The sequence below is a fragment of the Pteronotus mesoamericanus genome, unplaced genomic scaffold (assembly GCF_021234165.1).
Source record: "Pteronotus mesoamericanus isolate MK-2021 breed Mesoamerican mustached bat unplaced genomic scaffold, CSHL_Meso_final scaffold_651, whole genome shotgun sequence".
In the NCBI taxonomy this organism is placed as follows: domain Eukaryota; kingdom Metazoa; phylum Chordata; class Mammalia; order Chiroptera; family Mormoopidae; genus Pteronotus; species Pteronotus mesoamericanus.
In genome coordinates, this window is record NW_026555325.1 from 32,319,819 (window position 1) to 32,380,079 (window position 60,261).

At 36.6% G+C, this 60,261-nt stretch overlaps 1 protein-coding gene and 1 non-coding gene across 3 annotated transcripts; both read left to right on the forward strand.

Moving 5' to 3' along the window:
* The first annotated feature begins 1,367 nt into the window (after positions 1-1,367).
* On the forward strand, positions 1,368-30,922 carry DCAF17 (DDB1 and CUL4 associated factor 17). Of its 2 annotated transcripts, XM_054562311.1 has the most exons (14): positions 1,368-1,686; positions 2,093-2,196; positions 6,366-6,456; positions 8,913-9,049; positions 9,750-9,810; positions 11,465-11,554; positions 13,970-14,074; positions 14,371-14,476; positions 19,184-19,326; positions 22,642-22,751; positions 25,696-25,783; positions 26,496-26,579; positions 28,396-28,551; positions 29,330-30,922. In XM_054562311.1, exons 1-14 carry the CDS (start codon positions 1,561-1,563, stop codon positions 29,465-29,467), a joined length of 1,539 nt encoding a protein of 512 aa, XP_054418286.1. In that variant the 5' UTR covers positions 1,368-1,560; the 3' UTR covers positions 29,468-30,922. The 2 variants fall into 2 exon arrangements, with proteins under 2 accessions (XP_054418286.1, XP_054418287.1); XM_054562312.1 differs by lacking the exon at positions 13,970-14,074.
* Positions 6,717-6,841, forward strand: LOC129062012 (small nucleolar RNA SNORA40). The gene has a single exon (XR_008528251.1). It is a non-coding gene; the product is annotated as a small nucleolar RNA SNORA40 (small nucleolar RNA).
* Positions 30,923-60,261: the final 29,339 nt, after the last annotated feature.

The following is a 60,261-nucleotide window of genomic DNA, read 5'->3' on the forward strand; positions in this document are numbered from 1 at the left end:
TTGGGTGATTTGGTGGTGTTAAATACCACAAGAAGACAAAAAAGTGACCGTGAAGGGGAAGGAGAGAGAAAAGAGAGATGATGGATTCAATTCAGCAATGATTTGAATTTCATTTCAGCCAAAGAAAATCCAGTTATCTTTTCTGAGTCTCAGTTTTCTCAGTGACAGCTGCATTCATGAATTACCAAATTAACTATTATAGCGCTGTCTAAAAATATACAAAGCGCTCCACAGTATGCTGTAAATTAGTTATGAAAAATCAGCAAAAGCCCAGCCCCTGAAGGAAATTCAACAGGGTTAAAAAGACATAAGGCAAATTTTCCCTAAACACTTCAACCGAGACCCAATGCCCCGACTCAGCGTTGTACTTCGTGCTGTCCGAAGCCACCTCTCCCCTGCGGACGTGTTGAACGGGAGCCAAGCCCGCGGGAGAGATGGGATGACAGCGCTCTCAAAGGACTTAGAAGCACAGCAATGGGACGCAACTGGTGCACGATTACCGAAAATGTGGTGTAGTGGGAACTTTGACCCTACAGGCAGGGCTAGATATTTTAGTTTTATTTAGAGGGTTCACCGTGGAATATTTTAGGCAGTCCAGTAAGAATGTAAACATTTCACATTTTATTTCCACTAACGAAGTGGGGGAAAAAGGAGGCGAGAGAAAGGAAAATGCTGCAATTATCGCAAAACCAGCCTGTGTCCTCGCAAGCCGCAGAAGGGCGGACCGATGGGAAAGAGTAATTCAACCCTAGTTTGGTGGACGTGCCTAGCATCCTCCACCACTAACTCAACACAAAAGCACAGGGTTTATAGTCCCAACATGTTTAAGCGTTAACCTCATCCACGTCGTCCAACGCGTAACTGAGGGGAAAGCCACGCGGCGTACCTTTAGTACTGGACGCTGCTTTGGGGGTCGCACTCGACACAGCGCCTCCCACAGCGGAAGTCAGGGGCAGACAGGCGTGGGGCGCGCGGGCAGCCTGGGGCAGGTCCTCGGGCGCGCGCACAGCGCTCGCAGGCTTCTCTCGCGCGCCGCGTGCCGACCGGAAAGGCGCACCAGCCCCACGGCGCAGCCGCCGCGCGGCCAGAGGGGGCGGGGCGGGGCGCCGCGGGCCGCGGAGGGCTGGGCCGACCGCCCGAGCCGGTGCTCGGTTCCTGCCGCCTGATGGGAGCTGTAGTTCTGAGAACAAGCCCGGCTCCCTTTGAGGACACCGGGAACTACATTTCCCGAGGAGGGAACGGCTCCGGCAGGCCACGCGTTACGGGCGCGACGCAGCCCGCAGCCGGGACCAGAACTAGAGGGTGTTCAGGGGACGGGCTGTAAAGCGGGGGGGGGGGGGGCTTTTCCTTCCCTCCTCTTGGTGCCCAGGCGGTGCCAGCTCTGTCTTCCCTTGCCCCGCTGCCCTGCGTCCCCTGCCTGGCTTCCCGTGTGAGTTTTTTCGTAGTCCCCGAAGCGGGTTGGGGCCTCGAGGTTCCAAGGTAGCGGCCGCCGTCCCACGCAGGCAGTGGGGGCGCGCCCCCCTTCTGAGGCCCTGCCAGCCCCGGCGTGGCCGTGCCTCTATGGGCCCAACCCGGAAAGCCAACGTGTGCCACCGGCTGAGTCGCCGGGCGCTGGGTTTCTTTTCGCGCGACGCAGGCGTGGTGCAGAGGACGAACCTGGGCATCCTGCGGGCGCTAGTGTGCCAGGTGACCGCCGGCCGCGGGGGGCGGGGCGGAGGGCTGCCGGGCGCCTGGTGGGTGGTCAGGCCTTGTGGGGCGCAGGTCGTACGCGGTAGAGCCCCCCTTTTAAGAAGGTTATATGTGATGGACAGGAGCATCATGCCCTCAACCTGAGGAATTAGTCACTAAGGTATTATAATACTAGCCAGATACTTTGTCTTTTAAGCTGCTTCTGTCTGTAAGCAAACAATCTTTTTAAAAGTTAATCACCTACTTAAACCAAAACCTGAGTGTGAGGAAGGATTGAACATATGTTTCTAAATAACGTACGTGAAATTTCTTTGAAAACCCTAAATTTAACTATCTGTCATAAAATTGGTGCACAGTAGAGGCTTGAGTTATTTCCTAAACTGAAATTATTTGTGTCTTTCAGGAAAGTACTAAATTTAAAAATGTTTGGACTACTCATTCCAAGTCACCTATTGCCTATGAGAGAGGAAGAATATATTTTGATAATTATCGGTGCTGTGTCAGCAGGTATCTTTTTGGAGGAATTTTTTTGCTATAATCCACCTCATTGTTGATCTTTATTTTTTTTAAAATAGAAACACATTCCTACATTAGAGCTTAGTGATATTGGAGAATGAAAAAATGTGTCCAAAATAGGTGGTAAAATTGCGTGTAACTTGAAAATTTTGTTAAATTTAAAGTTGCAGGTTTCCTCTTTGTAAATACTATTTAAAGTGAAATTACTTTGTAGTGCAGGCAAAATGATAAATTGCTCTCTAAATTTCTTTCGTGTAATACTGTACCTCATCATAGATAGTGCAGCTACCTTGTAATAGAATATTCTAATTCCTCCCTACTGCCTTTTATAATATCGCTGTCATTGATTTTACTTATATCTATAAGTTACAATCACTGAATACCTTGTTGCTATTACTATTGACAGTTTTATCTGTTATAAAAAATAAGAAAGATCTTCATAGTTAAGAGGCTCATGATTGGAGTGTTGTTCCATAGACTGAAAGGTTGAAGGTTCTGTCCCTGGTCAGGGCACATACTTAGGTTGCGGGCTCGATTCGTGGTGGGGCGTGTTAGGGAGGCAACCAATTGATGTTTCTCTCTCCCCACCCCCTCTCTCTCTAAAATCAATAAACATATGCTTGGGTGAGGATTTAAAAAAAAAAGTATAACAAGAATAAAGTGTTTTGTTTTACTTTCATTTATTTCTTCACTAACACTCTTTGGGTAGATCAGAGTTTCTGACCCATATTATTTTTTTCCTCTCTGAAGAACTTCTTTGAAAACTTGTAAGGCAGGTCTACTGGCAATACATTTCCTCAATTTTTGTTTGTCTGGGAAGGTATTATTTTTGTCTTGACTTTTGAAGGATAATTCCATGGGATACAGAATTTTAGGTTGGTGGGGCTTTTTCTTTTACCCCTTTCAGTATTCACTCCATTCTCTGCTTGCTTGCATGGTTTCTAAAAAGAAGTCCAATGTAATTTTTAACCTGTTCCACCATAGGTAAGGTGCTTTTCCCCCTGGCTTCTTTAAAGATGTTCTCTTGGTTTTTATTTTCTACAGTTAGAATATGATATACCTAGGTACAGATTTCTTAAAAATGTATTATACTTGGTGTTCTGTAAGCTTCTTAAATTTGTGGTTTGGAATCTGACATTAACTTGGAATATTCTCAGCCATTATTATTTCAAGAATTTCTTCTGTTTTGTTTTCTCTTTCTTCTCCTTTTATTCCTATTATGTGTATATTACATTTTTTCTAGTTATCCCATAGTTTTTAATATTCCAATTTTGATATTCTGATATTCTGATTTTGATTTTGGAAGGTGTGATGACTTCCAAGCTCTTTACGTGTTGGACCAGAAACTAGAAGTTAGGATAGTTTTTTGGGTAGTGTTTTAAATTTCTTCTGACTCAGTATGGCTTCTCCCAGCGATCTGCTTTTATTTATTCTTTTTTTTCTCATTTGGGAAGTTATTTTTTTCTCATCCTTTTTACTTTCTAGTTTGGGAAGTTTCTCTTGACATATCTTCAAGCCCATCCAAGACATTCTTCATTTGTGTTAGGATGCTTTTGATTTCTAGCATTTCCTGTTGATTTTCTCTTTGGCTTTAAAAAAAAATCTGTTTAGTTATCCATCTGTTCTTGCATGTTGTCCACTTTTTCCATTAGAGCCTTTAGCATATTAATCATAGTTATTTTAAGTTCCCAATCTGATTCCAAATTCTAAATTACCAATAAATTCCCAATCTAAACTCCAGTATCTTCACCATATCTGAGTCTAGTTCTGATACTTACTTTATCTCTTCAAACTTTGTATTTTGCATTTTAGCATGCTTTATAATTTTTTGTTGAAAGTTGTATGGGATGTATTAGGTATAATGAATTGTGGCAAACAGGTGTTTAGAGTGAGGTTTTATGTTTATCTGGCTAGGAGTTAGGCTGTGTTTGTTCTTGGCTGTAACTGCAGGTGTCAGAGGCCAAATTTCCTTTAGGGTCCTATTTTTGTCTCCCCACTACCGACTAGTGGCTTGCTCCTACATTTTGCCTCTGGTAAGACATGATTCTTGGTATCCACCTTTCTCTCCAGTGTTGGGAGCTGCAGTTTGCCCTATAACCTCAATGGATCAGCTGTTTGATGGATGTAATAAGAGTTGTTGGTTTTTAGTTTGTTCTTTTTTTTTTTTCTTGTAGTGAAGACAGGTATGATGACTTCCAAGCTCTTTATGTGTTGGACCAGAAACTAGAAGTTAGGATAGTTTTTTAGGAAGTGTTTTAAATTTCTTCTGACTCAGGATGGCTCCTTCCAGCGATCTTTTTCTGGTTCTCTCTGGGAAATTAGTCTGCATACAGTTTAGCCTGTATGGCCAGTGAATCACCACCAATCTCTTCCCATTTGTTCATCACAACCTTCAGTGGTTTTGAGAGTGCTCTTAGGCTAGAGCTCCTTCTCACTCTGCTGCAAATGAAGTCAGTTCTTCTGGGCAGGGACAAGGGGTTATCTGCTTTATGACCTGCTTCTCCACCTAGGCAAAATCTTTGAATCAGCGCTCTGGAGCTGTGGCTGTGATGGGAGCATGAGGTGGGGTGTGTCAATGGCACACTTCTCTCTAAGGGACTGCTCTGAAAACTGAGCATTTGGGGATGCAGCAGGCGTTAGCCTCAGGCCTTTTTGCCTCTCAGTGTGGAATCACTACTCTATGAGGTGGGGTAAAACAAATCTAGGCTCCAGTGTTGTTAGGCATGCCATGCTCAAGGCAGAACCTCTATCCTGTGAATAGGGGCTAGGCAGAAGAAAAGAGCCCCACCTCTCGGCTTTACTTATCCAGGACTCAGTCCTAGCAACAAGCAGCTGGGGGCTGGATAGCAAGTGCAGCCCCTCAGGGAGATAGCCCTCTGGGAGCTGGGGTAGAGGGAGCCCTGTGCTCTTTGCTGTGTCAGTCTGGAATGGAGGTTTTGCCTTCCTGAGCTAAGAATAGTGGGGAGGTAGCACATCCTACTTTAATTACCACGGACCCACAATTCTTACTGAGTCCTAGTTGATTTTCTTAGATGAATGTTTCATCATTTGCTTTATGCCCCCAGGATCATTTTCAGAGACTTTAAAATAGTTGTCCTTTTATAATTTCCACCAGGGTTCCTGGGGAGCATGCCCACAGAACCCCCATGCTGTCACGCGGGAAGTAGCAATCTGCACATTTTCTTGTATGATCATAATGTCATCATACTTCGCAAAATGAGTAGTAATTCTTTGGTATTTAGTGCCCAATTCATAGCTTTCTCAATTTAGAGGTATCTGTTTTAATTTAAAAACGTAAAGTAGTAGAAGTGGCATTGGTTGGTAAATAGTATTAGAGTTCTTTAGTATGCCATTCAGAATGTTGTCCCCATAGGTTAAAATCATATATGAGGTTGCTTTCATTCCTGTGAAATTCTGTTTGATTTAAACCTTTGAATCAGTAAGAGAACATCAAAGGTGAATAAAATTGTTACCCTCAAATTCGTGTCTGACAGTAGTTCAATTTGAAAGTTCATCAGTTAAAAAAATGAAAACTTATGTGCACATTTCAGTAGTAATCAGAGAAGAATAAATTAAGGGTAAGAGGCTATTTTTCACATCAAAAATGTAGTGTTCAATATTGGCAGAAGTATAAACTTGTTCAACCTTTCTGAAAGGCATTGGGGAGTAAAAAAACCTTAAAGGGTGTTTCTTTTTTTAATCTACTAATTTGCATTTTAAAATAATGGGGCTCCTGATTAATTTTCATTTAAAAATATTGGAGTAATAAATATGAACACCATGGATTTCAGCTGAGATATTCACAGTAAATGTTCATGATCCTGTTTTGGAAAATAATCTGCAAGTAGATATATGTATATAAAGAAAGACTAGAGGGAAATGAATCAAAATGTTAATAGAGGTTATTTTTGGTGTTTTTATAGCATAAGTCTACTTAGATTTTATTGTATTTTAAAGACTTTTTCTATTAATATTCATTATAAATTTTATGATCAGAAAAAAATGTTAACATAATTAAGAAGAAGAAAGCAAACAGTTAATAAGAAGAAGTATTTTGGTAGCCTAAATCTCTGAATAGAAAAAAGAATCACACAAACTTGAGCAAACACGGTTTCAATTATCAAGATGAATAATCATTAATCATTTATTTTTTTCCTCAGTGTTGCATCTGAGCCAAGAAAACTTTATGAAATGCCAAAATGTTCCAAATCAGAAAAAATAGAGGATGCTTTATTATGGGAATGTCCAGTGGTAAGATTTGTTTTTAGGTCTTTGTTTCTAAAGCATTTTTAGCCTAGTACTGATTATTGTTAATATATTATATAAGGGAATAAAATTTAAATATCATAGTGATTCCTGAATCTTGAAAAGAATCAAGAGAGTTTATTTTTTGATTATTACGTTTCCTCATGAAATAATAATGTTATAAATATATTTTAAAAATGTGATATACCATTTGTTAATCTTGAAAATTAGAAACAGTTATGAGCTGATTAAAAGTTCTGTAAGATAGCACTTGTGTTTGTTTTTGTTTAATTTGTGAGCAAAGACTACATACAGGTGCAAAAAAGAAAATCCTCTTTTGTAACCCAGAACTTGTTCAGTCTGAGTTTTGATACATATAAGCAGGAACATGATAACCTTAAAAAAGAAAAAAAGACTCCGTAAGAAATGAAAACTAGCTTATAGTTGTGTAAGAAATCATTCTACTTATACTGAAACAAAGATTTTTGTTAGATGTTATATTACATGTTATGGGCAACAGTTATTTTACACGACTGTTTGAAAGGGGATTCTTATAAGTTTCCTCCAGGGATCTTGTTTGGAAATCATAAGATTAAAAAAAAAAAAGGTAAGCTCATTCTACTAGACCAGCATTGCCCTAGTGTGTATTTTTTAGGACACTGTTTTCATTAGATGTTATCTAATAGTTACTAAAGGAGTTCAGAGGAAGTGGGCTGTAGACAAATAAGTTTGAGATATTCTGAGTGTAAAAGGTTAAACAAACTTACAGAATTACTTTTCAGAGCCTTTAATTGTAATAATACTTATAATAAGACTAAACTGCATGGTGATTGTCAAACTGTTTTTCCAAACTCTTGGTCATAGAACTTCCCTTTTCTAAATATTAGTCTTCCATGGGGTCAGTATTAAGAAATGCCCTAGGAAATACTACAAGAAATTAATCAGGCCTTTGAATCTGGTTGATTGTCCTCCAGGAAAAATAGAACTCACAATATGTAATCAAAAAATAATGTTTAAAGCATAAGAAAACTATATTTTGAATTTACTATTAAAGTTACTTTTTAAACTGTTGTTTTTACATAAAATTGTAGTTTTCAGTAGCAACTGCTTTCTTTTTCCCCAGACACTTATTCTCTGTTCATAGAAGGCTCCATTTTAAAAATCAGAAAGCTTTAAATCTTTTCTTCCCTAACTTCTTATCAAATGCTAAAAATACCTGTTGTGCCCCAATATCAAAAGGCTTGGCATGCATTTTCATTGGTGCAGGGAGAAGGATGACAAAATACTAAGTTGAGAAAAGTGTTTGAAGACACTAATACAAAGCACCAAAAATTTAGAGCAGTCCTATAAAAATAGAATTTCAGGTAACCTAATTCCTAGTCTCATTTCTCATCAAACATTTTGTTCTCATTTGAGGTGAAGCAAGATTTTCCATTAAAAAAAACTAAGAAGCATATTGCATTGTCTTTAACATACTGAGGTGAAACTATATTTAAAGTAATACCCTTCTTTTCTGACATTGTGTAGAATATAACTTTTGGTTTAGGAAAATAGCTCAAACCTATTATGTATGCTCCTTTATATTCTTTTTTTTTAATAGGCAAAGTATAAACAGTATATTTTTTAAAACTTAAATCTCCATGAGATGATACTTATATAGCACACTATAGAATAAAAAACTGATTAAAAAAATGTTCACTACAGCCTTAGCAAATACTAGATTAATTTTAACTTTCCTGTTTTTAACTTTTCTCTTAGAACTTCCTTTTTATTCCACAAATCAAAGAAAGAACCTTTTCTGTCTGTTTCTTCCTGCCTTAGACTTCCACCTTGTGGTAGCTCTTCAGTGGCAGACCCGCCCAAGCAGCTGTCCTCTTCCTTTTTGGGGAATAATTCTTTGGTGACACAGGTTACCTTTCAAACCAACTGTATCTTCTGTTCTTGTCTGGCTGCTTTGATTTTGGATTATAGCTTTTCATTTGGAGTTAGAGTAGAGCCACAGTGAATAATGGGATAATTTTCCCTTTTGTCATTTTGACTTCTATCAAAAGGAAAATAAGTCTTAGAATAAAGAAATGTCTATTCTAGCGATGACTCTTAATTGCTGTGCTATTTTAGATGGTTTTAAGAACCTGTTATTGCTGTTATCATCATCACAACAACATCATTAGTAGTATTCATATTCATTAAGAACACTTAATGATCAATAATAATTATAAGTAATAACTTATTTCAGGTACTGTTTAAGTGCTTTATCTGAATAGATTAAGTTAATGATGAAAATACCCACATCTTATCTTTCCTTGTCTTAATTCTCTCTTTATGCATTTGAACATCTGCTATTTCTTTTTTTGTTTACTTATTTGACTATTTCTTTAAGTGTTTAGCTATTTTCTTTGGACATTGAGTATTGCAGATTGTTCATGGCCTAGTAGTTTCATTTTTACATCTCATTTTTTTAGGGGGAAATGCTGCCCAATCCATCAGATTATAAATCTGCACTTATAGCACTGACGGCTCATAATTGGCTACTTCGTATATCAGCAACTACAGGAAAAGTCCTTGAGAAAATATATCTTGCTTCATATTGCAAATTCAGGTATTATTTGTGACTTTATGATTCAAGGTTTTATTATAGAAATTTGAGACTTGTGGCCCAGAAAATTAAAAACTTTTTTTTAAAGTTTTCCATTGCATACCTGGATCTTGATTATAAACCTATTCTTTTTCTCTCTTCATGACTACATTAGAAGATCTGAGGGTATAGACCTTTTATAATTTTCTTTGTATGTATTCTCATAAGTAACTAACCTATAGTAGCTGGTAGATAAACTTTTAAAGATTCTTGTGTTTTCCATCTATAAATAATATTCTATATGTAGGATGCACTTTATGGTAGATTTTCCTGAAGTCTAGTCTGTTTCAGTTAAATTACCCACCTAGTGCAATCCAAGAACTGTTATTTTAATTACTAGCTTTATAAATCAGATGTAAATTTTTTGGAGGAAGTATGTGCATTCAGAATGTGAAAGTAACATTTTTATGCTTTTTATAACTTCCATTTTAAAGCAGAAATAGTTATTTTGTTCTCTAAGTTTTAAATACTGTTAGATCAAACAATTTTTATTCATCAAAACTCTGGTAGGAGGGCATTTTTTTACCTATTTATTTTAAAAACACATTGCTTTTATAATTTAAGTAACTAAAAAACTTATATCTATTGTATTTTGATTTTAAATATAAGGAGACCTCCCTTCCCTCTGTCCAAATGAATAAACTTTGCTTCATTCTTTTAAAAGATACTTGAGCTGGGACACTCCTCAAGAAGTCATTGCAGTCAAGTCAGCATTGGCCCGCCAGGTAGACATCTTAAAAAACTTTCAGTAAAATGAAAATTTGTTTTTTTCCCCGTAGGAATTTGTCTGCAGATTGGTCATGAAAGAACTAATGATTTTTGTTTTCTGAAGTGTGCTATAAAAGTTTACCACAAATTAAGAAATTCCAGTTAAGCTCTGGCCAGTGTGGCTCAGTTGGTTGGAGCGTCGTCCTGTAAATCCAAAGCTTGTGGGTTTGATTCCTGGTTAGGGTGCACATCTAAGTTGGCGGTTCAATCCCCAGTCAGGGAGCCTGCGAGAGGCAGCCAATTGATGTTTTTCTCTCGCATTGATGTTTCTCTCTCTCTCCCTCTCTCTCCTCCCCACCTTCCCCTCTCTCTAAAAGCAATGAAAAAAATATCTTCAGGTGGGGGGAAGAAAAAGAAATTCTTGTTAAGCCATTCTGGGATGGTACAGATTATATTACATTTCACAGTAGGAAGAAATTGACTGATATTGTTCTTCAAAGTAAGGAAGTGATTCTCTTCAAGCAGAGAAATCACTCAAGCTTTTATTGGGGGTATTTTTGTCTCATTTTGTATAGATATGTCAGTGTAACACTGCTTTCAGATGACGTGATCATGATAACTATGTATATTTCGATTAGACTATATTATTAGAATTCCAATTTACAGTATAAATTATTAATATGCTTGATTAAAACAATATTCTATAAATATATATTAATTTATTGTATTAAAATATAATGTATACTTTGTTATAGCACTACAAATGTGTGTTAATTTATGTTATAATATAGCCATATGTATTTTTTCCTTTGTAATGGAAATGGGGTTTTTTTGTTTTTTATTTTTTATTTTACTTTTTTATTGTTCAAATACATTTGTCTCCCTTTTCATGCAACCACTTTCCCCTGCCCCCCTACCCCTACTCCCTCCCTCAATCCTTTCCCACTTTGGCTTTGTCCGTGGGTCCTTTATACATGTTCTTGACTTGACACTTCCCTTCCTTTTCCCTGCTCCCTCGCTCCTTCCCTCTTGATTCTGTTGGTTTCTTTTTTCTTTCAATGTTGCTGGTTATATTTTCCTTCCTTGTTTGTTTTATTGATTAGGTTCCCCTTATAGGTGAGATCATATAGTATTTGTCTTTCTCCCCCTGGCTTATTTCACTTAGCATAATGCTCTCTAGTTCCATCCATGCTGTCATGAAGGGTAGTAGCTCTGCTGTATAGTATTCCATTGTGTAAATGTATCACAGTTTTTTGATCCACTCATTTACTGATGGGCACTTAGGTTGCTTCCAGCATATGGCTATATATTATACAATATGTAACATACAACATATATTTTATCATACTGTATGTAAAATGTTTTTGTCATACAGTATATAAAATATATTTTGTTGCTAAGAAATGTTTAGTGTTATGTTTACTGTGATAAGTTTTTGTGTGTGTGTGCATGTGTGTTTAGACTGAAGGGCTAAAAGTTTAATGGACATATTTTGAACATGTATGCCTTCCTTTTTAAATAACTTTGCAGTGTAGATAGACGGCTGTTTTCAACTAATGAGAACATCTATATAACTGCATGCTAGGACAGGTGGATGTTTTCAACTCATAAAAGCAGAATGTTTCTGAAATACTGTTGAGAGCTGCCTGTAATTTTAGTCTTGTCTTTTAGGCAGGCGTTCAACAGCCTGTTTTGCTGTACCTTGCAGTGTTCCATGTTCTACCCTTTTCACTCATAGGGATTCTGGAGATCAGCAAAAAGGTAGAAATTCATTTTTTTAAAGACATTATTTACTTATTTTTAGAGACAGGGGAAGAGAGGCAGACACAGAAAGAGAGTAACATTGATATGTGAGAAATAATGATCAGGGCCTCTTACACGCCCACAAAGAATTCATTTCTGAGTTAATTGCAACATTAATTGTTTTACAATAAGATATAATGTAATCATTTAATTATTTGATTATTAGGTGTTTTGATTAGAAATATTCACGACTGGCTATGACCAGTTGCCTCAGTTGGTTTGGCATTGTTGGTTGCAAACTGAAAGGTCGCTGGTTCAATTCCTGGTCAAGGCATATGCCTAGGTTGCAGGTTCAGTCTCTGGCTGGGGTGTGTACTAGAGCTAACCCATTGCTGTTTCAGTCTCTCACATTGATGTTTCTCTCCCTGTCTTTCTCCCTCCCTTCCCCTCTTTCTCTTAAAAAAAAAAATTCCCTACAGTAAAAAACTTGCTGACCTACTTTATTTAATTATTTCAAAATATATGAGAACACCATTCATCTTTCTGCATGTTTTTGTGCCTCTTATATGGATAGTGTTAAATACCTGCAATCATTAACAAACCACTATTTTATAAAATTATGAAATGAGTAAGGTATTTTTCCAGAGGGCTATTCCAAAGTTTGTTAAAATGATCATTAAATAAAAGCAAAAAGCTGCAAAAAAACCTCATTTTAATTGCAAGATATAGATCTAAAACTTATGATATATAAGCAAGCCTTATAATTAAATATGTAAATTTCTAACTCATTCAATTTTGGGTTTTATTATTATTGCCATTCTGCTTAATTTGTGGAGTGGTTATACAGGAGGAAAGAAAGGACAAATTTCTTTTGAGTAAAAGAATCAGCAGTTTCCTACTTTCTTTTAAAAAGTTGGTTACTTATTCTGGGTTAATAGTTATTTGTTGGTCTATTCTACTAGTCTTTAATTAAGCACCTAAAGTATTATAGAGGACAGATCTTGAGGGTCCACTAAAATTAATTAATGTAGTATATTATGCTAATAGCATAAAGACTAAAGTATAATATTAGTTTTTTATTAATTGTTTGTTTTGTAGGAGGCAGTTTGAGCATTTTACAATATAACCTAATGTATTCAACTAGGAAGTTAAGTAGGTAGTAAATGGAGGAGCTAGAATTTTAATCTAGATTTGACTCCAAAGTACAAACCAAATCTTAAAATAGAGTGGCAACTTTATTATAGCACTCCTTATTTGAAACTATGTTTGTATTACACAAGTCCTTACTTCAAAGTGGGAAGGAGGATCAGTGAGTAAAAAGTTATGAGCTAATCAAGATCAAAGCAATCTATAATTTACCTTCTGAGAGATGAACAAAACTCATGAATGTAATTGTTCTCTTTGTGCCTGTGGATTAAGTAATTGTGTATACTTATTATAGTCTACAATAGGAATCAACACTTAGCAAAGTCATAAATTGTTTCTATTTATTTTTACATGTCAAAGATTAAATTTGGTTTTGATTATGGTTACTTGGAATTGAAGTATATGTTTCACTTACCATGTATATTAAGGCTGACCAAGCTCCATACTTAGAATGTACTTTAAACTATTTATTGGGGTAGTAAATCTTTACTATGTAATTTGTCTGGAGTAGAAGTAGACACAGATTGTCACATAATTTCTAGCTGTTCTTTCATTGCTGTGAATATTTATCTGTGTTGGCTTTTGTTAAACATTAAAATAGGCATAGGATCAAGTTCTTCATCAGAGCTCTATGGAGGATCAAGGCAGGGTCCAGTGCAGAAAAACAGAAAGAGAACAATGAACCAAAGCCTTACTCAAGGTTAGCTAGGTTAATGGCCCAGTAAGTGTTTGGTCTTTAACTTGTTTGGCTTTTATATGACTAAAAAAATTAAACATTATTAAAGATTTAAAAATCAAGGTAATGATAAAAATCTGGGCCTGGCTGTTTCTTACTAGAATTACTTTCTTAGATCCAATCCCTCCCTGTCTAATTAGCTGAAAAAAAAGTCTCTTTATAAATAATATTTTAGCATAAAAATAGGTCCCTGACAGTATATGCATGGTAGAGTAAATATTCATTTAGAATTAGATGGACTCAGTGTAAACCTATATCCATGAGGAATACAATTTTTTATTAGAAGGTATTGACAAAACTGTGAAGCAAATGGATGAAGCAAATGAATGCTGCTGCATCTCTAATTAGTGCTTCAGCCTGAGCTCCAGTGGCTTACCACTCGTTCCTAGTAACACCTTATTTTCAAGTTTCTAAATTATAATTACCTTATGATTCTAGTCAACAATGTTGTAGTGATAGCTTCAATATTAAGCACATGTGCAAACCACAGTGAACACTCAGAGGACTGGCCTTCTGGTCTTTTCTCAGGTGATATCTACCTTTCCCCTCAGATTTTCGGGAACGTAACAGATGCTACCTTATCTCATGGAATACTGATTTTGATGTACAGCTCAGGACTGGTCAGACTCTATAGCTTCCAAGCCATCACTGAACAGGTAGAGAAAACTGGAATTTGCCATATAATTAACTTGAGGTTTGGATTGAGGTATGATGTTTTTACTATAAAGCTTTTTGAGTAAGACACTTGTGTAAATGTCTCCTCTACAAAACTATATGAATGCAGGAAGCCAAAGTAGCCTTTAATAGAGGAGAGGGGTGGGAAGGTAAACAGAAAGGCCCTTGAATAAATAGACATTTTCTGTTGTGTACATGTGAATTTGATTTTTTTCTCTCTCCAGACAACAAATAAGTAGGTGCTAAAGACACCATTTTTGTTTTGTTTTGTTTTTAGTTCATGCAACAGAAACTTGACTTAGGGTGTGCATGCAGATGGGGTGGGACTACTGGAACTGTAGGAGAGGCTCCTTTTGGCATTCCTTGTAATATTAAAGTCACAGGTATGGCTGCTATATAGTATTCTTTTGCCTTAAAAAATAAGTGGTCATGTAAAGTATTAACTGTAATCATCCAAATGATTTTCTTATAATTTTATTACAAACTGAATTCATTTTACTTTTATACGGTATACTCCTTGCTATTGAATAGGTGTCAACAAAAACCTATCATTCATTCATTGATGAATTGCAGCAAATGATACTATCTTTGGCCCCTTAGTATTTTACAATTCTATAAAATTTACCCACTTCTAAGAAAGGTATTTTCCAAGGAAAATATAATAACCATTCTGTCTGAACATAAAAGCTTAGACACAAAGAGAATCTTCTAGTATACTTAATGGTTGACAAAACACAAAAAAGAAAATTATACACAATTGTATAAATATAATGAAAATGTTCTATTTTTAACTAGCTTACCAAGTTCATCAGTTTATTAAAGGAGAAATTAAATATTACTCATTCAGTAGCATATGTTAAAAGAAATAAACCATGACTGACCAGAATTCATCTTAGGAACACAAGGATGGTTTAATGTTTGCAAAGAATATTAAATTCACATGAGTAAATTTAAAAATAAAATATATTTTATTATTCTGATTATCTGTTTATCTTTATTCTTAGTTCATTGAGTCATTTCTTACTATATCGAGGATGCTTTATTTCCAACTAATAAAGCTATTTTTAGGTGAAACTCCAAAGGGTTTTCTAATATAGACAGAATATCTTAAGACAAGAATTTTTCTGTCATCATTTAACATTGTATTATCCACAGATCAAGAAACAGAAATAGATTTAATTGTTTGAAAGATGTCCTTTTTAATAATGACAAACTATAAAAACTATTGAGTGTTCAATGTAACCAATTAAGTTATCCAAGTTTTTGAATGAATTGGACTAGCTGTGTTAGGCAGTTTTGTGAAAACTCATCCCAATAATAGGTTCTATATTCAATACAAACATTCCAGCAGGAATCTATTAAGAATTGTAAAACTATAGTCTCTAATGGTAACTAAAATGTTATTTTGAAAAGAATTTTCCAAAATAGTAGCGTTATTCTTGTCAAAATACCAATAAATTTGTAAAACAAAGAATAAATAGGGTGATAAAGCACATAGAGCCTGCAGGATTGTGCTGTGGGTTAGGTAGGTCCCTATTTGAAGAAAGAGCGCTGGATTTGGAATCGGAAGTTTGGTCTGCTACTAGAAACAGTGACATCTGGCTGCTAGCTTGATGGTGTGGTAGTAGGCAAATATCTAATCTCTCTGGGCATTGGTTTTCTCAACTTTCAAATAATAATGTTTGAAAACATCTATGAAATCAATTGTCATTGTAAAATATCATAAATTGGTAATTTTCCAACATTTGCCTAAGAAAAGTAGAATGCTTTATTGGAAAGTTTGAAGTTTTTTTTTTTAACTTGTAGAGACTCAAATCCTATTTATTTCTTCAAATTTGTTTTTTAGGATCATTAAAGTCTGTATAAAATAATTTTTATTTTAACTTTAAATAACTTTTTTCTTAATGCAAAACAATTCATTTTTACTACAGAAAAAAATAGAAAATAAAAGTAAATGAAATAGAGAAAATCTAAACACTCATAATCCTCCTGTATAGTGTTAACTGTTATCACCTTTTAGAATGTTTATTTTTTTAAATAATCTTACAATGTATGTATTTATGTCTAAAACTAAAAGTGTACTGTAAATACTCTTTCATAAGTTGCTTTTTAAGGAGTCAACTTTGTTGAGGTATCATTTACTTGCACTTAAATGCACTTATTTTAACTATACAGTTTGAGTTCTGCCAAATGTATATAACCATGAACCCATCACTACAACTAAGATTTAGAATATTTTTATCACTCCAGATGTTCCCCTGTGCCCTTTCCAGTCAATTTCCTCCCCAACCCCAGCCTTAGGCAACCTATGATCCACTTTCTTTCACTATAGATTAAATATATATATTTTTAGAGTCTCATAAATGGGATCATATGATATGTACTTTTTCGTCTGGCTTCCTTCTCTTAGCATACTATTTTTGAGATTCATTTTATATTGTCACATATATGTATACTAACTTACTCTTAAATGATAAAATAATGGGTTGATAAGTTTGGTTACATAAAAATAAAGTTCTGCATAACAAAACAGAACACAACACAATATAAACCAATTCAAAAATCAAACAACAAACAGGACATATTCACAAAACATACTATAAAGGGGTAATTTTCTCAATATGTAAGGAGTTCAACAGATCAATAAGAAAAAGTGATAACACAAAAATGAGCAAAGGATATTGTTTGAAAGGAAAGGAAGAGTAAACGGCTTTTCATTAGAGGAGGACAAAGCACAATGTCACTGATAAGAGAAATGCAAGTTAAAATTATCATAAGATACATCTTTTCAAATTCTGAAATATCAAACAGATAACGGCATTGGTAAAAGTATAAAGAGACACTTTCATTTATTTAATATATTGCATACACTGCTTGAGCAATTCCATTTCTAAGAATTTATCCCAGATATATCCACATATGTACAAAATGACAAATGTAACTATTCCCTATGTTATAAAATTACAGAAAAATTATATCTTATTACAACCATTCTTTTTTTGTAAACAATACAACAATAATTTTGAACACTTGATGTTAAAACTCCCCTTTGAAGTATCATTGTTTGACCTTTCACAGACTCAAAGCATTGTAATTAATATTTTATTTTTAATGAGTCTCTTTTTAGATTCTAGCCAGTAGGAGCCCATTTTGCTGGCTCTCATTCTTTTAAATACCACCCAGACATTCTTGCTGTATCCTTTATAGTGACAACTGGAAGGTTTACACCTGTCCTAAAATTTCCTCACCACAAGACATGGGGTCAACTACTCTCTGAGAACTTCTAAGACATTTAAAAAAAACTGAGAATAGTATTAGAGGTGTAAATTTGGGCTCTTAGGGTTAGTAGGGACCCATCGGAGTTGTGGTGAGCAGAGTCGTGCTGCTTTTTGGGGGCCATTTTTAGCAACTGTTGGGAAAAATATTTCTTTTTTAAATACATCTTTTTGCATTGATTTAAAAAAAATTTTAAAACCTCTTTTATATTCTCCATAATATATTTTCTTAAAATTTTAATCCCAAATTCAAACTCTAATTATATTTTTTCTTTTTATAACTCCTCCTTCCCTCATCTACTTTCATTTGGCTGCCACCATATTATTGTATGTAATGCTTCTATTTTTTTCATAATTTATTTATTTATGTCATTTGTCCATTTTTCTTTTGGGGTGCTCACATTTTTCTTATTACTTAAAAAAGACCTCTTTATATATTAAGAATATTACCCTTAGAAGGTTAAAAATACTTTAAATATGTTTGCTGTGTCTATGCCTATCTTTTCTTTCTCCTCAAGATCGTCAGTTGAACTCACTTTTAATTATTTGTTTTTTTCTTATGTATAACACTAAGTAATAAATTGTGCTTATGAAGAGGCCTAAGAAAACACACATTTCTATAAGAACATGACTCGAGTAAATGGTTTCCTAAGATAAGCCACTTTACTGACAGTGACAGCTTCATAAACCAAAGATTAAATTCTTAAGTAAAGAGGTAAACAAAGGAATCATAGATTAGCCACTTGCCCAGACAGACCCTGTGATGTCTCACAAGGCTGCCCAAAGGGATTCTGATCTTTGAAAGCTGCTGAGCCTTCTGCTTATGTATTTCTGTAAGAGTAAGTCTGTTACACTCTACCTGAAATTAATTGTCATCAAAGACGATGACTTAAGTAACACCAACAGATGTGGGCTTGGAGATATGTGGATTTTGTTCTAGGCCACCACAATAAAACTAGTACAGGCATGCCTCAGAGATTCTGTGAGCTCCGTTGCAGACCACCACATCAAAGCAAGTATTGCAATATAGTAGGTCAGAATCTTTGCTGGTGGAGGGTATTGCCTTCAGTTTGTAAAATATGCAGCACTTATGAAGTGCAATAAAGGAACGCACAGTAAAACAAAGTATGCCTGTATCACATGATGTCAGGCTCCAAAAGACAGTGACTGGCTGCATGTATCTAAACTACCTTAAAGTTAACTTGTCTAATGATGACATAGTACTGGCTATCCTTTAATAAAGCTTCCATTGTGACAGGGCCTGTCCTAACTGGTTTCATTCATTGTGACTAATATCACGTCTACACTGGAAATCCGAAGCAAGACTGCTCTTGTAAAGTTTGATAAATATAATCTGTTAGTGTAGATTATGGAAGATGTCTCATTTGAAGGAATTTACACCTAATTACCTTATAGGATTGTTATGAGAGTTGGAAACAGTATCTAACCCAGTCTTGTATGTACACAGCAGATGCATAGTAAATGGCAGCTGCTTTTGTTGGGGTGTACTTTGTCCTATTTGCCACTGTAAGCACGTTCAGCCCAGTTTTTATCTCCACTCAACTGCAGGTCACACACACCTGAAAACCAATGTCGAGAAAGTCAACTCATAGCCTAACATTAAATTCCTACCAGCTTTCTCTTTTCTTAGTAATAAGTGTCTTTTCTGGTTGTATTTTATTTCCCTGAACACAGTGATTTTTCATTAATGGAAACTCATAAATGCATGCAAAGAAAGGTTGAACTCAGTGAGTCAATGTTCCAAGTGTACCAGAACAGAAAAAGCTAATAAATCCCTTTTGCCCATCTCTGCAGACACGCCACCACTGCTCTTTGAGGTCTCCTCCCTGGAGAATGCCTTTCAGATTGGAGGACACCCTTGGCACTACATCATCACACCTAATAAGAAGAAACAGAAAGGAGTTTTCCATATTTGTGCCCTTAAAGACAATTCCTTGGTAAATCATAAGTGATCCTTTCAGTAGCAAATTAGTATCAAATTCTTTCTTCTCTACCTCTCAAATAGGTTCACGTTCCTAAGAGTTACTTTTTGGTTTGTATTAATTTGTGATGAAGGTATAGTTCAGAAGAGTACAAAGAATGTAGGAAAGGCTTGTGCTACCTAGAATTTAAGCATTAACATTTGAACATTTTTAGGCGCCAGAGATTACATAGGTGTTTTTTCTTACCAGTCTCCCAGCAAGCAATCCTGTTTTGCATGGGAATCATTGATAAAATATGTTCGGGCTACCTATGAAATTGCTGGTGGAATGGTTCTGCTTTTTCATGGTTTGTTGCTATTTGCTTTCCAAAACAGAACCAAATAGAACTCTGATATTCACAATGTAAGCCATAAAACACTTTGAACTCTCAAGACTATTCTTATTTATGGGAAAATGGGGAGAAATGGTGCATAGTAAGACAATAGAAATTTCTACCCGTTAAATCAATTTTTCTTCACTTAAGAAGTTATTCAGGCACTGATTTACCATTTAAGAAACATTATTTAGGGTTTACTGTGTGCCAGACATGGCCAGAATACATTTCCTTCCCTCAAGGTGCTTACACTCAAAAGAAAGCAAATATGTCAATAAATTATGAATAGAAGCTGTCTCTTAAGTACAGTGATTCAGGTAAGGGCAGAAAGTGAGTGCATGGACCGGGGGTGGGGTTCCATCTTGTTTTGTATTGCTGATTTAGTTCTGTTTATTTCTGGAACCTCTTGATGTCTCAAATGAACTGACTTTTCTGAGGCAGACTCAGCTTCCCCCATACCCACCTTCTCCAGGATCTTGCTCAGTCCCTGTTGGGCCCAGTGGCTTTTAAAGTCACAGCTTACCTTTTACCTTGCTGAAGATAGGCCCAGTCTTGGGTTCATTTTTCTATTTCCCTTGATGTCGTTGCTACCAGAGAACACTCTGTATAGGGTTGTCTAGTTTATTTTTTGTAGGAGCTTTGCTCCCTTCTGATTTTTTGTTTATATTTCACATTTGGCCGCTCCTGTTTGGCCCAGCCCAGTGACACCCTCTTTTACAACGGACTCTCTCCAGGGGCAGTTTTCTGCCATGACGTGTCTGGTATGATTGCTCACCTCCCAGCCAGAGGACATCCTTCAGCCAACAGAACCTCAATTTCATTTTTTACTTAACCTTTCCTTCCAGTCAAACCTCACACAGTTCACATTCTGGGTATTTAGTACATATCCTTATATAAGAACTGATAATACATATTTTTTTGTGTGTGTGTATAAAATGGCCTTCAACGTCCATATCAAGTATGCCTGTCAAGTACTGTTCTTCTATAATAACTGATTATGATTGTAACACTTAGTCACATCTGCATTTCAACATATTCATAAATAATTTCCAAATCCAGGGGAAGTTTCAGTTCTTGTGCCAGACAGCTTTATTGCGGTGACATAACAATCATATGCCCATTACCTCCCCACCTGTCAGCAAGGAGAGTAGATAACTGCAAAACACGTGCATCCAAATTGAGGAATTCAGAAAATGTTTCATAGCCTTCTACTTAACCGAGCTTTAAAATCTACCATTGGAACAAATAATAAAAACTACAGTAAATTGGTAACAATGCCACTCAGCATTTAACACAGAGATGTGATGTTTCTTTTGTGTTATAGATATTATAATAAAGGTAATAGTCTCCTAAAGAAAGACATGTATAGTATGTACGTGTTTTATAGTAAAGGAGCATCTGAAGCCAATGCTATCATGGGCACATTCATTTTGGTGTTTGTAACAAAGATGTTTAATTGTCTTGATTTTCTGGTAAAATGTAATAATACAATTATTCCTATTAGGATATTCATTAAATTCTGAAAAATTAAGTCAGTCTCTAATTTGGGGCATAAAGTGTGTTAAATTCAAATTTTTAAAAAGCATGGCATAGGAAGCACTTGTGCTGTATCCCCAGCCTGCTTCTCCAGTCTAAGGGCTGGACGCTGGACGTTACAATTTAATTTTAGCTGCTACTCGTGTTTGTGCACATACATGCTCAATGGAGTAACACGTCTCTGCTTTTGATTTTGCTGTCTCATCTTTGTAGCCGTTTTCTGCTCATCATGTAAGGCTTAGTTTAAGCCTTTTTTCTTTCTGAAATTCTGCTCACCTAGATTGGAGGCTTGATAATATCCTGTGCATGGCTTGATCACTTTATTTCCTACCCTGCCTTATTATTGTCTGTTTATTTTCTGCCTCCCCTCTTGATTATGAGCTTCTTGATGGCAAGGATTATGTAAAATTTGTGTCAGGTACAAATGCCTAGTGCGATACTTAAAATATAGTGTGCTGTCAGTATGTGCTAATGGAATAAATGCATTAATATTTCAAAAACTTGTGAGTATCAAATAGAAAAGATGGTATCATTTCATTTTACATTGGAGAAATTAAATAATTTAGATGACTTGGATAAGCTAATGAAGTTTATGTATTCATGTTGGTATTAGTTCCCAGTGCTCCTATGTATAACGTAAAACATTTATGTACATATGTGACTGCATACCATGCAGGTGTGTGTATCTTTATTTCAATGTCTAACTATATTACTGTGAGATAAATCTCTCTACTTATCTTAAAGGCTAAGCAGTATTGGACCATTTCCTCAGCATTAGAGTTTAAGATCTGAGTTATCCAAGGAGATCATATAACCTGTATCGAGATTTTAGGTTTGATTACATGTTTAGTTTCATGCTACCCACTCCTCTGAGTGAAAGTTTGTTAGGGTGGGGGAAGTGAGGAAGAAGTTGTAGGGGACTGCGTGAGCACAGTGATTGTGGCAGAGTTACGTAATGGAAAGTGCATGTGCTTTGGAGCTGACTCTTTAGTAGGTGCAAAACATTGAACAAACGATTTATATGCTTTGTTTTCTTACCCATAAAATATAGATAAAAATATATGCTTTGAATGCTGTTAAGATCAAGTGAAATAATGTCTGTAAAGCATCTAATGCAGTGCCTGACACAAATTAGGTGTGTTTGAGATATGGCAACTAAGTTATCATTTGTGAGGTAATAATGTATGATACAGGGTAAATCTTTGAAAACAAATTTTTTTTTGAAATTTCTCAGTTTAAATGTTCTAGATTTACCAAGTTTGAGTGTCCTAATTCAGCACTCATACACATCCCAGTTCAACTGGTTAATGTTTTCTCTTTCCTGTCTTTTAATGCCCTGATCTATCCCTGCTGTTAGATTTGGAAAAAAAAATTTATATTTTCTTTGAATCTTTATTTTCAATATTTTTTCCCAACTTCAGGCAAAAAATGGGATCCAAGAAATGGATTGTTGTTCCCTAGAATCTGACTGGATCTATTTTCATCCTGATGCTTCTGGTAGAATAATACATGTTGGCCCAAATCAGGTCAAGTGAGTATTTTCACTAGTTATTTTAAAATTGAAAACAGCTTTTGGTAGTATTTATTGGCATCTTTATTTTTTTCTAGCTTACTACTGAGCCAAGTATGGAAGTAATTAGTTGCTTGCAGGGTGCTTTCTCAGAGACTGACATCTAGAAAACCTAACTTTATTTTTTTTTTAGCTTCATCATTACTGTTTACAAATATTACATTTGAATAGGTTCTTTGATGGATGATATATAAGTGAAAGAAGATGACAGATTGGCTTGTCTTCATCAGGTCTTAGTTCTCTAGGATTAATGAGAACAGAAATGATTTGTCTTTGTTCTAAATGACAGCCTAACCGCAGGAGAAGTAGCAGGTTGTTTGAAGTAAACCTTGTTTTGCTTTGTTTACCACATCTTCCTAGAGTTATCCTCTCCTTCCCAGAAACACGCTTCACTTGACTTCTGACACCACAGTTTTCTTCTCTCTGTGTTTCATCCCTCTTAAGTATACTTTCATGCTCTTCTACTCAGACTTTAATTATCAGATGTCCTTAGGACTTGGACCCTCTCTTCTTGTCACTGTTTTTTCCCTCCAGGATTCTATATTCTGTTGGCTTTAAAGGTCACAAAGTTTCGAAATTTTTATCCCAGCTCAAACCTCTCCCCTAAGATAATGTTAGAAATCTGGAATCATTCTTGGCACTTTCTTGCCTTCTTGTCTTTCATCAATGTTCATATGCTTAAACATTCATGTGCATATTTTTCCTTCTTTATTTCTCTCTCTCAGACAACCCCCCACCATGTATCCTATTAATGCAGTTTATTTTATTATTAAGTATTTCTTAAATCTGCCTCTTTCTGCCCTTGGTCGCTGTCACCATCTCAGTCAGGCTATTGTCATCACTAGACTGGACTATTGTAACTTAATAGCATACTCCAGAAATCCACTCTTCACTCTTTAAGTCTGGTTTTCTTCTCAGCAGCTAAGAGTGATTTTTGCAAACATTAACAAACACAAAAACCTAACCATGTGAATTCTGCTTTAACCTTTTCAAGACTCTTACTGCTCTTTGCATGGTCTGAAAGGCCCTCTCTCCAACTCTGTTTCAGCCACGCTCTCTTTTCAGAAAGCTGGGGACCTGTTCCCTCTCTTAAGAATCTTGCCCCTTAGCTCTTTTCCTACCTAACTTCTATTTATATTTAATGCCCCAGCTTAAATGTCCCTTTTTCACAGAGTCCTTTCCGGATACCCTTGTTAGATTAGTTCCCCCATCATATTTTCATTGCACCTACTATGTAATCTTCCTCTGTAGCACTTACAGCAATTTTAATTAATTATTTGTGTGACTATCTGTTTAAATATTTAGCTTTGTAATCAGGAGCTCCATAAGGCAAAGAGTCTAGTTTTCTGATGACTGTAGTCACAGCACTGAGCACAGCGCTTAGCACAGACTAGGTGCTCAATAAGTGTTTGTTGAATAAGAAGGGCAATGTTTGTTTCTTTATTCCTTCTGCTTCTTGTTAATTAGTCTACTTCTCTGGATTGAGTATAAGGCGGATGGGCTGAATGAAATAAGATTATGAATTTTTATAAAAAGTCTTACAAACTGTGGTTCAGCTTCAATAAACCTTACTTTTAATGTTTGTTACCACTGATCTTTTAATATTAGTTTGAGTTTGAGAAAATAAGTCCACAAACGGCATGTGCTCTCTTGCCAGGATTTAAAAGATAGGCATTTTAAAATATTGTCACTAATTAAGATAACTAATTGAGTGATTTAAAATTAATCTGATTTCTGCCTGGCTAGTGTGGCTCAGTGAATTGTGCGCCAACCTGCGAACCAGAGGGTTGCCAGTTCAATTCCCAGGCAGGGCACATGCCTGGGTTGTAGGCCAGGTTCCTAGTAGGGAGTGTGCAACAGGCAACCTCACATGGACGTTTTTCTCCCTCTCTTTCTCCCTCCCTTTCTGCCTCCCTTCCCCTCTCCCTAAAAATAAATAAAAGTCTTTAAAGCTAATCTGATTTCTTTGTCTGTGGAACACTCTAAGGCCTCTGGCTCTTCCTGGCCACAGTAGTTGCTTCTCTCTGCTGTTCTCTTTGCCTGCATTTGAGACTTTAAGCTTTGAGAACATTGCGCTTTTGAAGCTTGTTAGTGCTGTGAACAGATTTATGTGGGTGGTGAACAAATTATTTTTTCTTGATCTAGGGGAGACCATTTGCACTCAGAAAACCCAAATCTATAAATATAATCCTAAGGAAAAAAGTATTAAGTCAGTTGCAGTTTTTAAATATTACTCTATTCATGAAAACTCTTAGGTTAGGTTTAGTTGCCAATCCATCTGTCTTATAGTTAACTGCAAGTGTTCATTGATATCTCATTCTGTCTTCAGAAATAAAAATCCAAATATTTACAGGCATACCTCAAAGATATTGCGTGTTTGGTTCCAGACCACAGCAATAACTCAAGAATTGCAATAAAGTGAGCCTTAATCTTTTTGCTGGTGGAGGGTCTTGCCTTCAGTTTGTAAGAAATGCAACATCTGTGAAGCACAATAAAGTGAAGAGCAATAAAACGAGGTATGCCTGTACTATAACGCCATTGTAAAAGCTGAAACGTTAAAGAACTGTTGCAGGATGGGAGAGGTGAAGTTATTTAAAAGTTACTTTGATTAAGCCAGTTTGGAAGGTGGCTTAAGCCTGAGCATCCTACTTCATTACCTACTTCAGTAGCACCTGTGGTCACAGAGACTATACTTTTCTGTTTAACAAAGTCTCTGAATTTGAAAGAGTTTATAGAAACCTAAGTGATTAGGCATTAATATTTCAGATAAATCAAAAGGAGAGGAGAACTAACCCAGTGTTGTTACTATAATTTTCATTTGTTAAGTTTCATTTCAGTAGTTCAACTTTGGCATTTTATGGTGCATTGAAGTCTTAGGTTCTTAGAATCCTTTTTCCCTTTTCAGAGTTTTAAAGCTAAACGAAGTAGAAAATAATAGTGCCCAACATCAGATCTCTGAAGATTTTGTCATTTTGGCCAACAGGGAGAACAAAGTAAGAAATACTTTGAAATCCTTTGTATATCACTGTCTTTCTATACAAGAATATGATAGTACAAATGTGTTTGCCTTTTTGTATGGGTGAAAAGAACAGCACAATCCTATACGTCTGTTCATTTTGTCTACATTGATAGCTAGTCTTGACCTCATGTATGTAGGAGATTTGAAGAGAGTTGTTTATATTAAGTTTATGTTTTGCTTATTTCTATTTCCTTTCTGGGTTTCTCTTTAAGTTTTTATTCATGAATTATCAACCTTTGGGTTTAATTAATTGTGCAGACTTAGAGTAAGTTGGGGAAGATATAAATCTTTAAAAATCACATACCATGCTTTAACTCCAGATAGTCTTTTTCCTTTAACATATAAATTAAGAATATGAAGAAAGTCATGCAAAAGGAAATTTCTAAAAGCATATCCCCTCTATTTGCTGTACTACATTAAAGCAAAATCAGAAGGGCAAATGAAGTAGCAAATCTGTAAACTTTGTATTTATTTTTGCCTATTTTAGTATTTTATCCATTAAAAACTTTACTGTATTTTTACTAACTGGAAGATCAGAAATCTGATTCAGAATTTGATCAATTGAGAAAAGAATTGTGGATATTGGAGAAGGGTTGGTTAATTTTACCAAATTTGCTAATATAATTTTACAATTGACTGCATATAATAGGGCTTGTCTCATCTTCTTATTTCTTTCCATATGATAGAATGAAAACTTACCCACTGTTACTGCTTCTGGACGGGTGGTAAAAAAGAAATTTAACCTTCTGGATGACGACCCAGAACAAGAGGTATTACTTTAGCCAGAGATAACAAACCCAACTAGTGTGCACTTGCCCTGTGGTTTTTAAATTATGCTTCCCAGACCCTGAGCTAGAAATTGGGAGTGCGCTCCATACAGGCTTGGTTGGTAGGACTGTGCATACTGCTTCAACCAATGCATTCCCCAGTATCCTCTCTCTTCAGATTAGAATTATTCATAAAATTTTATTTGCAGAAAGGTTCATAGGACTGAAATATTTGAAAACACTTTCAAAGTTGTGTTGGGGGCAGAATGTGTACTCTTTCTAGGGTAATCTCTAAATAGAAAATTCTTGAGTTATATCCTGATGACTTTATGGGTTTTGCCTTATTTTTTTCCTACCGGACATGGATATGTTTGTTAATGTTTGCGGGCCAAGGGAGGAGGGTATGAAGGTGTAGTAAATCAGTTCAGCCTCTGGCCTCAACTTGGCACTACTAGTCACTGAGCTAATACATTTTTATCCCTTTCTTTTAAAGAGTCATTGGAAGGATTTTTGAAATCAACTGACAGTTATCATCCTTCAAATATATAGCTCTTGCAAAAACACTAAATCCATTTAGACCATAAAATTATATTGTTCATGTGACTCTTTCTAGGTAAAAATATAAAAGTAGCCTTTTAAGGATAGTTTTTGAAAATTAAAAAAAATAGACTGGTGGTGACCTAGTATGTGGCTGTCAAAAAAAGAAAATAGGTATATTTATGAACCACAGAAATCTGTTGAGAACAAAGCAGAACACTCCCTACCCTGCATATAAAACTATATTCAAGAAAGAAATTCTAAAATTACCAAAAGGTTGCAAAAATAATTAAGCGGGGAGGAAGGTAGTAGCAAAGAGAGGGAGAGATTCTACATTATGAGATGAGGAAACAAAAACTTTTAGCCCGTAAAGGACAAGTTGAAAGGGGTTGTGGCTAAAATCTATAAAATCACTGACACGCATACAAGGAGTCACCCTTTGAAGCTGACCAGGTTTAGATTAAGGCAAAAGCATAAATGCAAAAGAACCACAGGTAATAAATCTGTAAATTTTTATGCCATAGGTGGTAAAGACAGAAAATACAAATGGATTCGAAGTCAGTTTGACCAAATGTATGTGAAGGATTAGAATGTGGTGATTAGGAGAAACCTGCTGTGCCTGCCAGGATGTGTCTCCCTGGGGGAGTCCCCTGGGGGGCTGTTGGAGTCCCAGGTTTTCTTCCTTGAGTTCTGGAGTTAGGTTTTTCTCCCTTAAATCTTTACCATCATTAATCTAACTAACATCTCTCCATCACTCCTGTTCTGTGGGATGGATTTCAGTTCTTAATATTCTCCCTTGAGTATAAGCAGTAGTTTTTTGCTTTCTTTGGGAAATTAAGAAGGGTTTAAAAAAAAATAAATGGCAAATAGGGTCATAAGTAGTGTATGATAGGCTGTCAGTTCTTCTTAAAATGACTCATTTGAGGTCAGTGGGCTGTCCTCAGGTATCTGGGAACCAGGGAGCACACATGTCAGAGACAGCAGTTGAATACCTGTTTTAAATTTGGAGGAGCTCTGGTTTGCTGTCATAATAAAGAATTTCAGTTATAGTTTGGCTGAGATGTACATAGACTTAGTTCTGTTTGTCAAAGTCTTGAAAATCTTGAGACTGATGCTTTAGATACTGTAAGTAGAGACACATTTCTCCTATGTTCCCACCCATTCATTCTTTTTCTACATATTTTCATAGGTAACATGGTAGTTAGACTACAAATGTAGAGATAATCTAACTGAATAACTGGATTTGTCCTTTTTTCCCTGTCTTATCTGTCTGTTCTCCAAGACTTTCAAAATTGTGGACTATGAAGATGAGTTGGATTTGCTTTCTGTGGTAGCTGTTACTCAAATAGATGCTGAAGGAAAAGCTCACTTGGATTTCCATTGTAATGAATTTGGAACTTTACTTAAAAGCATTCCACTAGTGGAGTCATGGGATGTGGTGAGTAAAGTTCACAAGATACAAAGTTGTAGGAGTTCTCTTTATAGGTAGCTTTTATTGAAACAGATGTTACCATGTTTGTATTAGTCCAACCTCACCTAGACCAGTGGCCACATGAAAGAGGTTATTGGACTACATGCAGGACAAAATGAGTACTTCTTATGACTTCCTTCTCTAGGGACTAGAGGATGTTGCCTTACCAGTAGCCGTAAAGCTAAGGCCTTATATTTTTTTCCTGAGACATTCTGTTTATTTCCTTACCATAGCCTTTGGTTTTCTCTCATTTTAAGTTTGGTAATATTTAAAAAAATAAAAGTATACTTACTGTATTGAGTCCCCACAGTTATTTAATAGAGGTCATATCTAAGGTAGGGTTTCCAGGCACTCTTGGAAGCATTTGTCTACCCTTCTGAGTATTATAGAATATAAAAGTTACAAGGAATAGTAGACAATTTCATCCAATTCTTGTTTTAGCAATGGAATCCTGAGAGGTTTAACAATGTGCCCACGTGGTAAAATAGGTGCAGTATCAGCAAGAGAATGTGGGTGTTCAGACTCCTAAGTGCAGGGCTCTTTTCATTTTTAGCATTTTGTGTCATGCTTTTCTCGTAGGTAATCTGCATATCCACAAATAATGAAAAATAAACCATTTTGGGGACCTAATTTGCATCCAAGTATAAATTTGAAGATCCCTAGCATAGGTGCTGTGACATTTTAGTGACAGAGCAGTGAATATGGTTATATGAAGAGCCTCCATTTGACTGTGTTTTCATTGCAGACCTATAGCCATGAAGTTTATTTTGACAGAGACTTGGTGCTGCACATAGAACAGAAACCCAGCAGGATCTTCAGCTGCTATGTTTACCAGATGGTATGCGACCCTGGGGAGGAAGAAGAAACCACAAACAGAAGTTGAAAAAAAGAATGAGATCATTTTAAATTTTGAAATGTAATGTGAGACTTTTAGCCATACACCCCAGCAACTGTGTCCAGTCCTCCTTTTTCTTATCCACATATCAAGATCTCCAATATTTTCCAGAAAAGCTCTTGTAATCACTTCAGATGACTGTGATTTCTTTTTTAAATTCTTGCCATACAAGGTGGTGAGAACTTCATTTTATGTAAAGGGTTTTTAGAATGTTCTCCCAAGAAGCCTAGCATTTTAGAGCTTTTAGCTAGTGGTGATGTAAATATAAAGTGTATTTCAATCAGGTGTTTAATATGGCTCTTAAAAGATAGTATGGAATTGTGATTGCTAAGATTAGGAGGGAAAGACAAAAAGAAAGATACAGAAGATAAAGAAATCCTGTGTTCTCTATACCAAACTTTGCTTAAGGGTGAGAAATGAGATCTGTAATGTGAAAACATACTTTTGAGCCAAAAATGTGTCATCACAGTTTTTTTTTAATCTTATATATGTATCTGTGTTTTATATTTGTACAGATTATTTTTTCTTCCATGGTTTTATTCTCTTGGCTTGATGTTTCCGTTGATTATTTGTGTTTTTATCACAGACTAATGTAAAAGATTCCAAGCAAACTTCAAGTGAAATTTTTTCCAATATGGAGCTTGTTCAGCTATTAATTATTAAGAATATTATACTCATTTCACCATTTTGTTTATTTGTTGTGTCTTCCAGTGTGCTTAGGCTGTATTTTCAAACCTATGCAATAAGATAAAAGTGTATCCTGGGCTGTGCCAGTTCTGTTCCCTGTAGAGGAGCAGGTCCTTCCAGGAGTAGTTTGGGAACTACTTAGCTAGAAAAAAACTTTTGGTTTTATCTTAGTTCTGAAATGAGCATTTTTTCTTCTTTGTTAGAACTGGTCTAAATATGATCCTTGAACTCAGATAATCATTCTTCAGAATGTTAAATAAAAGCAACCCAAGTAAAAGGAGAAAATATTTATTTGTGCTTCCTGTTTGAGAAATCCTGTTGCTTGCAACACACATGTTCAGCACATTCCTTTGAGTCAGCCTCAAAAAAAAAAAAACAAAACTGGTAAAAACAGAAGGGGAGGAAAGAGCAGTAAAAAATCATTGCTCATTCCAATTTAAGGGTAAAAATAGGGGATTTTAGCTTTGATGAGTTACATAAAAATCCTTCAGTTTTTTCCCCTCAGTTTTGACTTGATCTCATGTTAAGAATTCTGGGAATTTTTCCCCTGTTCTGCCCTTGAAGTTTGTGGGTAAATTTCAAGCTTGTTATAATCAACAGGGCTAAAGAGAGAATAGGTATTAGCTATTCTAAGAGTCAAGAAATTAGTATCGGAGTCCATAAATTTTTTTTAAAAAAAGGAAAAAACCTAAAACCATCTTTTGTGCAACAAAAAGAAAGCTTGGTCACATTTTAGAATAAGGAAAAACATTGAAATGTGGGCTAAAAATAAAATCTTTCTGAATGTGATCTTACGTGTTATAACTAGTGATTACCTCATGAGCAAGATGGTAAAACTTACCTTTCTATATTAAATTTGAATACTTTTATAGCTACTAATTCAAAAATTCATTCTAGTTTTATGCATACTTAATAATATTTAATATTTGTAACTTTCAGAGTATTTTAGAGACATGACATGATTATAAAACAGCTGAAAAGTTTCAATGTGCTGGATATAAGCCCCCAGTTTCCAATTAGATACTAAATAAATGGTCCTTCCCAGTTAATTTAAATCTTGAAAAAGAAGGAATAGATGAAAAATACTAGGGAAAAGAAAGAAAGCAGTGTTGTGTGGGTTTCAAAGCAGATGCATAAAGTATACACTTTGTTTCCAAGAATGTTTCAGGAAAGGATGTCCTAAGACTGGAATCCAGTAAGATTTTTTCAAAAAGAGGTTTATTGAGTTTCTCCTTGTCCTTCAAGTTGTTGCCTTCTTTTGATGAAATGCTAGAAAGGAACTCACCTACTTGTAAAGGCACCTGTGAACCGAGATCCCAGCCTGCTTTGTTCATGAGGGGCATGTGGGTGTGTGCTTCTAGTCTAGATCTGATCTGACCACTAAGAAACTCCTAATTAATGTCTCACCACTGCCAACATCAAACTAGACTAGATCTAAATGCCATATGGACCAGGCAGGAAAGAAAACACTGGGAGAAAACAAGAGATATCTTATCGTAGTTACTATTTGAACTACCTAGTGAGGAGATGATACTGTTCTATTTAAACAAATTAAGGTACTCTGCATTCTTCTACAAATTGAATGTTTTGTGTCTTGTACATACTATTTTTAAAATGGTAAATTATATTTATTGAATGCTTTCTGTTGACCAGTCATTGTGACACATGTACAATGAATTGTTTCAACATTCAGCATAACCATATGAGGTATGAATTACATTATAAAGATGAACTGCATTATACAGATGAGGAGAGTGAGAAATACAGAAATTAATTTGCCCAGGGTCCCACAACCAGTAAGTGTGGAGGTGGGAAACATCCAGATTTGTGTGATGGAAACTTATGCCCAATTTCCTCCAAAACTCTCAAAAGGCAAAGGATGTTATTTTATCCCATATACAGCATTCTGACAATTATAATGTTGGGTACATAGGAAAATGTTTAATAAATGGTTTTTAAATGATGACTGAATGGATATCCAAATTTGGGACAAAGCTTGGCTGAATATGATTGGCCAAACTGTATCTCACAGCTGACGACATAGGAGATGATTCTTCATTCAATGGTTAAAACTAATTCTTTAAAAAGGTACAAAATGTGTGCCCTCATTCTGTTTATGGTGTTGATAAACACAGTATTAGTAATTACTTTTAATGCAACTTCGCTTCCCTTTCAATAATATTTACATTTTTTAAACTTTCGTACCATATTTACATATATCATCTACATTTTAGAATTTCAGAGGCTAATTTTTCATTCCTGTGTTGCTGTAGAATCTCTATCTTAAGAAAAAATTATTTATTTGGGCAAAGGATATATTACAGAAAGATAAAACCAACTGAGGGCTTTCTCCATCATTTTATTATAAAAATTTTCAAAGACATTGCTATAAGTTGACAGAATTTTATGGTAAATACCCAAATACCAACCACATGGATTCTGTATTTCACTCTACATTGTTTTATTATTTACTCATGTTACTTTTATAATTCATTTCAAAATAAATTGCAGACATGGTATACTTTTCTCTAGTACTTCAACAGGCATATCATTACATAATTTACTATTGTTTAATTTTTTAAATTTTTGAGGTACACTTACATGCATGAAGGACACAAATGTTAAGTATAAATTTGCTGAATTTTTGCAAATGCATACACCTGTGTAACGCAAACCCTTTGCAAAATTAAGACCATTGCAATCATCCCAAGAAATTTCCTGATGCCACTTTCCAGTCAATCCCACTACACCTATCAGGTGTAATTACTGTTCTGATTATTTTACCTCACAGATTAAGTTTGTTTAGTCTAAAACTTTATATAAATGATATCATGCAAAGCATAATGCTGCTTTCACTCACCGTCTATTTGAGGTTACTTCATGTTGCATGTATCTGTGGTCCATTTCTTTTTATTGCCAAGTATTCTTTTGTATGAATATGTCGCAGTTTGGTTTTTCTTTTTTTCTTTTTTTCCTTCATTTTGCTGTTGATGGACACCTGGGCTGTTTCTACTTAAAAAAACAAACCAAAAAAACCTATTATAAATAAAGCTGCTGTGAATATTCTAACCTGTGTCTTTATTCCTTGTAGGTAAATGTCTAAGGATGAAATTGTTGGGTTCTAGAGTAGGTACATGTCAAGTTTAATAGGAAGCTTGAACAATCTTCCAGTTGCTCCATATTTTCTCCAACATTTGTGTTTTTTTTAAGTCTTTTTTATCTTAGTGTTTATGGTGGGTATATAGTCTTTCCTAGTTGATACTTAGGTTGTTTCTCCCGGTGCCTAGCAGCCCTGCCCTCAGCTCTGTCACCTGACCTTTTTTAATACCACCCCGCCCCCACCAGGAACTAACGAAAACTTTTTTTGTGTGTATAATAGTTAAGATAACTCAAAGCTCAGCTTGACTTATTCCTTTTCAAACATGGAAAACGTTGCTCAGCAAGGAACCCTGTTTCCTTTCAGGGAGACCAGCATCGGAGAACAGACCTGGGTTACTAAGGGGACACGTTAGACTGTTCCACGTGACCAACAGAGCTGAATGGCACCAGAGAAGAGGCCGCATGAAACATAATAAAAGAATATGACCATTTTCTTTAAAGGCTATGAGTTCATGTTATTTCTAAATCAGTGAAATTTCTGCTATAAAATAAAAGCATATTAAACAAGCTTTATCCTTTCCCCAATGACTATATTGGATCCTGATGTGGTTTTAATTTATGTTTCTTTATTAACTGATGATGGTAAGCACATTCTCATGTGTTTACCTTCCATGTATAAGTTTTACATTTTATTAACATTGAGGTATAATGGACATACAATAAAATATGCATATTTAAAATGTACAATTTGATGTTTTGGTAGGTACACATCCATGAAGCCATCACCACAATCAAGGTAATAAATGTCCATCACCCCAAAGAGTCTTCCCTTGCTCCTTTATAACCCTCCCTCCTGCCTCTCCCCACTTTCTAAAGTAACCACTAACCTGTTTCTGTCACTTTAAGTTAGAATTTTCTAGATTATTATATAAATGGAGTCACATAGTACGTACTTTTTTGGGCTTCTTTCACTCAGTATGGTTATTTTGAGATCCATCTGTGTTGCATGTATCAGTAGTTCATGTCTTTCTATTCCTGAGTAATACTGCATTGTTTGTGTATAGTCGCAATTTAATATACTTACCTGTTAATGTACATTTGGGTTGCTTCCTTTCTTTTTTTTTTTTTGGCTACCACAAATAAAGTTCCTACATATATTTGCAGACAAATTTGTATGGACCTATGTTTTATTTCTGCTTGGTAAAAACCAAGGGGGAAATGGCTGGGCCATATGTTAGGTATATGCTCAACTTTTTGAAAAATTTCTGAATTGTTTTTCCAAAATTGTTGTACCATTTTATATTCCCATCATCAGTATATGAGAGTTCCAGTTGCCCCAAAATCCTTGCCAGTGCTTGGTTTGGTCAGTCTTTTTAATTTTAGACATTTAGTTTAGGTTTTACATTTACCTTTATAATTAATTTTTGTTAACTTTTTGTATGGTGCAAGGCATGGATCAAAGGGGGGAGGTGGTTTGTTTTTTGAGTGTGTGTTTGTTTTTGCATAGGATATCCAATGCATAGGGATAACATTCAGTCTTTCACCATTAAGTATGACATTAGCTATAGGTTGTTTGAAATGCCCTTTATGAATTTGAGGAAGTTCCCTTCTAGTCCTAGTTTTTTGAGTTTTTATTGAATGTAGATGTTGGAGTCTGTCACATCCTTTTTCTGCATCTGTTGAGATGATCATATGGTTTTTCTATTTCAGACTGTTAATATGGTAAGTTACATTGGTTTGGTTTTTTAACATTAAACCAACCTTGAATTCTTGAGATAAATCCATAGGAGATCTCCAAATTTCCAACTATATTTAAAGTCAGACAATTTCTGCAGTTCCACTTATTCACATTGTGTGAAAAATAATTCATAAAATTTACCATCACATTTGTACTGTGGTACACATTAATAGATTCAAGTTCATTACGCTTAGATGACTTCTAGACATTACATTTCAATGTCTGAGATGACTTTCAGACATTTATTGACATTTGCCAGAGGTTTTGTCCTCATATAAACAGAATTTAGCAGGTTAGGATTTATAACCTTGAAGGAACTCTGGGCATGTTGCAGCCTCTTCCTCTCTTCTCAGCCCACAAGGTTCATACAGTAAATTATACCTGAAGTAGAAAAGTTAGTCAATATCTGCATGACCCAAGTTACCTCTTTGAACCATTTTAGTTTAATATACTTTAAAACCTTGAACCACCCCAAAAGCGGTGACACGGTTAACTAAATTCATCAAGATGCAATTAGTGAAAGGATTCATACTGAGGCCGCTCTACCTGCTCAGATAATAAGCATTTGCAAATTGATCTCTCAAATGAAATTTAAAAAAAATTACCAATAGTTCTTTACCAATTCTTTGACCAATAAAAGTTTCATGGCTCAACCAAGTATTTTTGATTTTCTCTTAGAAGGGCATTTGCTCAAGCAGATAATGGTTTCTGAACCCTGTTTTATTTATTTATTGTACAGCTAGTCCTTTTGAACATCATTTTTTTCCTTTGAAAATCACAAACTTCAAGGGCACAGCTTTTCAGGCTCTGCCTGTAAGAGCAACAAGACTGGCTAAAGCATGGTTAAAGAATTCCAGTTTAAAAGCCATTCTAATAATTTTCCTGTCTCTAATCTGTCTTTCTGTCTTTAGAGAGCAAAACTAGAGAGAATTTAAGCACTTCTCAGCCCCACCCTTTCCTACTCTTAAACCTAAATTATTACACAACATCTGCTGGAAGATACACTGGCTGACAGTCTTGTGTGAACTTCAAGAGGTCCTTGGGCCCACTGCCTCATCTAATACAACATTGCAAACGTTCCATTCCCGAGTTTGTCTTTGTCTCTCTTATCAGCTGGACTCTTGACCCAGTGGTTTCCATTGGCATTTCTGCGGGAAAGTCTGGGGTGCCTCTGCCAATTTGGAGTGATCCAAAAGATCACTGCCAGAGTTGGAGTGAACATACACTTTATGGTCCAAATACAGACACTTCTGGTAGTGAAAAATGTTGCTAATCATGCCTGGACAATAGGCATAAACCAAGCCCCTTCTAAGCATGGTCACCCTACCCAGAGCTAATAGAAGTAACCAGGAAATTAGAAATCTTTCCATTTATATTTTCTAATTTTTTTTCAATTAGTATGTCAACTTCATAATCAAGGAGGCAATGGACACAATCCATTGAAATAATTTCTTATTTTCATTCACAAAATATTTATAGCCCCTCGCCAAGGGTGATCCTACTGCTGCACTGGTATTCCTGGGTATTTTCTCCTGCCGTTTACCTATGTCTCCCATTAATTAATATAAGGCCATTTTAAGGTCTGGGGGTCTTTGTGTTAGGTCCACTTTCGACATCATTCTGTATTATCAAACAAAAATGGTATAAATAATGGAAAGACACCAACAGAGGATAGGAAAGCTTCTGTCATAGAAAAGTATAAACAGAGATGATCCGCAAATCTCAGGGGACCACAGAGCATGCCAGAGGACAGGCTTTACCAACCCACTTGGATGCTGATACCACTCGGGCCAGGCGAGGCTCCTCTAGGTGTGAGCTGCTCGCTTTTGCCTTGTCATGAGGAACTCTACACTTTCCCGATTCTACAGACTCTGACTCTGTGCTTCTTGTTAACAGGTACAACTAGTACAAAGCAATTCCAGTATATTCAGCAAATTTTACTGGGAGACAAGGTAAAGGTCAGTGTCCTAGGTCTAACATCCCTCAGAAGGCCAAGATTTCATACCTGTCTGGGGTTCATTTCTACATGACCCCCATGTAGACCAGGTCTTGTGATTTTTTTAAATGGTAGAAATCTTGATGTGTGTTAACATTCCAATTTTTAAATGATGGTCCTTAATTCTGATTTGAAAACACTATTTAAGCCAAATAAAATTAATCTTCAGGTCGTGACAATTTTCATGTATGCACATGGGTATAATATCTGCAAGAGCCAATAGTGTTTGCGTCTAAACCTCTTTTTACCTGTTGTGTACGTGTTACTGTCATCATATAATTTATTACATTAATCCATGAGATGTGAGCATTTTTAAAAAGAAAAGTTTGGGGTTTTTTTCTATTAAAAAGATTAAATACTTTGGAAAGACTTGCTACAATCAAGTCACTAAAAATCGCTGTCAGATAAGGAGTGGACAAAATAGCTGTGAAAAGATCGAAAGACATCTTAGCCTTGGGTTCCTCACAAACAGCCTAAGGCAAAAGCTTATGTGCTACTTCTTTGATAAGGAGCAACACCTCAGCAGGAATGAGGAGTAGGAGGAATGAAGCAGATCCAGAAGGTAACTCAATATGAGGATGTGGTATCAAGTTGTCCCGCTAAACACAACAAAAATGCTTGATTTCATGGAGCAACCTCTGAGAAGCCACATAAACAGTGTCCCTGGGTAGTTTGTGAGGGACAGGTTGGGAGAAAGCAAGAAGAATGTATCTCCCAGTTCTTATCTACCACTCTTCAAGGGCTCACCGCCAGAACACAGCTCTCCTGAATCTGAGATTGCACAAGACAGAATTCACCTTGATGTCAATGGGCGGGAAGCAAGGGGAACTGAGAGCAACACGGTATGAATGAAGTCTGAATTTGTGCAAGTGCCTGGTAAACGGGGGAACTGAAAAAAATTGGAAGGATTCTGACTCCGATTCCTTCATATGCGTCTTTGAATTCTGGCCTGCTTTAGAAATACCAATTCTGGATATATCCAGTGAATGTGGTTAATGCCAGGAAGATGGCAAAGAACACCAATCAGTAAACTCAAACCTAAAAGTAAAGGCCTTGGCCTACTATCAAAGATAGTTAAATAAATGTATTTTTGTGCTTTAAGTTGGAATAAAATGTTTACAGGTTATATACATCTAAATATAATGATTTCCTTTTTAATTAACTTGATTGATTGATTGATTGATTGATTTATGAGATGGGAAGAGAGAAAGAGGGAGAGAAACATTGATGCAAGAGAGAAACATTGTTGCCTCTCATGGGACCAAACCAGCAGCCCAGGCATGTGCCCTGATGGGGAATAGAACCGGTGACCTTTCGCCTTGCCCGAGGACACCCAACCAACTGAGTCACACCCATCAGGGCTCCTTTTTAATTAACTTTTAAAATTAACTGGCCAATCTCAATAATGTCTGATAATAGAACTTCTTTAATCTTTCTAAACATTTAAGCCTTATTGATTTTTTAAATAGTTCTTTTATTTTAATAATGGGCTGATCTATCGATTTTTTAATAATGACTTTATTGGGCTGTAACATACCATAAAATTCACCCGTTCAAAGTATGCAATTTAGTATCTTTAATATATCCACAGAGTTGTGCAGCCTTTACCCCTAATTCTAGAACATGTTCATCAACACAAAGAGAAAGCCTGTACACATTTGTAGTCATTCTCATTCTCCCTTCCTCCCAATCCCTGGCAACCACGAATCTACTTTTTGTCTCTATGGATTTGCCTGTTCTGGACATTTTGTATAAATTGAATCGTGCAAAATGTGGCCTTTTGTGTCTTGCTTCTTTCACTGAGCATACTGTTTACAAATATTACCCATGCTGTAGCATGTATTAGTACTTTATTCCTTTTTATGGTCAAGTAATATTTCATTGTTTAAATGTAACACATTTTGTTTATACTTTCATCTCTTGATATCAGGTTGATTCCAGTTTTTAGCTGTAACACTTACTGCTGTAAGTGTTTGTGTACATGTTTTTGTGTGTGTGTGTGTATATATATATATATATATATGTTTTAATTTCTCCTGATAAATACCTAGGAGTAGAATTACTGGGTCATGTGGTAGCTCTATGTTTAACTTTTTTGAGAACTACCAAATTTTTCCACAGTAGCTGCACCATCTTACATTGCCAACAGCAATGTACGAAAGGTCCAGTTCCTCCACATCCTCACCAACGCCTTTCATTTCCCATTTTTGGTTATAACGGTCCTAGTGAGTGTGAAGTGCTATTTCATTACTGTTTGGTTTTTATATCCCTAATGACTAATGATGACTAATGACTTTTCATGTGCCTATTGGCCATTTTTATGTCTTCTTTGGAGAGGTAGCTACTCAAATTTTTTACCCATTTTTAATGTGATTGTCTTTTTAGAAAAGAGTTTTTTATATATTTTGGGTATAAATCCTTATCAGAACTATAATTTGCAAATATTTTCTCTCATGCTATAGGTTATTTTTTCTCTTTATAGATGGTGCCCTTTGAAGCACAAAGTTTAATTTTGATATAGTCCAGTTTTTCTATTTTTGTTGCTTATGTTCTTGTTATATCTAATAAATAATTACCTAATCTAAGGTCATAAAGATTTCCTCCTATGTTTTCGTATAAGAGTTTTTGGTTAACTTACATTTATGTTGGTTATTTTAATCTATAATATTGGAATGAATGGAATTTAATGTTAAGGCTTACTTTCTTTCGTACTCCTTATTCCTCCTTCTAATATTTAGGAAAACAAGTGGTAGTTTGATTTTAAGTTTATTCACAAGTGTGAGCCTGGGAACTGTCCTGGGGGGGGGGGCGGTGAGCATGAGCGCTGTGAGGGGCGTTGTGGGGATCCCATTCGCCGTAGGAGCTGATGAAAGAAACAGGTCCCAGCCACTGGCCTCACGTGGAGCTGGAGAAGCAAGATTTCATCTACTCCTAAGGGGAAATGTTGCAGGGAAACTAAGGTACTGCCAACACACCAGTGCAGGGGTTATCCATACCATAATTCTTTAGCACACTTCCCCAAAGTTCAGATTTTCACATGTTCCTACAGTGAGTGAATACACACTCCATGATCCAATAAAATTAATGCCTGTGTTTTTATAGATTGACTATAATAAATGACAGCAAAATAATGGCTTTGTTATAAGCTTGTATGACTTTTTGAGCAGTTATTAACCTTTTCCATCTCAGAATCTGTGTCAGAATTTCATATGTAAATATTGATCAAATTCTACGTGATGTCCAAGAAAAAGCTCTTAGCAAACTATGGATAGAAGGAAACTTATTTAATTTGTTCCAGGGTATCTATGGGGAAAAAAAACAATTACAGAAAACATAGTATTTAATGATGAAATGTTAAAATTGTTTACTCTGAAATCAGGAACATGTTGGAAGTCCTAGCCAATACAATAAGGCAAGAAAAAAATAACAGGATTAAAGATAGAGTAAATAATAAAGTTGAATTAGTGGAATTCTTAGAAAATATAATCTACAGATTAATATTAGAATTATTAGGTGAGTTTAACAAGGACTTCAATATATACATTTTGGGGGTATACAACTTAGCCCATAAATATGTGGTTGGAAGTCAAAGAGCTAAGTTCAAGCCTCTGAAAGACAGAACTACAGGCTTTCAGTCGGAGGAAATGAAGACTTCACAAACTCAAAAGCTCTAACCCAACTCAACCACTGCTTGGATTGAGGTGATCAATTGATCTGCTTAACTGAGGAAAGGGGGGCCAATTATTAATGGGAGATATCAGCTGGAGCATTCTTCTTTTACATATAAGATATGCCATATAATAAAAGATTATTAGACATGTAAAGGAGCAGAAAAAAACGACCAATGACCAAGAGAAAGTACTAGTAATAGAGCAAACTCTTCCTTTCATTGGGAGGGTTGTAAATGATAGATTCAATTTATTTAAAAGTTATTTAATTACCTGGTTTCTTGTGTCAGTTTTGGAGAATTGGGCCTTGCTAGAAAACTGTTGCTTTCACCTAATGTTTTAAAGTTATAATAGTAAAATTGTTTATAATATCCTTTTGTGATCTAAAGGACTCTTTGAAATATGAGACTTGCTTTATAGTCCAGCATTCAGTCAACTTAGCTTAATTTTCCATTTGTACTTGAAAAGTTCTACTTTTCTCTCAAACTTGCCTGTTCATTCCTGGTGCTCTCTTATGGTTTGTCTATTTTAATGATGGTTTCTTTTATTTTCTTAAAATAAAAAAACCTGTGAAATATAACATGTTTTTTAGGGAAAAAAGTATCAAATAACCTTATAACCCATGTCAAAAAAGAGATTATCAGCACCCTAGAAACTATATGTTATGCCTGCCTGAACACAATTCTATTTGTCCCTCACAACATAACCATTATCCTGACTTATTTTTCCTGCTTTTCTTTATAAATGTGCTACCTCTGTATGCATCTCTAAACAAAAGGGTTTATTTTTGCATCTCTTTGAACTGCAAGTTATAAAAACGATATAAACACATTGTTTTGTGTCCTGCTTTTTTACTCAACAGTAGGTATATAAAATTCACTTATGTTTTTGTATTCATCTCCAACTTGTTCATTTTGCTGCATTTTAGTTGATTTTTATTGTTGTATAATATTCAATTGTATCAAAATTATTTGTTCATTTACAGTTGTGGGGCATTTGGGTTGTTTTCAGTTTGAAGTAAATGATTAATGATACTATACTGAATGTTTACTAAAACATCCAGATGCACATATGTATTTCATATATATGAATATATATACCTTGGATTTAAATTGTTGGGTCAGGTCAGGGAGTATGTATATGTTCAACTCTATAGATGCCACATGATTTTTCAGAAAGATATACTAATTTGCAACCCCATCAGCAGTGTTTGAGAGTTTCTGTTGTTCCATTGTCTCTCTAACGCTTAATATTGTCAGACTTTAAAATTTTTTTTCCAATCTGATAGATGGTTTTAAGTTGTACTTCCTTAATTACTAAAGGTAGAGCTCCTTTGTCTTCATACTGGTCATTTGGAGATCACCTTTTGTATAGTACCTGTTAAAATCTCTTACCCATTTTTCTATCTGGCTGTTTGTTTCATCTTGTTTGTAAATAGTAATGCTTACTAGGGTTTGTTGATTGTATATATTGCAAATACCTTCTCCTATCCTTTTCCTTTCTAAAAATTTCAATAATACCTAATAATAATGGAGTCTTTGAGGAACAGAAGTTCTTAATTTTAATGTGGTTAAATGACCAATCTTTTATGGTTATTATAATTTATATCTTCTTTTATAAACTTTTTAAAAATACTTTATTTATTTATTTTTAGAGAGAGGTGAAAAGAGAAAGAAAGAGAGGGAGAAAAATGTCAATGTGTCATTGCCTCTTGCACACCCCCTACTAGGGATCTGGCCTGTAAGCCAGGCATGTGCCCCGTCTCAGAATCAAACCAGTGACTCTTGTTCACAGGCCGGCAATCAATCCACTGAGCCACACCAGCCAGGGCTTCTTTCATAAACTTTTAACTGTCCTGGAACCATGAAGATACCACATTTTGCCATGTATAATGCACACCCACGTTTTTGTGTGCATTATACATGGGACTGTTATACCTGTTATCATACCCATGGAATGTAATCACTATATCCATGTATAACGTGCATCCTTATTTTTCCCTCAAAAATTTGGGCAAAAAAGTGCGCATCATACATAGCAAAACACAGTACTCTCCTACATTTTTTTTTTCCTAAGAGCATTATAGTTTTGCTTTTCCTTTCTCAGTCTTTCTTCTACCTGGAACTGACTTTCATGTTCCTTTACTTCATAAACATTTCATTTACTCCTTTGTTATATTTTGTTTATTGTCTATGCAGATTCTCACTGGTGGTGGCTTGCCTTGTCTTCTTGTGCATGAGTTTGATGACCTTTGTGAGCTCATTGCTTGATCTTAAGAGTCCCATAGCCTCAAAGTGGGACAGCTCTCCTCCAGAGCGGACTTGATTCTGCTTCTGCTGGTAGCCAAAGACGCCACCATCCCAGGACGCCACCATCCCAGGACTGCTAAAGGATCTTGGCTTAGTATATCACTCCCAACCGTGCGTTGGCCAAAGCCTCAGTATCCTGATAGCAGTGTCACTAGTATCATCATGTCCCCCAGGACAACTCTTATTTAGTTTTGGTCTTTGGAGGGGTAGGGTCTTTAGAAATTTCTCCTATCTCTTGAGAGACCAGCAATGTCTCAAAGAAATGAATCCTATCTGAGGTCTATTTGTTCCTTAGCAGAAGGGTACCTCTGTGCACCCAACAGTCATAAAATCATATTTGGAAGTCCTTAATATATTTTGTGTATTGCTCTATACCACTACATATAGAGCCTCTTATTCTTTTATAAAACTGTATAATGATCTGTTGTATTAAATTTATTTAACTAATGATGGACCTTCAGCTTATATCTAACCATTTGTTATTATAAACAATGTTTCAGTGTCATTTCACACCTGTGTGACTATATCTGTATTATAAATTCCTGGAGATAGAATGGTCGGTTCACATTTCCCCCCTCCACTAGAGATTATATCAATTTATACTTCCACCAGAAATGTCGGGGCTTGCCTATAGTCTCAAATTCTCACAAAACTGATACATTTCTGATAGGTGAAAATGATATTTCATAATACTAATTTGCATTTTTAACTGTGAATGAGATTCAGTACCTTCTCATATAACTGAGATATTTACATTTCTCTTTCTGTGAACTTACAATTCTACCCTTTGCATTTTTAACTATTGGGTTTTTCAGATTATTCTTAGGAAGCCTAAAGTTTGCAAGGTCTTGTTGCCTTACTGCCATATTTCTATTCAAAAGTTTATTATTTACAAATACTGAAATATACATAGAATATATGCTTTATACAATTTTAAAGAAACATACCACAATGCCTTTTAACAAAGTACAGATGCAGTGTTGCAATTTAGATATTTCACTGAACTCATTTCAAAGGAGATTTTTATGGAATTTAGAGAAAAAGTAGAACTTTCAAAATACACATGGAATATTAGGCAAAACCAACTAAATATCGGACCATAAAGCAAGTGTCAAGTGCCCCAAATGTTTACACATGAAAGAATATCTTGGGTATTTTTTCTCTTTCAAGAACCATGCTTTACAAAGATTTATTCTGCAGAACTTTTAATCTAGTTAACGAATTTGTGAATCATTGTTTGGAAATTAATTGAAATAAGATGCAAATCTGAAGTCCTATCAAAGATTAGATATCATGGAATTAAAGGTACACAGCTAAATGGGTGATGGATTTTATTATCTCCTTTGCATTTAAAGTTAACACTTTTCAATGATATTTTATGGTAGAAAATCAGCTTCTTCAGCATTCATAAACTTAAGTGTAGTTAAACCTTAAGAATAAAAATATTAATCATTAACTTACTACATTGTTAACTAAGATGAACTCTATTTCTTGGTTTTAAATTACAGTAGTACATTCCTTTACAAGAAAACAAGAGAAGAGGACTCTCATATTATCCAGGCCTTCCAATTTAGGACACTAGGGTATCTACTACAGAATATCTTCAAGGAAAGCTAGTTCACACTCACATTACTTTAAAAACTTTTCATGTCTTTGGGGACCTGATAACTGACATCTATTTGACCAGCAGTATATACCCTTCTATTCCCTATGCTTAAGCCACTGATTGAATTATATTTGATTAAAATGCACAAGACTGACAATTCTCCTTTTGAATACATCCAAACTGAGTAGATAGCCTTAACACTGTGATTAGAAAATCTGACAGTTAATCTTGAGTTACTAAATTTGCAATATATGTAGCCTTTATCACTTGCCCTTGGAAAACCTAACAGACATTTCAAACATTTGGGCCACAAGTAACTACCATTTTTCAAAGACTAAATTATTTTAGGATTGGAGGAATTGTAAAGAAATACCGTGGCTTGTCCAATAGATAAAAGCAGCTCAAATGTACAAGACTTTCTAATTCTGCTTCTAGCGTTTTAAAAGAAGAATCGGTCTGTTCTAAGAGTTACTGTTTATGTACAAAAGATGCTAGTAACAGAGACCATCCAAGGAAAATAACCTTTCATTCTTTGGAGCTGGATTTTAGCGATAAAGAGGAAATTCTGAACAACTAAAATAGTCATTCTAATGCTTATAGAGAACCATCCCTTAAAAGGTTCCCACCCAAAATTTAAGGATGATGGCAAATATCCTTGCCTCCAAAATCATACCACCCTAGAATCAATGTAAAGTCTTCTAAGTTTAATCTAGGAAAAATATTTAAGAGCAGAATATATATAAGTAGTCTCATTTTCAATATCTTTGCTATACCAGGGAGCTAAGGCTGGATTTTCAGATCATTATAGATTTCCATAAAAGACCTTCTTATGAATTTAACCTGGATGAGTCATGAAAATCAAAAGAAAAAGTCATTAGTTCTTACCTTAAATAAAGACTATTCTCACACAGATGGATACAGGCAAGATCTGAGTCAGAGCAAACGTGGTAAACATGGGAAAGAAATATCATAACTCATTTATTTCATGGTTGGCAGATACTCTATCTTTGTCAGAAAGTGTTCCCAGGCAAATCAACTTCTCATTTCAGTGGCTTTTATGACTCTTGTCCATAAGCAATGAAAACTTTCATGATGTTGCTATGAAAGGAGGGGAGCTAGGAGGTTACTAGAGCCTCGTTTTGACATTTTAGACTTATGTAATCATCTTAACAATCTTAAGTGCACATTTATTACCTGGAGATGGGAACAGGGAGTTGGAGGAGTTTCTGTTTCATTGTAGCGTGGAGTACAGCTGCACCTGGGCCTGGCCTGGTTAATTGCAATGGTTTGCGATGCACTGATTCCTATAGTTGCTGAATCCTAGAGTAATCTGCCTACCAGGTAGGGGAAGACACTGAGGGAACTGACCTAACTGATGATGGCCATGGGTAGATGTCCAGCCAGCAGACAGGACATGGTATCGAAAAGCTATGGCCACAAACAGCAGTTTAAAAGACCAAGTCAGCAACAGGAAGATGCAACCTGGGGTAACTTAAAACTGCTCTGAACCATGAATTATAGTTGTTCAGATGCACTCCGCAGCCCTAGGTGACGCCATTTACAGAGACAGTATATCCCAACAGGTGGACCAAACACGGATATTGGGAATGCAGGAAAAATAAATGAGTGGTCTCCAATAGGTATAGGGAAACAGTTGGAACAGAGAAAGTCTACCAACAGAAATTCAGGGGCAGGATTCTAGCCTAAGAAGATAGACCATGAAGAAAATATTTTTATCTTTAACAAAAAACAGAATTTAAAAATTTGTCACCTTGTGGTATCATCAAGGGTTGATTCACCATGCGGGTGTGACCACGTTCCCTTGAATTTCACCTCTTCTGGATTCTTGCTACTGCCATAGGAATGGTGGTCAGGCAGTCCATTGCTCTGCCATTAAAGCAAGTGTGGATGAAAATACCTTATTTTGGTTGTTCACAATAGAGTAGAAAATAAGCTGGAAGTTTACAAAAAAAGAAATACTTAAACCTAAAAATGAACTATCCCTAACCAGGAAATACTTAGGAATGCATGTTAATTAGGGCTTGGGCAGAGAAGCAGAATGACTATGAATGGTACAGAGGGATTTGAGCAGAGATTAGACTGTACACAGTTGTGGGAGCTGGTTGTACAGTTTGTCTGGTGTGAGGCCAAACTGCTGTCACCAGGACAGCAGGTAAGAAGGGAAGATGCACAAGAAGTATCAGAGAGTGAGAACAGGATGAGCTAAAACCAATAAGATGGAACTGGAACACACATGTATTCCTCGCTGCTTCTGAACACCCAACTTCAGTGGTCTGGAAGACTTCGAGAAGATATAGGGCATTTCACCACAGAGATGCATTTCACCCGGGCTGAGATTTGGAGGAACTGAAGGAGGAGATCTGGTAGGAACTGGATCTGTTAGGCCCACATACTGTCCCATGAAGAACCAACTGGGTTGCTGCGGGGCCGGATGCTGGCCCCTCCAACGAGACAACCCAGCTCATCCATGACGATGTGCCTGTCTGCAACAGTGCCTGCCCTACATGTCTTCCAAATATGAGCATGACAGCTGATTTATTTCCATCTTTCAAATCATATGCAAAAGTTTTTTTATGGCTCTCATTAACTCAGAACCATGCAAGGGACAGGATCTCGGAAATACAAGTCCAGCTTACGTAAATGGACACAATACAAAGTCGTCATTGGATGCATGCCAAAAATTAACTACGGAAATTTTCATTGCAGTTATTCATAATGATGAAGGACAAGATACAACCTAACTGCCCAGCAATACAGAAATGATTAAAAATGTATGGTATATGCACACATATGAATATAGTCTATTACCAAGGATGTGAAAGAAAGTTTATGTCCATGAACCTATGTTCACAGCACAAATATTATTATAGCCGTTTGTGTTAATACAAAGTTTTGATTGAGACATTGTGGTAGGTGGACTGACAACCTTCCACAAATATCCACAGCCTAATACCCAGAACCTTACATAGCAAAGAAGAATTAAGTTTGCAGAATGAAGGTTGATGTTCAGCTGACTTTAAAATAGGGAGATTACCAGATTATTCAGGAGAGACATTTAAGGATACTTAAAAATAGAAGAGGGAGGAAAATGGAGAGGGTTAGAGAGAGAGAGAGAGAGAGAGAGAGACATCCAACAACGAAAGAAAGGCATGGAGAGATGCAGTGTTGCTTGCAGGTGGGGCGGGGCGTGCGCCAAGGCACGGGGGTGCCCTGTAGAAGTGGGTCCAGAAGGGAAAGGAATCCTTCCCTGGAACCTCTGGAAAGACATGCAGCCCTGTAACCCCTTGGTTTTTGCCCAGTGAGACCAATGTCAGACTTCTCTCCCACAGAACTGTAAATTAATGAACTTGTGTTGGTGAAGCCACTGAGTGCAGGTTAATTTGTTGCAGCCTCTATGGAAAATGAATACCAACACTATAATATAATAGATGTGAAAATCCAAAGGGTGGTGTCATAAACATCAAAGCAGATGACATAGAATATGTTATGTAGTTCTGAAACCCACAAGGAAGGTAGAAAAAAGTTTGTGAAAGTGGACTATTTTGTGAGGAGGGTTTTTTTTTTTTTTCTTTTTTCTTTTTGGCGGGACAGAGCTGTGCAGAGAGTTTGCTCTCTTTTTTTCCAGGGAGAAGGGGTAGTAGGTAGCTGCCCCATCACTTCAACCTAGATTAAAGGCTTGAAGAACTTGATTTGTGTCCCCTTGAATTTGGGGCCACAAAGGACTGAGTCTACAAAAGATTGCTGCTCAGTTCACCTAAAATGCAAGAGAGATGAATTGGTAATCTGTTTTGGTTTCAAAGGATAAAGAGCCACTATGGCATTAGATCAGTCTCTCCTCCCACAGTTTGTAAGGATAAAGTGTGAGGGAGACATTCCTGTAGGATGTGGGTCATCCCTCAGGAAAGAGAAGGCAGATGATGGAGCTTCAACAAGAGGAGTGAATAGAAACCCCCAGCTGAGGGACAAGAGCATCCCAGGAACGGAATGCACCATAAAAACAATGGAATTACAGCTACAAAGGCTCAACAAGGACGGCCCCCGCCCCCCCCAGCCCCCGCCCCGGCCAAAACCAAGAATCCAGGAAAGCTCCCATGAGGGAGTTTCAGCCCTGCAGGACTGCAGGTTTATGACAGTGCCCTCAAGTAAGACTTTCTTCTCCTCCACTCCCCTGTGAGTAGATGGGAAGTTAAACTGTTTTTCTCCTTAGAAGTCAGGCATCAACCAAATTCAGGTCCACAACCGGGAAGGGCAAAGTATTACCTTTGAATGAAGATTGAGTCTACGGCCATACCACCCTGAACGCGCCCGATCTCGTCTGAATGAAGATTGAAGTGTTGATTCATATATTGGATTAAACATTTCTAAATACCAAACTGAGATTTGCAACTTCACAAAGTGATCACAGGACACTATTGTCTGAGAGGGACCAGAAAAGTCATGGAGCCTGTTGGAAATTTTATTCAGGAGCTAGGAAATTACTCTCCCACACTTCTAAAAGTGACCCTTCTGAAGGATAGCAAATAACATCATTTTGATTGTACATACTGACTGTGCTCATTCAAGGCACATTTGCAATGAATGGAATCTGTCAAGTAATTCAGGTAATGCAAAGTTTATTCTGAGGAAAAGTACATGTGTGTACACACACGCACACATTAAAAATGTCTGAAAAGATATGGTGCAAAATGATAGTAATAGTTATCTATGGAGGGTGGGATTATAGGTAAGTATTTTATTTGTTGGTTATCTGTATTTTCCGACTTATTTTTCTCAAAATAAACAAATGCTCCTTGGGCAGTTTTTGAAAAATTAAAAATAAAAAAGCAAGCTAGGAAAAAAACCACCTCGGTTTATAGAATAATGATCCTACCTATCACATAACCTGGGTTCACAAACCATGTCTCATGTCACATTCTGTCAGAAAGCCCGAGACCCAAAGAATGGCTGTAACTTCCCAAGGACCTGCCCCGGTTTCTCACTCTCTAGCTTCTACTCTGTTTCCACATGGTGGGGGGTGCAATCTGGTGACGTGCTGAATGGGAGCTGGACAGCATTGTGTCTTTGAATATGATATTGGCTTCTTGGGTCCGCCTGACAACTCCAACCCTGGGTTCCATTTTGAGAGATTGACCTTTTCTCCAGGTATTGGGCAGGAATCTGGAGATTAACATATTAACTTCACTTTTCAGGTAAAGCCTGCATTCCTTCAACCCTTTTCTCTAGAATGTAAACTAAGAGAGTGCTGCTCTTTGTTTTGTTTACTGTTGTGTTTCAAGGGCCTAAAAGAATGCTGGGCACATAAAAGACTCAATATGTTGAATGAATTTCTACTGCTTAGTCTTTTATAGATCACACAACATAATCCTTAGTTTTAAATTCTAGGACAAGGACATCTATCCTTTGTCCCTCAAGCTCCACCGTTATCCCCTGGGAAAGGAATGCTGATTGGTTAGTCAGAAACCCCAACAAGGATTGGGTTGAGCTTTCTAGATATAGAGCTTTCAGAGAAGTTAAAAGCTCAGTCAAAGGTGAGTTCTTGAGGAAATCCCATTGGTTTGAGATACAGTCTCGGAGGAACACAGTCCCCTCCCAGCATTGGCTCAGCATCAGGAAGGGTCACAGTTGGCCAGGCTGTAGTCTATAGATGATGATTGTCTGGTGCCAGGCTCCTTGAGGTGGCGATTTCCTCCTAAAATAAAACTTCTCAAGCTTTCGTGTGCTTCTAATCCCCTAAAAGCTTATTAGAGTGCAGATTCTGATTCAGTACCACTGCAGTAGAGCCTGAAGTTTGGAATTCTGACAAGCTGGGCCATGGACCGCACTTTGAGTTGCAAGGACCTAGAACACTGGACCCCCGCCTCCCCCGTTCTTCCCGCAAGCAGGAGTCACTTTTGCCCTCGTGTTAGTAGAGCAAAAGTCGTTTTTGAAAGTGGCAAGCTATTTAGACATTCCATGCCCTGTTTAATCACTTTTTTGATAAAAAGTAACATTATCGGTAAAGTCCCTTTCTTCAGGAGGAAGTGAGTGAGCCTTCTAAATGTCTAGATAGCTTATTTACAAGGGACTTCTCTCAATCCTACATGGTAAATAGAAATCACAAAATAAAATGGTAACAAGTCCAAAATATCAACTCAATATATATTAACTTTTAAGAGACAATGACTATCAGATTGACTTTTTCCTAATATTTTATTATAAAAAGTTTCAAACATGCACAAAAGTTGAAAGAATTGTACAGTAAACAGTCATGTATCCAACCCCTAGCTTCTACAATTATATTTGTTTTACCTATCTCTCCACAGATTGACTTTTTAAAAAATCCAGTTACATGTCTTTATACAAAAAACATCTAAAAACAACACTTATTTGTAACTATGTGTGGAGATGGATATTAACTTAACTTATTGTGGTAATCATTTCCCAATGTATCCACATATCAAATGATTATATTGTACATCTAAAACTAATGTTATATGTCAATTATATCTCAATTTAAAAAATAAATTAAAATTAAAAATAGCATTCAAAAGCCATTTGCAGCTTATTTTATCTTTATTATGAGTTTGAGGTCTACATGTTTGAAAGAATGGGGGAAAACAAAAATAAAAAAGTTAGCACTATACTAAATAATTTGAGGGTTCTTTGTTATAGCATTGTTACTACTGGCCTTCTCAGTCTACTATTTGTGTAATACCTCAATTTCATTGGCTCATGCCCATTTCATGCAGAGTTTAGGCCCTTTTGACATGATCTACTCTCCCCAAATTCTGTGGGTTCCCAGGCAGTCTCACAAGTATTTGCACAAAGATTTCTTCTGCCAGACATTTAGAAGCAGCACTCGCGGGCACTGTGACCTTCCACTGGGCCGCCGCTGGTGCCCGGACCCTTCACGGCACCAAGTCCACCTGCAGAACAGCACTGAGCCCTCCACGTGGGCAGCCAAGAGTCCTGGGGAGACAGGGCTTACTTACTTTTTTATTATACATTCCATGCCTACAGAAAGGTTTTTAAATAAAATAATCACTACGTTGGAATGAAATGACATTTTTTACATTTATATTCCCCATCTATCAACCTGAAAATGCATAGGATGCACTCGAGTGACCAAAATATGACCAACAAATCTAACTCAGAAATGCTTAACTCAATATATATTAAGCAACCACCTGGAACAGAGTGATTTAAAAGAAAATAATCTGTCCCTTCTTATGCAGATGCTTGATTTAGAAATCCTAATCTCCTTAAGTACCCAACATTTCCAGCAGTGTAAACCTAACAGAGTACAAACTTGTGAGAAACTGGAATGTTACTGCTTTGTCCCCAGCATAGCTGGCGTGAGCACATTGCATATTTAAAGCAAGGAATATGATCTGAGATTAAAGGACTCCTTTCTCTTCTGCCCTGTGTTTATCATTCCCCTTTTTATTCTCAAAAGTATCTCATTATTCTTATAAATTTTTTTTGCTATATCAAATTAACTATTATTTGGCAAAAAAAAAAAAAAAAAAACAAAAAAAAACCCTTATTCATTTTACAGTCATTTTCTTATTTTACTATATACATGAGAACTGCATGTCTGTTCAGAGTGATGATTAACATGATTATATCTGTGAGGATCTCACGAGCCAATTTTAGTTCTTTTTTCTGATTTATAACTATTTAATCAGGCTGAAATAAGTCATCGGGCAGAAGGAAGGTCATGTGGCCTCAAAGTGCAGTCTGCAGCAACAATGTGTGCGAAGGGAAGGTCAGAAGATAAGAGACCCTGTTTGAATAAAGCATCCTAGGAACTTGTTTGGAAAACAAAGAATTTTGAGGAATGCACTAACCATTCTGTCTCTAGACTGAGTTTCCAGCCTGTTGATCTACCCTAGAGATAGGTCCTGGACTTTGCTACAAAGTGGACCTCTCAGGGGGCCCAGTACCGTTACTGGAACAATACCCTCTCTCCCCCGGGGTCCCTCTGTTCTAGGTTCTTTGCCCACCACCCTTAGAAATTATGGCTCTCAATGGCTGAATTTGGTGAAAAGGAAAGGAAATATTTATTTAAAAGCTCTACAGGTTTTGAATTATGGCTAAATGTCGCTGTTAAATCTCAAAATCCCTTTAAAACACCCACCAACACACAGAGTCCTGTCTTTCCCCCTTTGCTCAGTCAGGCCAGTCAAGGGTACTGTACTTGTGTAGAGAAAAAACAGAAGTCCAGGGCTCGGCTAGGCAGGCCTCTCGCGGTTCCCAGCACCATCTGCTGTGTCGCCACAGTCTCCAGTTCTTAATCCGAAACCACATGGCACCTTCGCATGGCCCACTAGCAAGAGTCCTTTACCCCCTTTCCTTCCCACACGGTCTTCGTATTGTTCCCCTATGGCATGGAGCAAACCGTGTTTGAGCCTCTCATGCACATGCGCTGTAACCCAGGGGAGCTGCCTCCCAGTTACCTCCTGGGTTTAAGTTCTGCAAACCTTTTGGTTAGCTTGTTGATATGCAAAATAACCATTTTTGCATATGAGGTATGAAGCTATCTTCCTGTTCTTGACATGCAAAATGACTCCCAATGGCCCTGCTCCATGTCAGGTATGAAAGTGGCCTGTTATTGACTTGCCAAGCAACTCTCAGTGACCCTGCCGCATGTCTCCCATCCCCCAGGGCAACCTGCCTTTTTCGGGGGTGCTTGGACACCCCAAGTTCTGGACTTCATTACAGATCCCCCCTTTGGGAGAGCCCTAGCTGCACTCTTTTACAACTTGAACGGCAACATCCAACTGGATTTTCAACCTCAGGCAGCCCTGCTCACTTCAGACTGGCCAACCCTCACAATCCAGACTGGCATGCGCCACTTTGTTAACCTATACTGTTGCTACTGCTTCTCCTGACTAATAGGGACTTTGTACAATGAAGTGATTTTTGTATGCTGACAAAGACTTACTTTGTCAAAAGCCTGAAGTCTAAAGGAGATCATTCTGTCAGCAACCAAGGACCTTTCAGTTAATTCCTGAATGGGCTTTTTTTCCAATTACAACTCAAAGTTTTATGTATGTTTTCCAGGCTCTATAGAGTTTACTTGTGCCACTAAATGTGTGTAGACAGAATTTTACCACCCCCTACTTTCTCTGATTGTTTAATATACCCTACAATGCCTAATATATCAAATCCTTAAAGACATCCACCCATTTATCTTTACATTTAAAAAACCTGGATATAATACCAACATATACTTATGCTCAATATTTAATGCTAAAATTTAAATAAGTACAATAGAATATGAAAATTGTATACCCATTTAAAAAATGATAAGCGAGAATATAACATTTGGGCAACAAAATAATTCATTCTGGATGGTGGCAGCAAGACTGATGGAGGAGAGAGGAGAGAGACGAGGCTTGGGTGGTAAGCAAGCACTTAATCCTGCCTGCCAAGGAAGTCTTCTTTAAACCTGGTGCCACTGAAAGACTTAAAACCAGGGGCATGTGCTTGGCTTTGTATTTTGGGATTATCTTTAAAATTTTTTTTCAGTAACAGTTGGCATACAATATTATATTAGTTTCAGGTATACAATGTAGTGATTAGACATTTATATAACTTATGAAGTAATCACCCCTAAAAGCCTAAGATGGTCTTTGGAAGTAGTACAGGAAATGCATCGCCTGGAGGAGGTAGAAGCAAAAGAACTAATTAGATTGTTATTTGCTAATCTAGGCTTGATATGAGGGTTTGTTGGAACCAAAGTAGCAGTGAGGGGGAGCTCAAGAGTTGGAAAATTTTTAGTTTTAAATTATAGCTAATAAGCTTAGTAATGAATGCAGGTAAGAAGCTATTGTTCTAGTAACTGAAGTTATGGCCCACCCTGACTCCAGGACACCACCGAGCATTTCCATCTTTGTGGCCCAGGACGACTGCAAGTGATCAAGATGGTGTCTGAGCCATTGCGCTCCAGGGAGAGACATCCACTGCCCAGGACACAGACAGAGAACCATGGGTCTACAGATGAAGAAATGCTAGGAAAATTGCCAGACTGAAGCTTTTATCTGATTAACCTTTTCCCTGAATTCCAAACCCATAACCTAGTTTTTTCCTGGATTCCAAACCCCTTACCTACACATTTTTCTCCTTATAAAAAAAGATTGGCTTGAGATATCCCTAGAGTAAGGAATATAAGGGAAAGAATTAACAAACAGGACTATATCAAATTAAATATCTTCCGCACAGCTAAAGAATACATCAGCAAAATGAAAAGGAAACCAACTGTATGGGAAAATATATTTGCCAATGATATCTCGGGCAAAGGTTTGATCTCCAAAATATATAAAGAACTCACACGACTCCACACCAGGAAGAGAAACAATCCAATTAAAAAATGGGCCAAGGTCCTGAACAGACACATTTCCAAGGAGGAGATACAGAGGGCCCAGAGATATGTGAAAAGATGCTCAGCATCAGTAGCCATCAGAGAAATGCAAATTAAAACCAAAATGAGATTCCACTTTCCACTGGTCAGAATGGCCATCATTAATAAATCAACAAACAACAAGTTCTGGTGAGATTGTGGAGAAAAGGGAACCCTAGTCCACTGTTGGCAGGAGTGTAGACTGGTGCAGCCTCTGTGGAGAACCGTATGGAATTTCCGCAAAAAACTAAAGATGGAACTGCCTTTCAAACCAGTGATCCCACTGCTGGGACTAAACCCTAAGAATCCTTGAAACACCAATTCGAAAGAACCTATGCACCCCAATGTTCATAGCAGCATTATTTAAAATAGCCAAGTACTGGAAACAACTAAGTGCTCATCAGTAAATGAGTGGATTAAAGAAGTTTGGTACACTTACACAATGGAATACTACGCAGCACAAAGAAGGAACTTGTACCCTTCTCAGCAGCATGGATGGAACTGGAGAATATTATGCTAAGTGAAAAAAGCCAGGTGGTGAAAAACAAATACCATGTGATCTTACCTATAAGTGGAACCTAATCAACAAAACAAACAAGCAAGCAAAATAGAGCCAGAGACATGGAAATAAAGAATGAACTGACAGTGACCAGAGAGGAGGACAATAACGGGGAAAAGAAAGGGAAGGGTTAAATCAAGGAACATGCATAAAGGACCCATGGACAAAGACAACAGGTGGGGGCAGGGGAGGATTGAATGTGATTGGTGGGGCGTGGGTAGGGTAAGGGAGAGCAATATGGGAAAAATGGGGACAATTGTAACTGAAAAACAATTTAAAAAAATTTTAAACCCATAAATATACAACCAAGATTATATTTAAATGCTTCTCTGGAGCCATTTTATCTGTAAATATTTGATGGGGAAAATAATAAATTAATTTCAGATAGTTTACTAAAAAAAAAAAAAAAAGGTTGGCTTGAAATGAAATGTAAGGCGGTCTTTAGGGTACATAATCTGCCATCTTCTCAGATCACCAGCCATCTGAATAAAGTGCCCATAAACAGTCAATCCTTGTCTCTACTTACTGATTCTGGTAATGACAGGTAGCACAAATATCTACTTTTCTGGTTTCCAAGGGGATGGAATAGACCCATTAGCTGGATATAGGGAATAACAGGGTGGGGGAGGGGAGAACCTAAAAAAACAAGTAGATATCCCTTTCCCAGCGATTTCTGAAAAACATGCAAAATAGATCCTCATGGTGTAAAAATTGCTATTCCATGGAAAAGAGTAATTTAAGGTAAAATAGGTGATATGTGCTAAAAGGTAACATCAAAGAAAGGTTGAGAGGAGAAATATGCTAAGTAGGGAGTGTTGCAACCTAAAGTGAAAATAATAAAGAGTGGTCCATCAGATTGGCAGACATTTTAAAAATACAGATGAGTAGTGCCCTTTATTGGCAATGGTGTGAAGGGGCATGATCATGCAGTTCTGTTCAAATTGTTACAATCTTCTGTGAGATAATTTAGGAATTTGTTTAAAAAATTTTAACCTAGTAGTTTCACTTTTAGGAATTTGCTCTAAGGAAACAACCAGAAATTTGTAAAATTACTTATATAAAGTCTTCATGGAGGCAATTTTCTAGCAGCAAAAAACTCTAAACAAATAAATGTCAATGTCAACAAAGAGGGAACTTGTTAAAAAATCATGGCAGTTCAGCATAGTGTCTACAAGGATTCTGGAGCCAGGCTACTTGATTTTGAATCTCAATCTCATTCCTTCCTTAATCAAGTTGTCTACCTTCTGTGTGGCTCAGTTTCCCTACCTGTAAAATGGGGTTGTTGTAAGAATTAAATTAATAAACACAGGGAGAGTTCATAGAACTATTGCTGGCACATCCTTGGTGATCCATAAGTATTAATAATTTTCATGGGCCCTGACCAGGTGGTTCAGTTGGTTAGAATGTTATCCTGATATGCCAAGGTTATGGGTTTGATCCCTAGTCAGGGCACATACAAGAATCAACCAATGAATACATAAACAAGCGGAACAACAAATCTCTCTCCCCCCTCTCTCTCTTCCTCCTTCTCTCTCTCTCAAATCAATAAAAAAATAAAAATTTTCATGGTTAATATGACCATTGACCATCAGTACTTAGCATGAAAGAGACCTGTAATACTCCATATGGGTAAAAGGTAAAGAAAGATTGGTCTCCATTTAAGACCGTGATAGTGGCTGATAGGTGGTAGTCTGAGTGTTGGGTGTTCTTGAACAAAATGTGGGTGCTGGAAAGAAGAAGAATCAAAGTAGGGGAGAAAAGTATAAGAAGAGGGCCAACAGGTACTCATGATAAACCGGATCTGTTTGATACTCTTGTCTGGCTTGTCTATGCTTATAGAATACCTCCACCAGACCATCAGTAAACAAAGATTAAACAACCAAGAGACAGGCTTTCTATTCTTAAGGAAGTACAATGCTCAGGACAACTCATCATTTAACAATAACTCTGGATTAAGACGATATAAGGTTTCCCAAGATGGTTTTTCAAAAGACGTATCAAGTTCGTCAAATGTTGTTTTTTACATTCCTATCATAGTAGGATGATGACTGTACTTTGTAAGTTGTGAGTTTGATTTAGCTGAAAGCCTTCCTCTGAGTTTCTGGGTTCAAGTGTACAAAGCATAGATTTAAAGGTAAGAATAATCCTTAGAGATCACTTAGCTCAGGGATTCTCTGCCTTGGTGTATAAGGGCTTTTTTAACAGACTAATAAGGCCTATGAACCTCTCCTCCAAATATGTGTTAAAATGCATAAAATTATTTTAAAAAAAGGATTATAAAGGAAACCAATTCCATTGAAAAGGAATTACCAAAATTAAAAATTTTTGTGATATAATAGTATACATGCTTCATTATTGCTGTATTAAGATCTAGCTGCAGAGCCAGTAACTGCTGCTTCTGAAGGAGCACTGAGCATATGTGGTGAGTTGAGATATCTGCAACAACTCTTTTTTCCTTTTTAAAGTATATTTTATTGATTGTGCTATTACAGTTGTCCCATTTATTTTCTCCCCTTTATCCACCTCTGCCCAGTATCCTCCTCCTCTCCAGCATCCGCCTCCCTTTAGTTCATGTCCATGGGTCATACATATAAGTTCTTTGGCTTCAACATTTCCTATACTATTCTTAACCTCCTCCTGTTTATTTTGTACCTACAAATTATGCTTCTTATTTCCTGTATCTTTTCCTCCATCCTCCCCCCAACCAAACTGATAATCTTCCATATGACCTCCATTTCTGTGATTCTGTTCCTGTTCTAGTTGTTTGCTTAGTTTGTCTTAGTTTTTGTTTTTTTAGGTTCAGTTGTTGATAGCTGTGGATTTGTTGTCATTTTACTGTTCATAGTTTTGATCTTCATCTTTTTCTTAGATAAGTTCTTTTAACATTTCACATAATAAGGGCTTGGTGATGATGAACTCCTTTAACTTTATCTTATGTGGAAGGCACTTTATTTGCCCTTCCATTCTAAATAATAGCTTTGCTGGGTAGAATAATCTTGGATGTAGGTCCTTGCTTTTCATGACTTTGAATACTTCTTGCCAGCCCCTTCTTGCCTGTAAGGTTTCTTTTGAGAAATCAGCTGATAGTCTTATGGGAACTCCTTTGTAGGTAACTCTCTCCTTTTCTCCTGCTGCTTTTAAGATTCTCTCCTTATCTTTAATCTTGGGTAACTTAATTATGATGTTCCTCCATGGATCCAACTTGTTTGGGACTCTCAGAACTTCCTGGATGTGCATGTCTATTTCCCTTACCAGCTTAGGGAAGTTTTACTTCATTATTTTTTCAAATAAGTTTTCAATTTCTTGCTCTTCCTCTTCTCCTTCTGGCACCATTATGATTTGGATGTTGGAATGTTTAGAGTTGTCCCAGAGATCCCTAAGCCTTTCTTCATTTTTCTGAATTCTTGTTTCTTCATTCTTCATTCTGTTCCAGTTGAATGTTTATTTCTTCCTTCTCTTCTAAATTGTTGCTTTGAGTCCTGATTTCCTTCCCTTCACTGTTAGTTTCTATATATTTTTCTTCATTTCACTTTGTTTAGCCTTCACTTCTTCCTTTATTTTGTGGCTGTACTCAATCATTTCTGTGAGCATCCTGATTACCAATATTTTGAACTCTGCATCTGATAGGTTGGCTATCTCCTCGTTGCTTAGTTCTTTTCCTGGAGTTTTGATCTCTTCTTTCATTTGGATCATATTTCTTTGTCTCAGTGCACCAGTTTGGATGAATGTTTCTCCTTTAACTCCTTGGTTGTTAGACTTCCATACAGGTTGATTTTCTGGCAGTTCTGGTTGTTTTATGTTTTTAAATTGGTTGTGTGAGAAGGTGAAGCATATCTACCTATGCCTCCATCTTGGCCAGAACTCCCTCTTCTCACGGAAAGTGATTAATCACATTACAGGGAGCTCTGATGGAAGCGGGTCAGGGAAGCCGGACCACCTGCAACAACTCTTAATGGGATATAAAAATATCAGTGATTTGTACTGGTGACAAAGTCATAGCCACTGCATTACTAGAGGAGTTTGCATTTATAATTAAAGAAATTACAAAAATTGAAGTTATAAGTTAATGACAATGAAGGTGTAATTTTTTTTTCTAGTTCAGGTTCTATCTATCCATAGATACTAGGTTAAGAACCCTGATCTAATATGAAGCCATCCTGACACAGATTAACAAACTGTAGCCCACTTTTTGGCCTCTGTAAATTGTTTGATTACATAGCAAGCTAGTAGCAGATTGAAGGCCCCCAATGGGGTATCCAAACTTTTTGGGTCTCTGGGCCACACTGGAAGAAGAGTTCTCTTGGGCCACACATTAAATACATAATCACTAATGAAAAGTGATGAGCAAAAAAAAGGTTTTCAGTAAATTTATGATTTTGTGTTGGGCCACATTGATAGCCATCCTGCGTCACATGTGGCCCACGGGCTGTGGGTTGGACACCCCCTAGAACAGTGTGTATTCCCTTATTCCAAACTGCTTCCTGTTGGCTGAAACCTCAAGGATCTAGATTTGGCAGCAACATATAAAAAACAAAAGCCAAACTAAATTATTTTGGAACAAAAGTAAAATTTGGACTTATACCATTTGGTGTCCTCTTTAAAAAGAGATTTACCTACTAACATAAATTATAACCAGGGCTTCCTGAGATCCAGTGAGGTCTGGATAAGCTGTTTGCAAATAAAATTTATTTAGCCAAATACTTGGCCAACTAAAA

Excerpts from the sequence above, each read along its gene's own strand:
- DCAF17 (XM_054562311.1), top strand. The coding sequence starts at position 1,561 with ATGGGCCCAACCCGGAAAGCCAACGTGTGCCACCGGCTGAGTCGCCGG. Across the intron at positions 14,477-19,183 it reads TTGTAATATTAAAGTCACAG|ACACGCCACCACTGCTCTTT; the intron begins GTATGGCTGCTA and ends CCATCTCTGCAG. Across the intron at positions 19,327-22,641 it reads CCCTTAAAGACAATTCCTTG|GCAAAAAATGGGATCCAAGA; the intron begins GTAAATCATAAG and ends TCCCAACTTCAG.